This window comes from Crinia signifera, chromosome 4 (genome assembly GCF_055691185.1).
Source record: "Crinia signifera chromosome 4, ASM5569118v1, whole genome shotgun sequence".
NCBI classification, from domain to species: domain Eukaryota; kingdom Metazoa; phylum Chordata; class Amphibia; order Anura; family Myobatrachidae; genus Crinia; species Crinia signifera.
In genome coordinates, this window is record NC_139220.1 from 47,979,477 (window position 1) to 48,051,565 (window position 72,089).

Below are 72,089 nucleotides of genomic sequence, written 5' to 3' on the forward strand. Positions count from 1 at the left end.
ATAATGTGTAATGTGCATTGCGGTGAGTCATGTGTAATGGGCACCAGTGTCTTATATAGTGCAGCAGATTCCGTTACAGTGTCTTATATAGCGCAGCAGATTCCTTTACAGTGTCTTATATGGCGCAGCAGATTCCAATACAGTGTCTTATATAGCGCAGCAGATTCCGTGACAGTGTCTTATATAGCGCAGCAGATTCCGTTACAGTGTCTTATATAGTGCAGCAGATTCCGTTACAGTGTCTTATATAGCGCAGCAGATTCCGTTACAGGGTCTTATATAGCGCAGCAGATTCCGTTACAGTGTCTTATATAGCGCAGCATATTCCGTTACAGTGTCTTATATAACGCAGCAGATTTCGTTACAGTGTCTTATATAGCGCAGCAGATTCCGTTAGTGTCTAATATATCGCAGAAGATTTCGTTACAGTGTCTTATATAGCGCAGCAGATTCCGTTACAGTGTCTTATATGGCGCAGCAGATTCCAATACAGTGTCTTATATAGCGCAGCAGATTCCGTGACCGTGTCTTATATAGCGCAGCAGATTCCGTTACAGTGTCTTATATAGCGCAGCAGATTCCGTTACAGTGTCTTATATAGTGCAGCAGATTCCGTTACAGTGTCTTATATAGGGCAGCAGATTCCGTTACAGTGTCTTATAAAGCGCAGCAGATTGCATTACAGTGTCTTATATAGTGCCGCAGATTCCGTTACAGTGTCTTATATAGCGCAGCAGATTCCGTTAGTGTCTTACATAGCGCAGCAGATTCCGTTAAAGTGTCTTATATATTTCAAATGTAACATGCCAACACATGTTAGCCATGCCCCCAATTTATTACCGGGAGGAGCGGGGGGGGCGCGAAATATACCCTTGCTCCGGGCACCATGGCACCTAGCTACACCACTGTAAGTGATATCACAGAAGTTACTGTAGACAGAACCATATCATTTATGTTTACTTTGTGGCAAAATCTATTTTATTCTGCAGAGATTAGTCTGTGACACAATTTCTGCAAAACAATATTATTTTCTTGGTGTACAATAAGTATCATACTTTCCATAACCTGCCCCTACCATTCAACTCTCATCCCAAATGGCGGCAGAAGGTCAGCCATGTTGCGTCTAAGGGTCACTGAAAACGATCTTGCAGAAGACCTGCAAATGCAGACTACAGATCTATCACCATCGCTTGGTTTGTTTGCAATTGTGAATCAGGCCAACAGAGCAAATGTGCTACTGATCTCTTCATAGAAGCCTGTCTGGTACAGGATGTTATCCAGCTAGCCGTAGTAGATTTGAAGAGTCTTCCTACTCTTTCAGTCCCCCCTCCAAAAAAAAGAATTAACATGGAATAATGTCTGAATAATGTCATTCTATGTACAGTATGTAGACTAGATTTGCATAGATACACAGCTACAGTAAGTTTTACCAGCTGTCATCCTGCAGAACAGCCCTGCAGAATCGTATGTTAAGGGAATACAAAAGTAAAAAAGAAAAAAAATGCAAAGAAGGAAAATATAATACTCTTGCGGGGCGCTGTTATAGAACATGGTGGTGTAAAAGATCTAAAACTTAACTTTTGATATTAAAAAAGAAAATAGTATCACAGATTAATAATAACAAAATATAAATATAGCAATACTAAAAACTAGCTCCTATAGCGTATATCTTTTACGCACGTTAATTCTTTTTTATACACATTGACAAAAAGAGTTGTACATTTGTTTTATTACTGAATATTTAAAAAATTTAAAAATGGAGAGGAAAGAAGAGTCTTATGGTGCCCATACACTATGCGATTTTGGACCGATTTCACCCGATTTTGCCACTTTTGGGCCGACAAATCGGGTGAAATCGACCCAAAATCGCATGTGTATGTGATATTTGATCCAATCCGATGCGCGGTACTGTGCGCATTGGACCGGATCAGGAGGTAGGACGTGCAGCATGTATGATTACGTCCAACCGACGGCAGCGGCGGCTATTAGAATTTTAAAATAATGTGTCAAATGACTGGCCGGCATTGCGGCACGGCACACAGTAGAGGTGTGAGCGGCGATCTCCCCCCACCAGTTCAGGGCAGGTGGAATGTTGACCACAGGAAAAGAAGCAGCAGCGGATCTTTCCTCCTCTCAAATCCGCACCTAGGAGCTGCTGGCAGTCGTGAGTTCTGGGGCCTTAAGGGGGTTAGAGTAAGTGTCTATGTAGCTGTTTGTGCTGTACTATATTTTTATAAATATAATGTAATACAAAATAATATGGATTAAATGCTTTATTATGTTATTTTTTCACAGATAGCATTTTAGTGCAAGCTGTATATATTGTTTTTTACTTTAAACAGTCCTGATCGTCACCACTCTAGATATAATACGACGCTCAGTCAAGCTTAATAAACAACTAGTTTCTACCTCCTTTGCAGAAATACAATACAACATTTTACACAAGGCGCACTACACCCCAAAACTGAGATACATCACAGGAGTTGCTCACAATTCTAACGGTTTTAAATGCTCTACGCCTAATGCCGACATTGCGCATTTTCTATGGTCATGTAATATTGTACAATTGCTTTGGGATGAGATTCAAACTTATATCACCAATTACTTCATATCCCATTCTCGATCTCCATGTCATGGGCCTTGTGGAATCACTATCCTGCACCCACCACCCCTAAACCAGTGATAGGTACTCGCTTACTCTTGGCAAGAATAGCTGCGGTGGCAAAAAAGACCATATTGTCACAATGGATACACTCTGACCGTATTTTATTTACACTCATGCAATCTAGATTGACGCATTTGTTTCAGATGGACTGGGTGGAATGTACTTTGGATGTAGAAACACGTGCATCTAAGTTTTTTGATATTTAGTTACTCTATATACTTCATACTTGCCTAATACAAAACTAGTTTCAGGGAGATTATAGTTGGTAGTAGAATTTTGCACAGCGCCCCATTGAGGGGATGTGTCATGCTTCACTTAAAGGGTGTGTCTAGTTCCATATATGGAGAGATTGTGAAAAGAGATTGTGAACGTGGCACCTAGAAGCGTGGGTGTGTACTGCTACATCTGAGAGGAATCTTTTTAAATAATTTCTATCCAACTGTAGATGAGCCCCAAAGCAGTTAGAAAGATATACTATGCTTGGTAAAGTGCTGGGAAATGGTGCTGATGATTCAATGTAAATGTATCTATCTCTCATTCCTTTTTTCCCCCAAAATGTAATAGTGTAATGTGGGCTAGGTGAAATGAGGGAGATTGCTAGACTAATGAGAGAGAGAGGGAGATTGCTGCTATTTCAGGGAGTCTCCTGCAGAATGCAGGAGGGTAGGCAAGTATGATATACTTAGTTTGTCCCCTACATAACTTGACAATATAAGAAAAATAGGTACTTATGTAGTATCTGGGCGTCCGATTTTGTGATTGTATGCCTTACCTTAAGGCATACAATCAGATGCAATGCGATACGATTCGATGCGATTTTGCATAGGATTCAATGTTAAGAAGGTCCTGTTCATTTCCCCACTATCCAAGTGGGCATAGAGTTGATTTTATATAGCGTGGCGAGCGCAGCGATCCACCGAGCCAGAAGCGTGGCGAGGGGACGCATATTTCTTAAAAAGTATTCTGTGTCCCCTCGCGGGGCTCGCTACGCTCGCCACGCTTCGGGCTCGGTGGCTCGCTACGCTCGCCACAGGTTTATATCCAACTCCATGCCCACTTGGATAGTGGGGAAAGGAAAAGGACCCCTTTTTCCCATTGAATTCTATGTTAAAATGGACTCAGACCATTTTAACATTGAATCCTACGGAAAAATCTTGACCATCGCATCACATATGATTTGGTTGCATGCGATGCGATGCGATCCGATCCGATACTACATAAGTACCGAAAAATAGTACGCTTGTCAATTTTGATGCTCTATATGTTCTGTGCTTATTTTGTTTGAATTGGATTGTATCTCATGTGAATAGTATCTGTCTGCCATTTCACTATATTGATTGTACCTGTCATGTTTATTTTCTTTTGATATTCTGTAAAATGCTCACTCTCTTTATTTTAATAATTAATTATCAAAAAATGAAAAAAAAAACAGCCCTGATCCAAAACAAAGATTTACCACAATCACCCTCTAGGGGGATTTTACGTCCTAGGATTGCAGATGTATAAAGAAGCTTTATTCAGTTTGAAGTTATTATCAGTGAGGGTTCCATTGTAGCACCAGTACTAGTTCTGTATGTTAATGCAGCATGAGGTGCCTTTTAAAAGCAGACACCTCCACATCAGATCTCTCTCCCACCGTCAACCACCAGCCCTGAACAGGCAACGCCAAGCCGGAATTCCCAGGGGAATAGCTAGTTTTCTTATGAGTCCGTCCCCCCACCCGCTCCCTCTGGAGAAAACGGCCTGGCGAGTGTGAAACTCCCCAAATCTGTTCGCTTCCACAGTGTGCACATGTGCAAACCCCAAACACTGTGGAAGGGGCTTAATTCAACCCTCTACAAGCGTGTCTGAAACAGCCCCAAAAGGCCTACCTTTTACATTAGTAGCGATATCATCTATGATATATGTGTGTGAAGTTTGGCATTGCCTCCTATGTATGTATGGTGTCCATGACCCCTTGTGTACCATGGCAGGTCAGAGCTCTGGGGGGTAATAGGCAAGCCAATAGGTGGCGCTAGACTCAACCTTTAGGCGGACTATGACATGCCCCCGCAGCAGTGTACATTGATATGTCTGAAACCTTGTCCTCTTTCATACCAGGCTTGTAATGGTATTGGGGACAGTGTTAGTGTTGGTATAGGGTTTATCAGTTTGGGTTAGTAATTATGATATTATTGATAGGGACAAGCTTGGGTTTTGGGTTGAGTTAGGGTCAGGATTAGGGAAGGAATGCAATACTGATCTGTATGTCTTTGTGTAGGCTCAGGCCCAGAGTATGTGTAAGGTAGAATTGCAGTCTCCTTTACACTCTCACCTATGCACCTAGATCACGTCCAGTCCAAGAAATACACATTCATGACCCAATTGCCCTAAGAATGCAGCCTATTGACTTACTGGGGACTAGTAACAATGTTGTTCAGTGATGTTCTATGACAGGATGAGAAATGTTTGGAGACAGAATGACTTCATCCACTGTATGTGGGCGGTCAGTTCACTTTAACTGTGACACAAGTCTGAAGACCTAGGTCATGGTTTGTACCCAACGCTGATGTGCAGGCAAGAGAGCATTTGTTGATAGACTGCACACTTCCAGCCAGCAGCTGTAGTCAGCCCTATTGACATAGGAGTCTGCAGTCATACAGCGTTCCTGAGACTGTCTGCACTTATCCATCACTGTTACTTAATTTGCTCTGTGTTTCATTCACTGTCATACTAATAGAATTATATAGACAAACTTTCATTATATTACCTTGCCAATGATTTGTTGGCAAATCTGTACTGAAGCTAATCAACGTTTTAGAAGATCAGTCGTCAACCTGATAACTTTACTGTTGGTGTTCCTCTAAAAAAAAGAGGCACTTGGTCAACCTGGTCTCTCAAAGGGCCAGATGTATCAAGCTTCAAAAAGTCATAAAATGGAAAGTGATAAACAGCCAGCCAATCAGCCCCCAACTGCCATGTTACAGGCTGGGTTTGAAAAATGATAGGTAGGAGCTGATTGGCTGGTTGTTTTTCAACCTCCGCTTTATCACTTTTTGAAGCTTGATACATCTAGCCCTTAAAGTGCCCAAGAATTGGACCTTCGGAACAGGGACCAGGGGCTTTTTTTTACTTTATCATTCAGTGATTCTGCAGTTTATTTGTTACCGGCTAGATATATAAAAGGAACATGAAGTTATGTATAATTCTATAATCAGTATATTTGTCCAGATGGGTGCCGGACGGGGTCCCGACTGTTAAAACACCGACAGACGGGTTTCCGATGGTCACCGGCTATTCTCCCTCGTGGGGGTCTCCCACCGGCTATTCTCCACCGTGCCCGCAGCGTGGCGAGTGCAGCGAGCCCGCAAGGGGTTTTATTGCACTCGCCATGCTGTCTGAGTCAGGCCAGTCGGGATCCCGACGTCAGGCTAATGACGTCGGGATCCCGACTGTCGGAACCCTATACCACACCCGTCCAGATAAGCTTATTTCTTGCAGTGCAGTGCTGCAATTATCTAGGGGGGCAATGGTCAGAGGGGGGAACTCAATCTACTGAATGAATGTCATAAATTAATGCACCTTATGCTTTTTATGGTCCCATGGTCAAAGACATGGAAGCGCAACAGACAGCACTGTCTGCTCTGTAAGGTGAAGAGGCATCAAAGCTAGGAGAGAGATAAAGTGAAGAGAAAAAAGTACCAACCAATCAGTTTTTCTCTGTAATTTAAAGGGCTGTGTTTGAAAAATAACAGGAGCTAATTGGATGGTTCTTTATCTCTCATCCAGAAAGTTGTTGGCAGATGCTCCTGCATGTCCTCATTGTACTGATACTAAACTATAAAGTCAAGGCACCACTCTCTCAGTGTGAGAAGCTGAGGGTATCCCCAGGACTTCATTAGCCAATAGGGTGATGAAGCTGCAGCCTGGAGTGCTAAGTCCTGGGGAGACACAGCTCTGGAACAATAGATTGCACTGGGGTGGGAGTGCTTCCTAGAGCCATTGGAGTTGGGGCCAAGCAAGGTCTAATGAGATCTCCCCCGGGAACTGTGGGAGCAGTAATGCCTGCTAGACAGGGACACCAGGAAGAGGAGATCCTGTGAGGGTGGTGGCTGGCTCCACCCCGGAGGCTGCGATTGATGCCACTTCCACCGTTGCCAGCATTGGTGGTAAGTGGTCCATCTCCACCATCTCTGAACTGGTGCAAAACTTATTTGATATATTGGAAAACAGCTGAATGCCCTGTTGTAATGTAAGTATTGCACATTTATCTACATACTTTTATGTTTAAAATCTCAGTGTGACAAGCAAAAATAAAAGTTTCTGTTAAGTATCAATTCACTCCATACTTAACCAGCAATGTCCTCACCCCACCCAACACCACCTATTGAGGCTAATTCTGGTGCGATCAGAGTTACAGGTAAGCGGTAGTGATAGTAGTGAATTTCTTTTGGTACTCTTTACCTAGAACGGCGCCCGCGATTGGACATAGGAATCAATGTTAAATGGGCTACAGAGCCCAAATAGGCACAATTAACCCTTAAATGTCCCCCCAATTTTTTAACGCCACCCCACGATCCACGTCAACCCGAAGCGTGGCGAGCGCAGCGAGCCCGCGAGGGGCGGCGGTACGCGTCCTCCGACCTTTTCATGCCCTACTATCCACGTCGGCGTGGAGTTGAGAATAGAATAGTGTGGCAAGCGCAGCGAGCGATCGAGGCCCGAAGCGTGGCGAGCGCAGCGCGCCCCGCGAGGGGACGCGGATACCTTCACAGGTAAACGCGTCCCTTCGCGGACTTCACAGGTGTCCGCGTCGCCACGGACAACTGTGAAGCCCGCGAGGGGACGCGTATAACTGTGAAGGTATCCGCGTCCCCTCGCGGGGCTCGCTGCGCTCGCCACGCTTCGGGCCTCGGTGGCTTGCTGCGCTCGCCACACTATTCTATTCTCAACTCCACGCCGACGTGGATAGTAGGGCATGAAAAGGTCGGAGGACGCGTACCGCCGCCCCTCGAGGGCTCGCTGCGCTCGCCACGCTTCGGGTTGGCGTGGATCGTGGGGTGGCGTTAAAAATTTGGGGGGACATTTAAGGGTTATTTGTGCCTATTTGGGCTCTGTAGCCCATTTAACATTGATTACTATGTCCAAATCGCGGCCATTGAAGCATTGAATGTAAAATCGCGGTCACCACTAAATTTAACATTGACCCCTATGGGAAATCGCGGTGATCGCGGGCATCGCGTCGCGGCCGTTAATGTACTGCCCGCGATGCCCGCGATGGGCGCCCTTCTAGGTAAAGAGTACCTTTCTTTTCTATGTCGCTATTGTTTTTTTATATATATTTCACAGTTTTAAACAATTAAAATAAAAGTTATTTTTTATCAAAACTAGGCGCACCACATATAGGACAGCTTTCCCTCTTCTCGGTTCTTTATAAATAATTTTTGTCCAGTGGTAGCACACCTCCAAACTATAATGACCTAACAGGTATACATGATCATTGGGGGTCCTCACAGTGGCAACTTCTGGAGAGGGTTCTGGTGTACCCTCTTTCCGGCGGTGCAGAGGGTAGCCAATAGTTACTGAGATGGCGGAAGTTGCGGAGACCAATATTGGTAACTCTGGCAGCATTGCATCCCCCATAGAAGCCTCTGGAGGATGCACCTGCATGTGGGGCTGGAAGGTCCTGTCTACTTACATTCAAGAGATTCTTAATATTTGTGGCTAACAACCCAAAAAGTTGATTGCTTGATAGTTTACCTCTTACAATTTTTTTTCTATCCAATACGCCCTTAGTTTCAGAACAAATATACACTAATGGTTGGGACTAATCTATTTTATATTTTTACTTAGCAAGGACTTTTTATGTCCCTGCTTGACAACGTACAGTAGTATTTAGTACTATGTTCTATTTTTGAAAACCTGTCCAAACATTACAACATATCTACCGTCCTGCTGCAGAAATGCAAAATCAACCACAGACTTTTTATTTTTGCATACATCTATCTTAAAATATTCCTAATGAAAATAAGGATAATGCTTGTTAACGTAAGCGAGGATTCATGTACGAGTCTTCCAGCACTGTATATACTCTACATTATCTCTATGTATGGGGGAATTCCATATAAGGTGATATGATGTGAGATAAATTCTCAAAAATATTTTCCTTTTTTTGACTGCTTAAACAATGTGTGAGATTTACGAGCCATTGAGTCAGAATTCCAGTGGCAAAATCTCACGTGTGGATTTATAGAATACATTCTATCTTTACTGCTGAGAGAATGTCGTTTTAAATGTAGTAACTAATAAGAAATTATAATTAGGATATAGCAAGGGTCTGTTCTGTATGGGTGTGTAGTGTGAATATCACTCATTTTCTTTAATTATATTTCTTGCATTGTTTGTGATTAGCAATATAACGAGCTATATTGATCGCTATAAGAGGCTACATAACTGTCACATATCTTGTCCAACTGAACAGTACATTAGTATCCTCATAAACAATAATGTCACATTTACCCCATAGTAAACACAGCATACAGTAATATGCCAGGGTGGATCACAATTTATTTGCCCCTACCCAGGGTTAAATGGAGTGGGTGCCAGTAGTGAGAACAGTCCTTGGAGGGTGTAGAACCAGTGCAGTGGTGGGATCAGGTGCAAAAATACAATTTGGGCCACCCTCCTCCACCCAAAGCCAAGTTCACAATATGCAACACAGCAGTGGGAGAGGCAGAAGGTGAAATGGAGAGGCAGTGTGTGACAGGGGAAAACAGTGGGTGACATAAAGAGGGTGACAGGGGCAGCTGTGAGCCCCTTAGTCCTCAGGGGCCAGGTTTACTGCACCTTCTGCACCAATGGTAGTTCCGCCTCTGAACGGCCCCCGCTCCCTCGCCGCTTTCCCTGCCACCGCTCTCCCCTCTGGAGCCTCCCCTGCATACAATAGTGTAAACCTAATCTCTCCACCTGCAGCCTAACCCTAAACATCCTGCCTGCAGCATAACCCTAATATCAACATTCTGACAATCAATGTTGTTGTTATTATTATTATTATTATTATTATATGATTTTCTAACATTTTACATTTTTTTGTTTAACCTATTTAATTTCCGAAAACATCACAAAAAAATTAATTAATTTTTTTAAATAAATGGGCTTTTAAAACAATAGTTGGAATTGTGTATGGTGGATATATGGCACTGCTTGGCGCAACTTTATAATAAAAATGTGTGAGTTGTTAAAGTTTAAAACAACATTTATTGACATCAATATTTTTTAAAATGACAAAATTTCATTAAAAACATTTGATTATACATACAGGGTACACATGGACATCTCAATGGGTTCTTTATAAATAAAAAGAATACCTCACCCTATAGCTGGATTGCGGTGGGCTAACTTTGAGGTTATCAAATCTGCGGCACCACCGCAGAAGACGTGAGGGTGAAGGTCCCAGGGTAAAGTGCAAATGCGTCCCCTTCCAATAGATGTCAAAATGTCCAATGACAGGTGTATGCACAGGTAGAAATGGGAAAAAATAGACAGTAAAGAACAAAGTGCGCCCCTAGAAAAACTTCCACCACCAACTTCCAATATAAAAAACCGAATTAGCAATCTTTTTCAGAATCACTGATCAACAGTTTTATTACAATGCTTCATAAAAACAGATTCGGTTCTATATATGCAAGGAAACGGACCCAACGCGTTTCGTCGTTAAAACGACTTCCTCAGGGGTAATATTCTAATGGGTGGAGAGAAGCCATATTACTTACTATACATATACAATAAACTTAGTTAAAGTGTTTAAAGACATTTTTTCCCAAACACTGCTCTGAAAGCTCTTTAATACATTCTGGATATATTAAAATAATGGGAAAACAATGTGAAAATAGCCTTTTCACATTATTTTAATAAAATTATTATCAAAAAATAAGCACATTAAATTTGTATGCTCAATTGTTTATTAAAAATCTGCAGTGCAGCATAGTTTTGAAAAGGTGCAAATCTGCTTGTGTTCTTAACTTTGCTTCCTCTTCTGCATGAGACACATAATGCATAACATATCACAGGTCACTCAGGTGTGCTACATGAATGCTAATATTGCATTCATTTAATAGTCTAGTATTGGAATTATATGATATGCGTGTCATTACAGAGGCAGCGTCGGCAAGCGGCAGCGGGTAAGGCAGGGGGGGCTAACTTTTCTTGGGGGGGGGACAGCAGCGGAACAGGCAGGCAGCAGAGGAACGATAGCCCTACGGACCCCCGGTGCCCACACTTTACTCAGCGACTCCCTTCCTCTGTGGGGTCTGCGGGGCCACTGATTTGGATGATGTTTCTCTTTTCAAGGACAGGGAATTCTGATGCCTACCATCAAGTGGGAAATACAATAATGGGGTCATGGCTGCGGGAACAAGGGAGGGGCAAGGGGGTGGGTCGCATACCGTCCCCCCCAAAAAATTTGAGAGGTGTCAGTTAAAGTACTGGGTCGCCGAATGAAGTGTGGCCACCATCTACAGTTAATATCACCAGGGTCCACGGCTATGTTACAGTCAGGGTTTGAAAAATGACAATTAGGAGCTGTTGGCTGATACATTATCTGGATCCCCTTTCCTCTCCAAGCTTTTGTAAATAGACTCCTTCAGGGGGTCCTATTTAAGAACACTGCTGAATAAGCAAACCAAATTACTTAGAGTGTTCATTTTTTTCACGCTTCTCTTTTTTCCTTATTCACATTAATAAACTTGTCGGGTCAGTCGATACATTATTGGACTGTTCCGGCAAAGACATACCTAAGGTCTTTCCCAAATGTAAAATACTCCTTTACCCATCCTCCACATCTAGTGGTAATCACTGCATATTCCAATGAAGGTGTTAGCTGTCGCTCGATCCGACAGGGGAATGAGACCACTCTGTACCACTCTCATAGATCAAGGAATGTGAAGCACATCTAAAACATTTCATTTGGCCAATCAGATTATTCTACCTTGTTTTTATGAATATAATGTTTCTACCAGTGTATTGGAGGGAATAGGCGATGGAGCACAGAATTATGGGAGAATTGTAGGGTCAGGGGATGGGCTGGCAGTGCTAAGTAGTTTAGATTGTAAGCTTGCGAGCAGGGCCCTCCTACCTTTATGTCGGTCTGTACCTACCCAGTTTGTTTTATCACTGTTGTTTCCGATTGTAAAGCGCAATTGTAATACAATTGTAAAGAAGAATATGCTGCGCTATATAAGAAACTGTAAAAAAAAAAAATATTAGCAGGAATGGAAAAGTAAAAGTGGAACCTGAAAATTGTGATGCCAGAACTATGTCTTTCTGTAGAATTCTGCTGCACAAATCTATTTACAGGAAATTGTACTCATCTCTAGTCATTTACTGTTCATGGTGGATCTCCAGTGCATTGGAACTGGAAATGCACTTGTGATCTTGTATCAAAGAGACAGGATAGTCACATGGAGGAGGGGGTCTGCACGCCGAGAGCAAGGGAAAAAAGGTAATTGGTACCTGCACATTTCTGGATTAGTGTGATAGTCACTGTCACAACACATATAAAGTAAATTACCATTTTGATTATTTTAGGGTGGCATAATGTAGGTGGGTACCATTGTAATTTAGTTTAAAACTAAAATTTAAATCCATCACTTTTTGCACTGTTGTAACCTGGATTGTTGTCATCTGTATTCAGACGTATTGTTTAGGGATTAATATTTTCAATATTATTTTTTAATGCGAAATATTTAATAAAATAAATAAATATATATATACATATATATATATATATATAGTATTCAGAAATGACAGCGGCACTCGTTAGACTTATTTGCAGATAAAACAGCAGACTTTAATCCATTAAAGTCTGCTGTTTTATCTGCAAATAAGTCTCACGAGTGCCGCTGTTATTTCTGAATACTACATTGGGCTACACCCACGGAAGGCACCGAAGCAGTTCGCCAACTGAGGTAGCTTGAGTGAGTGCCGGGACCTGAACAGGTATTTTATTCAGACACTGGTGGCATAGGATCCATTCTGGAGTGATCCAGGTCACTGATTGTTGCCTGTTGAACATTTCATTGGAAAATTTGTCATTTGAATATTCCATTGGAAAATTTGTCTTTTTCCTGCTGGAATATTGGGTAAATTTTGATGCTAAAGTTATCCTTAAACAGGATCCACCACTTTAACCCATATACAAAGAGTTTGGAAAACATGTCCCCTGATGAAGGCATTCATATGACGAAACGCGTCGGGTATATGTCTTTTGGAAGATGTGGATCATAAAACTTGTGTCTGGAAAATAAATTATGTTTTTTAACAAATTTTAATTGTTGTGTCTACCTGAATACATGTAAAAGGTGGTGGACATTTTAGAGCGCACTCTATTCTCTTTCTTCTACATATATATAGAGAGAGAGAGATAGTACGCACAACGCTGACAGAGTCCAATGAATGTCCATGCCCGGTATTTGAAGGGATATAGGATTGCCTTCCCAGAGCAGAGAACTGTGTTCCTATTCAAGGAAGAACCAGCACAGGACAAGAGGCTTTTTCTCAAGCTTTTATGAGCATCAAAAATTCAAAAGGACAAGTCCAGCAATCACGGTGGGGTAACAGTTTAAGAAAGCATATAGGATGATTGGCGTCCAACACCCTCAGGCAACCAGGTCTTACTGTGAGTCGCAGCCCGTTCCGTGGCTGATGTCAGTACAGGTCCCTGACGGACCGTTTCGGTGCTCTGTGCACCTTTCTCAAAGGGAAGAAGTCTGACATATACACATATATATACACATACATACACATTAGAGATACATTTCTTTTATTGAAGAAAACTGACAAAAAAGCAACTAGTGTATATCAATTTTTTTGGGAAAAACACAAAACAAAAAATAAATAAAACAAAAACAAAAAACAAACACAGCATATATAAATTTTTTGTTTTGTTTTTGTGTTCTTCCAGCACTCAGCAAAAATAATTGATTCGACCTAAAAGAGATGGTATAAAGTTCCTGTGTGGACAGAACAATAACAATTGCTTTCCAAAGTTCTAAGCATAACCTAAGACTGTGGAATCTGTGTTGGCGCAGAGCGGTGTAGAATGCTCTCATTAATTAGTGACTAAATAAAGTTTCCTATACACATTGTTACCGACACATCTGGCTGCAAGTCTTTCCCTTTTATACGCTTCCCCATCGCCCTGTACCGCACTGCAGAGCATGCTTGCGATTTACAGGACAGTATAATTTTCATGTGGGATAGATCATGAGGTCATCTGGCTTCGGAGGGAAATTTGCATAGTATTCGCAGATCCTTGCGCTTTTGCTTTGCAGATGTTAGTGCACGCTTCCCTCTGATATGTAGGCCCTTCACAAGTTAGCTTTCATTGATGTACAGTGATCAGATTGGGACCATATTTGGGACAGTCCTATATATTCCTGTATCTGAGGGAGCAAGAAAGACTATGGTGGAAGGAGGGGGTGAGCCCTGAGGGGAGAGGGGTCTGTTTTCTCTCAGCACTGTAGCCTGTGATGGAAAGAGACAAGTGAAAGGCCTTTGGAGAGGGGGGAGCAGTGAGCCACAGGCTCTTAGCCGGCACCAGACCCCTCAGAAGACAAGAGGCGGGGATGAAGGGGGGGTCATACACTAACTGTATGATTAGGAGAATGCGGAGGAAGGAGCAGAACGGCTCTGTGATATTATTATCACTCAGCTAATCCTACTTTCTTCAGTCCCTTTAGACATTAGTGCTGAAATTGCCATGTCTGGAATCCGTGGCATTTAACGCTTGCTGCGCCAGGTCTACTCCATTTACTTAGGACGACATGAGGAAAAGGACATATCCTAAGGGGAAACTATAAGTACATGACACATTTGTGCAGCCCTTGGTGCAAAATGTACTCACGTTCTGTAACCAATAACAACCAATCAAATATAAGTGTTCAATAGGCTTGGTGAGAGCTGATATCTGATTTGTTGTGGTTGACTACAGGGTATGATTGCCCTTTGTGCCACTGTTTGAAACAAGCAAACTGTATAGTTATGGTATGAAACAGTCATTTATACATAGGGAAGGTACAAACTTAAAGGATTTGCTAATCGGAATGTAGACTGTTAAGGTCAGTGCCACCAAGACATCTTGTGGTGCCTGGTGATAGATAGGGGCATGGCCAGGCATGGTGGCATGACTTTACCCTGCACAGAATACCACATTCTCAGAGGGCCAGATGTATGAAGCTTCAAAAAGTGATAAAGTGGAGAGCAATAAACAACCAGCCAATCAGCTCCTGTCTGCCATGTTGCAGGCTGGGTTTGAAAAATGACAGCTAGGAGCTGATTGGCTGGTTGTTTATCACTTTCCACTTTATCGCTTTTTGAAACTTGATAAATGTGCCCCAATGTTTCTTTCGACCCAGTTGATCCACCAGGTAACCCCAGGCCTGATTAATACAGTATGTAATGTATAAGACACTAATCTATACTCATAACTCCCCTGTAATGTCTGGAAGACTCTTGAATTTCGAATAGATCTCTCAAATCCTGAATGATGCCACATTCCCTGGTGAATCCCATCACTGCGGACTTGTTGCACAAAAGCAGTATTGTATATAAATATATATATATATATATATATATATATATATATATATATTTATATATAGGGCATAGGGCTGTAATGCCTCATTCCACTCGCCAAGCTCCTCCCATCTAGGACTCCCTCAATGGCATCTTCAGGTGACACTAGGATCTTCAGGTGACATTAGCATCTTCAGGTGACTTTTGTATTTTCAGGTGAAACTTAGCATCTTCATTTGACACTTGGATCTTCAGCTGTAATTTAGCGCATCTTAAAGTGACATTAGCATATTCAGGTGACAACAGGATCTACAGGTAACATTTAGCATCTTTAGGTGACACTGGCATATGTAAATGACAGTGAGAAATACAGTGTGATTATACAATGTGTGTATTGGACTAGATTAAAATATATCACTACACTGATGGTATTCAAATCAATGTCCTATTAGAATATCTATATTAGATTGTCATCATAATAATTTGAAAAATTTTGATTAAACCAGAAACTGTCTATTTTTTTAACAAAACTATATGAAAAGGCAAGCAACAATACCTAACACAATATATTCATAATACATGCAGTATATACAAATTAAATGACCTATTTATGTCATAGAAAACAATTACATAAAATAAATGATGGCATTATTTCTTTATAGCATCGTATAAAATATAGTATAGACCAAAATAAATCTGCCCCTTCTCTCTGGGAATCAGATACTTGGACTCTCTGAAAATGTCTTGCAATACTGTTATTATAAAGAGGGGGATGGTTCGTCACAGGCATATAATTGAACGTTGAAAATAAAGAAATATTGTTAATATACCAACATGTGACCAATAGTGACAGATTTGTCCGGGGTGCTGGGTTGGTGGTGCTCCCAAAAGTAGTTCAGCGGCAATGCTGTTATTATCCAGTCTCTTCTTTGTGTTATCTACATATTCCCAGATGCAAACATTAAAGGGCCTTTAAGAGTGGCACAGTGGCTAGTATTGTTGCATCACAGACTGGCACTGTACTGAAGTACTGCAGCAGGCATTTAGCAGGGCATGGCTTTGCCAATGAGAAGTTTGTATGTTCTACCGTGCTTCGGAGCTTGCATGGATTTCCTCCAGGAACTCTGCCCCCCACCATTCACCCCACAAAATCCCCAAAAAACTACTGGCATATACTTGTAATTATATGAAGGCATAACATACCTCCCAACTGTCACGATTTTGGAGGGACAGTCCCGATTTTCGGGTCCTGTCCCGCTGTCCCACCCGCGGCAGGCATTGTCCCGCTGCGGGGGGGGTGACAGTTGGGAGACCCCCAATATAGTAGAATAGACGCTGTGCGCATGCGCACAGCGTCTATTCTCGTATGAAAATGAGGTCGTGGCTAATTAGCATAAGCCGCGCCCTCATTTGCATACGCCCCGCCCCCTTTTCGGGCGCTAGAGTGTCCCTATTTCATACAAACAGAAGTTGGGAGGTATGCATAATAGATGCCTGTGTGCAGCACCCCCATGTGCCATGCTATATGCCTGCTGCCGCACTTCAGTACAATGCCAGTCTTTGCTATCTCCTGCTGTGTAACCATATTATTATTATTATTATTATTATTATTATTATTTCCATATTTACAATCTAATTTAAGCCACTCCTATATTGGAGTAAAACTATTCCAATTATTACAATCACCGTATAATATCCTTCTATGTCCTTGTTTTTGTTTTATCAGACTATGAATATGGCCGGGGTCCTTTTTGGAATATTATCGCATTTTGGAATGAATGCCATCATGACTACATTGGTTATACAAATAGCTACAGCATGTGATAGGTCAGGGTTGGCCAATAAGCCATCTCCAGCTGCTGTTGAACCACGTATCTCACTATGCCCTGCCATAATGTTTTCATCTTTTAAAAAAGGCGTTTGAGCTATAAGGGGAACAATAAAATGTAGTGCACCCACTTTGAGTATGAGCCAATAGTTACATTATATATATATATATATATATATATATATATATATATATATATAATTTTTTTTAATGTAGCATATGATTGTTAATATGTGAAAACTTTAACAACATACAGGTTGAGTATCTCTTATCCAAAATACTCGGGACCAGAAGCATTTTGGATAACGGATTATTTTCTGTGTCGGAATATACCCATGTGTGAACACAAAATGTATTTATGTCGTATAAACACATGAAACACATACAATACACACAAATATACTTTATTTGTGCATGAAACAAGGTTTCAAAGCAGGAAACAAAGTTTGTGTACTATCATAGGCACTAAATATGAATGTTAAACAATCATTTTCTTGCACATATTTAGTGTCAGTTACATATCATGTCCACGTTAGTGCCAGTTATATATCATGTCCCCAGTAGTACCAGTTACAGTTACAGATGTCTACAGTAGTGCTAGTCACATATCATGTCCCCAGTAGTGCCAGTTACAGATGTCCCCAGTAGTGTCAGTTACATATCATGTCCCCATTAGTGCCAATTACAGATGTCCCCAGTAGTGCCAGTTACAGATGTACCCAGTAGTGCTAGTCACATATCATGTCCCCAGTAGTGCCAGTTACTTATCATGTCCCCAGTAGTGCTAGTCACATATAATGCCCCCCAGAAGTGCCAGTTACAGATGTCCCCAGTAGTGCCAGTTACATACAGTATCATGTCCCCATTAGTGCCACTTACAGATGTCCCCAGTAGTGCCAGTTACAGATGTCCCCAGTAGTGCCAGTTACATATCATGTCCCCATTAGTGCCAATTACAGATGTCCCCAGTAGTGCCAGTTACAGATGTACCCAGTAGTGCTAGTCACATATCATGTCCCCAGTAGTGCCAGTTACTTATCATGTCCCCAATAGTGCCAGTTACATATCATGTCCCCAGTAGTGCCAATTACAGATGTCCCCAGTACAGCTAGTCACATATCATTTCCCCACTAGTGCCAGTTACATATCATGTCCCCAGTAGTTCCAGTTACATATCATGTACCCAGTAGTGCCAGTTACATATCATGTCCCCAGTAGTGCCAGTTACACATCATGTCCCCAGTAGTGCTAGTCACATATCATGTCCCCAGAAGTGCCAGTTACAGATGTCCCCAGTAGTGCCAGTTACATACAGTATCATGTCCCCATTAGTGCCAGTTACAGATGTCCCCAGTAGTGCCAGTTACAGATGTCCCCAGTAGTGCCAGTTACATATCATGTCCCCAGTAGTGCTAGTTACAGATGTCCCAAGTAGTGCCAGTTACAGATGTCCCCAGTAGTGCCAGTTACATACAGTATCATGTCCCCATTAGTGTCAATTACAGATGTCCCCAGTAGTGACAGTTACATATCATGTCCCCAGTAGTGCTAGTTACAGATGTCCCAAGTAATGCCAGTTACAGTTGTCCCAAGTAGTGCCAGTTACAGATGTCCCCAGTAGTGTCAGGCACAGATGTCCCTAGTAGTTCCAGTTACATATCATGTCCCCAGTAGTGACAGTTGCATATTATGTCCCCAGTAGTGCTAGTTACAGATGTCCCAAGTAGTGCCAGTTACAGATGTCCCCAGTAGTGTCAGGCACAGATGTCCCTAGTAGTTCCAGTTACATATCATGTCCCCAGTAGTGACAGTTGCATTATATTATGTCCCCAGTAGTGCTTGTTACAGATGTCCCAAGTAGTCGTTTTAGCATAAAAAAGTACATTCCGGAAACTATGGTTTTCGGAATAATTTTGATAACAGATATCCAGATAAGGGATACTCAACCTGAATTTGCAAGTCTCCTAATATACAGCTTTAATCAATGTATATCAAGGTTTTAAATTAGCCCAAAGTACTTACCATAGTTTTATTCTATGGAGGCTAAAATCAATTTTACGAGAACAGACCCTCACTCCGTATCATTGTATCTTATCTGATTTATGGCAGTAGAGATGGAAGATTATAACTTTGTTTGGTTGTCCACATTCTCACTGTATAATTAATCATTTTACTGTATAATCACCTTAAAAATAAATGAAGCATACACTATTACTAATCTATGTATTATACACATACACATTATTATAACATTTATTTTAAAAGTGGTACTTTTTATATATTAAATTAGTTCTCCTGTTATCATCATCACTGCAGGGTTCAAGAGTAAAATAGATAAAGACAATTTATGGTTCTCTAACTGTTCTGTAGTTATATCCCTGTGTGCCTTGGTGTGATGGAACTTGTAGTTCCACAGTAGCAATATGGTCGCATGCTATGTAATCCTGATTAGTGAGTGCAGACACATTTTGCATTGTGTTTGCAAATCCATATTACTGTCTGTAAAGAAAAAAAACACAACCAGCCGTTCAGTACATCCACCAGAGGGGATAATGTATGCACACAGCTACATACTGTACCAATCATTGTATCAGACATTTTTACTTGTATAAGTATATGGAGGTTAGCTATGATATTTCTTTATTTATTATAGTGGTAAATGCATCCTTTATAGAGGGAGTTTTCCAAATACTTGATTTCAGTACAAACAAAATAGCAGACATAGGGCGGTATTCAATGAGGCTGATTCTCCAGGTTTTTATGGCGATTTTGTGCTGTAAGGCGAATTTCTGACTAGAACAGTGAATCACCCTATTCAATGACCAGATGGCGAATACATTTCAAGGTTTTTTTCGCCATGATTCACCGAGTAGCAATCGCTATCTTTTTATGGTGAAGTGGAAGGTGAACTTTTAAAATAAAGTGTTTTGTTTTTTACAATTGGTGTCAAAAAATCTGGAATTTTATTCTGAGGAGGGGCATGCTATTTTTATTCATGTGCTGTAAGCACATGAATATATATTTAATTAAAAAAAATATATATATATATATATTTTTAACACAGACCAGCCAGCAGGGGGCCGGAGCCGAGCCGCTCATTAGATATTCATATATTCACTTCACCCGATCATTACATATTCATGATCGGGTGTAGTGAATATACCCAGTCCCCTGCTGGCACCCCCGGGGGGCAGCCTGTGCTGCCTGCCACCCGGGGAGCCCACCTCCCCCCACAAACGTTCTGGGGCAGGCAGGGAGACTTCCATCTCCCTGACTGCCACCGTCCTCAGGTTCCCTGCGGCGTCTGCCGCAGGAGCTAAAATTCGCCGGTCAGGTGCAGCGAGCCCCTGACTCGTTGAATACCGGAGCCGGCGAGGCACATCGCCAAAATCCACATTGAATACCGCCCATAGAATCCTGCAACACAGCTAATATTTCTTAGTTGTACTGCAAATAGTTCTATCAATACTTACCTACTTGATCAAACCGACACTCGAAATTAGAAGTAGGAGGACCAGGGGAGGTGCTAATTACTTGTGACGCATTAAATAATCTGAGACTGGACCCCTCGCCTGTGTCCCCTGTTCTCACTAGAAATAAATATTTCCAAATGTACATTCGACAATGCCACGATGTGCAGTGATAAAGAAAGTTACCTTTCGTGACCTATCTAGACCAAGACTAGAAGAGGCATATATCCATAAATGCAGCATCACAAAGCAATTCATAAGTGCATATCCCGGCGGTCAAAATCCCGATGCCGGAATCCCGACCGCCGAAATCCCGACAAGGGGGGGACGTGGATCGCCCCCTCTTGCAGGCTCGCTACGCTGGGCACACTAATTTTTTCTCCCTCTATGGGTGTCGTGGATACCCACAAAGGGACAAAGGGGTTATTCTGGTTCACTCCTTCTTGCTAATTCCTTCTTAGATGGACAAAACCATGTGCACTGCAGGGGGGCAGATGTAACATGTGCAGAGAGTTAGATTTGAGTGAGTTATTTTGTTTCTGTGCAGGGAAAATACTGACTGCTTTATTTTTACACTGCAATATAGATCTCACTTTGAAGTAAAACCCCACCCAAATATAATTCTCTCTACACAAGTAACATCTGCCCCACCTGCAGTGCACATGGTTTTGTCCATCTAAGAAGAAATTTGACAGTAGGAGTGAACCAAAATAACCCCCCAAATAACCTCCAAAGTGCAGGGATTTCGGCGGTCGGGATTTCAACTGCATCCCAAAAAATGGTCTATGGAAAATGCTTCACAAGTTCCCAGGCTTACTGACTGGGATGTTCTTAGAAGTCAGAAGATCATATGACTGGAATCTGGAGCAAATAAGGATACTAGATTACTGGAAAAATGTTTGTTTGGCAAGTTCCACACCTATTTTGACACCTGGCACTCAAAGGGTTAAAACAACCCTGATCAACAGATTACTTATAAAGCTCAGCAAACCAGAAGTGGCAGAATATGTATATCTGCAGTATATTGATATACTGCACATAGAAAATGCTTCTACAGACAGAACCGCACATGGAAGAAAAGAGTCAAATGATCGCTCAAATGACCTGCACATTAGGAAAAAAATATAATATTATATTTAGCAATAATAATAATAATAATAATAATACTTATTATTATTATATCATTATTACATTAGCCATGTACCCTATTCAGATTTATACGCTGTTCAGCATCTGCGCATGCGCAGGTGAATCTCTACGGAAGCTGGGTGCAAGCGGGCATGGGCAACTGCCCAGTGGCGTGGGTGCTGGGGGTGGGCAGTAGAAGTCAGCTGCTCGCCTGCTTCCCGCACAGGGCGCTTGCAAATGTAAGACACCATAGAGGTGTCTTATATCTGCGAGCGCTGGATAAAACATTCGATGGTTCGATTCGACCGTCAAATGATTTTGCCCCCGCACTCAAGGCTGCGAATGGATGTTTATGCAAAACAGCCATTTGCATGCCTGCGGGGGATCACGATGTGCGAGGGGGGCAAGCGGCAGGCATTGTTACATCCACGCGAAATTTGTAGTGTTGCTTGTGGACCAGAATAAGGTCATTTGTGGGTGGGGCAGAGTTTGGTAATAAATGGGTATAATAAATGACGGTACTTACTGTATGTATTAGCAGGGCGCCCATTACGTAGTTTGCGTAGTGGTGTATTGAGAATACCGATGCACTTAACGTAACTTAACGTAACTTATTCAACTGGAGCTGTGCTAATACATAAAGGATCATATACCCACTACCCACATCATACCCCCATTATCCACGTGGGCGTGGAGTTAATCTTATAAAGTGTGGCGAGCGCAGCGAGCCCGAAGCGTGGCAAGCAGACGCGGATATGCGTCCCCTCACGGGACTCACTACGATCACCGCGCTTCAGGCTCGGTGGATCGCTGCGCTCGCCACACTTTATAAAATTAACTCCGCACCCACGTGGATAATGGGGGTGTGACGTGGATAGTGGGTATATGACTGTGTTAGTGGGTGTTGTGTGTGTGTCTGTAGTGTGTGTGTGTGTGTGTAGTGTGTGCGTGTGTGTAGTGCATCATCCATACCCCTCAACGATGTCCCCGGCGCCTCCGGCACTCGGCTCCCCGCACTCCCGGCCACCATGACAGTCTTCCCCGGGGGGCGCAATGTACACAATTTGCGTAGTGCCACTGGGGGAGCCGGGAAAACATGTGATGCTCCCTTAGCATTGTCAGCGTAGCGTAGCCGGGCGCCCGGCTAATACATAAGTACTTAAATGACTCTTTAAATAGCACAGGAAAAAGAGAATGCTCAGCAATGCGCAAATCTAATACAGTGCGCTGTGCACAAACTGACTGTACCACAAAACGGTATTTGCATGGTTGACCTGCGTCTTCCAGCTTCTTGCAATTCTAACAAATTAAATATTTTCTTCTTCTACATTCATGGAAAAGGGCAGCTTCGTTAAACAAATGACACATTAAAGCTAACTAGCTACAAGAACTCGCATAGCTTTGGAGACCACCTTGACACTAAATATTCTAGAGATTGTAGGTGGTCAAAGATACAAGCAGAGCTGACTAATGAGGTCCATGGTGCTTTATTGGAGCAGGTTTTACAACCGCAGAGCTATACAGATAATAGGGCCTTATGCTTCATGTTGAAACCACTGTTTCAGCTCAGGGATCACTTTGATGTGTGACCTCTTACATGTATCCCAACCTTTCCAAGCCAGAGGGGTCAACAGAAATGGTATTCCTGGAACCATCATAAGGCAGCCAGGTCCGGTGCTGCAGCCAATGGAATACCCAGCATAACAGAAGGACAGAACAGTTTGACAGTGAGGATATGAATTCTAAACACAAGCGATGAGCAAGCATTGCACACATACTTCCCTCTTTCTCTGAGATTCATCATCGGGCTGAGACAAGAGCGTAAATCAGGAGAAACAATCTGTCACCCAGCCGCACTACCTGTTACACCTCCTGTGCAAAGTCTGCTTCCTTTTTATACACAACCAAAATCTGTGTTTTATATCTAAGGACATTTATTTTATTCATTTATTAACAGTTTCTTATATAGCGCAGCATATTCCGTTGCGCTTTACAAAGGAGACAGTGATACAACAAACAGAGTATTTACAGAGTGTCAAAAGGTAGGAGGGCCCTGCTCGCAAGCTTACAATCTATAGGGAAATAGGAATAGATACATAAGTATACATACTGTATTCTTTATTGCATTGATTCCACCAGAATGCAAGGTTCTGTGACTGGTTCTGGAATTTGATAAGCTTGCCTGAAGAGATGAGTTTTTAGGGAACGCTTAAAGGTTTGGAGACTGGGGTAGAGTCTTATTGTGCTTGGGAGGCCCGAAGAAAGTCCTGCAGTCGTGAATGGGAGCGAGTAATGACTGTGGATGAGAGACGCAGATCTTGGGAGGAGCGTAGAGGTCGTGTTGAAAGATATTTTGAGATAAGAGAAGATATGTATGTTGGTGTAGTATGGTTTATGGCTTTGTGTGTAAGTAAAATAATTTTGTATTGAGTACATCATGAAATGCGGTAAATGAAGCTAAGAAATATGAAATTAAAGACTAGTGGCCGTATTTATCAAGCAATATTTGCAGCTAAATCCCCGAAAACACCAGTTTTCGGTAGTTAGCTGCAAATATTAAGTATCCCCTAATGTATCAAATCTCTGATAACTGCTGCAATCTCCCTTTCACCGCCGCCGGCCGCATCCCCCTTAGGTTTCTATGGAGGATGCGAAGCTGGCCGATTTATGAACATTGGGCAGCCCGGCATCGCACCCCTGGGCTATCGCCATTCTGATATGGCGATAGCCCATTGTAGCCTATGGCTACGGGATCGCATTGCCGGTGGGGCAGTGCGGTCAGAGGGGTCAGTGGGGGACAGTGCATAACCGCGCGTGCGCAGCCCCCCCCTTGCTTCTGGCTCCGTGCATCGCAGGGACGTGCTCTTTTCGGCACCTGGCAGGTAATACATTCGGGTGATATGATCGCATTTTAAAATGCGTTCTTGGGCGGTAATATTCCACCCAGATCGCATTGTAAATGCGATCAATGATAAGGGCCTGATTCAGAACCGACCGCACGGCTGCAAATTCACAGCAAGGGCGAATATCGAATGACCACACATATGCACGGTACGCTGTGCACATGCGCGAGCCGACCATGCGATGGAAGCCCTCATTCAACAGGGTGGGCTCTCTGGCACACAGCTTACTGAGTCAACCAGAATCAGCTCCTTAGTTCCACGATAGACTTGTGTTCAAATCTAATCAGACCATGGATGAGATGTATAAAACCTCAATGACTAATACAATTAAGTAGGTGCCCAAAGCAACCAATCAACTTGTGTAATTTTAAAGACTGTGCTAGATAAATGTTAGAAGCTTTTTGGTTGGTTTGGGCAACTTCTCCACTTTCTCTCACTCCATGGTTTAATACATCCCCCGGGTCCTCATGATAAAATGTTGTGTTGGAGAGCACAGAAGGAAGCTAGTATGGGACAGTACTGGTGGAGTAATGGTTAGCATTGTTCACAGCACTGAGTTCAAGGGTTCGATTCCCACAATGGCCCTAACTGTGTGGAGTTTGTATATTCTCCACATGCTTGCATGGCTTTGCTCTGGTTTGTCAGGTTTCCTCACACAATCCAAAAATGTACCAGTAGGTTAATTGGCCCTCAAAATATTAACCCTAGAATGATTTTGTGTGTACATGTAATATGGAATATGGGCCCTTATTCTGATCTATGCGGCCGGAGCCGCATACGTTGCTCCGGCCGCACAAACCAATCCCCGCCTACAAGACGGATCGCCACGGCCGTCCGTACGCGGACGGCTGGCGATCCGCATGAAAATGGTGGGGCGTACGCCTCCACCATGGTGGGGCGTACGCCTCCACCATGGTGGGAGCTGCCCCCTGCATTCGATGGTCGACGACCATCGAAGGCAGGGCCGCACGCTCCCCCCGCTCACGCAAGCTTAGACCACACGGACAATCGTCCGTGTGAAAGCTTGTATGGGGGTGGAGAGCTGACATCCGGCGATGTCAGCTTTCCGCCCCCATCACTGGCGTCATAGCCTCATTACCATGCATACGCCCCGCGTTTGCATGGGAACGCCCATGAAACGCGGGGCGTATGCATAGGGAAATGAGGGTATTAAGCCCCTCACGCCCCTATATGCCCCCTTTGCGGCGTATAAAATTTGTGTGCTGCGATTTCGCCTGCACATGCGCAGAGTGACCTCTGCGCATGTGCAGAGTGAAAACATCGGCGGTACGGCCGCACACGGGCCGTACCGCCTAGTTCAGAATAAGGGCCATGGATTGTACGCTTCATTGGGGTAAGAACATAACACAAATACAGAACATAGTCAGTAACACAGAAGACACTTGCCTTTCATAAAAAAAAGTTCCAATCTAATGCTGGGTACACACTGCACGATCCAAGATTGTGGCCGATAGTTGGCAATACCTACTAAACAATATAGCACACTATATCATTCATAACCACATTCTGCGGCATGACATTTGCCGTTGGGGTGTACTATTGGCTGGGCATCCCAGCCAATGGGAAGACCCCAATGTCGACAAGCAGGAGCAGGATAGTGTGATGTGCATGATATGTTGGTCCGATCCCATGACATATTGCCAAGTGTGCACCCAGCTTAAGTCAATAGCTGATTTTAGTTTTACTTGATATTAAATTTGGCAATCCCACCACCTCACAGAGTAGCCTACTAAAGATCACTTTTAAAAATTATGCCATTATATTTACTTTATTGAGTACATTTTTTTGAACTATTCTATTACTGGTACCCGTATATTATATATATATATACTATAATGCATGTACAATAGACTTATGCACATAAAATATTAGTATATGCTAATAAGATAAAAAGTGAGAGAAAGTCTCATATGATGGAGCCCACAGACAAAATAAAAAAAACCTGGATCTCAGAAACGTGCTGAATATGACCTTTATAGATTATATTTGACCTTCCTGTGTTATTTTTCAGAACGGAAACATGCAGAATATCATTACAGAATGGCCGTCTCTGGCAGGCGGATGGATGAGCTCAGGATACAGATTAAAATGATGCATTAACCCTCTCATACTAGACGTTAAAGGTGTCATAATATTGTGACGTCATCAAAAACATTTGAAACAAACCATGTTTCCAAAATACTCATTGGTATGCAATCCAAAACTGTCGTATGTGTTCTAGACTCACACCAGATGTATGACTCAGTGCTCACTTGCTGATTCATATAGCTTTCAAGCAAGCACATTATAAGCCATGAGTAAGGTTTCCTCTTATTTACATGTATGTATGAAGAGATATATAGTACTAGTAAGCCCGCCCCAAAGCACCTTCTGTGTTTGTGCATGTGTGAGAAAGAGATTTATTTCACTCACTGCCAGCAGATGGCAGTGTTTCGGAAACTCACCACACTAGACATATATGTAGATGATTGGCTAGCTCATACATTTACATGTATACAGGTCAAATATCAAAGGAAAAGCCATAATGAATACACATGCATCCATAGTATCATAGCTGCCTACCCTCCTGCATTCTGCAGAAGACTCCCTGTAATAGCAGCAATCTCCCCTTCTCCCTCATTAGTCTAGCAATCTCCCTCATTTCACCTAGCCCACATTACACTGTTACATTTTTGGGGAAAAAAGGAATGAGAGATAGATACATTTACATTGAATGATCAGTGTAATTTCCCAGCACTTTACCAAGTATAGTAGCTCTTACTAACTGCTTTGGGGCTCATGTACATTTGAATATAAGTGATTTTACAAGATTCCTCTCAGATGTAGTAGTGCACACTAAGGCATCTAGTTGCCACGTTCACAATCTCTCTTCACAATCTCTCTATATATGGAACTAGACACGCCCTTTGGGTGGAGCATGACACGCCCCCTCAACGGGGCGCTGTGCAAAATTCTATCCCCAAATACAATCTCCCTGAAACTAGTTTTCAAATGTAGGCAATAATGATAGTATACTCATACTTGCCTAATTTTGAAAACTAGTTTCAAGGAGGTTATAGTCCGTAGTAGAATGTGTACTTGTGAAGAGTAGCATGCAACATACTATAATAACCTCCTTCAAACTAGTTTTCAAAAGTGAGGGGGCATGTCATACTCTACTCAAAGGCGTGTCTACCTACACATATGGGCGTGTCTAATCTTAAATGTTTTTTATTGCAAAATAGTACTATATAAGATTAGCAACAACATATTATGGTCAATTTTGCAAACATTGCTACTAACATTGCTGCCTGCAATACTGGATTTCTTATTTGCACCTGTTTGCTGTGATATTTGTCTTCTTCTCACTCAGCATAATCTGTATAAGAGTGATGCCTGTGCAATAAATTCTAAATGCTATTTTTCTTTGTTTAGATTAATTTACTGATCATCTCTTGGTATAAAATGTTTTTTTTTCTGTATCGTCCTTTTTGTGTGTTTAATTAAAGATGACTAATTAAAGATTCCATGGCTCTAAACAACAAAAAAACTTTTAAAACGTCCCAAGGCGCAAACAGAATTCCTGCAGCCTCACCACAGAATGGACCACAGAAAATCCTTTAAAATATGGACAAATGTACTAAGTGGACTTTTCTTTTATTCATGCTCCACGCCTCCATCACTGAGGGGGTATAGTAAATGATTTTTAAGAAGATCTTACCCTCAAAGATACCTTTATGAAAGGACCACAGTATTTAGCTGTGTGAGTATGGTATGCACCTGTTGAGGGCTAGCTAACCCTGGTATTCTGCACCTGCATACAAAACGTGGTGTTTCTTAGGGAATTAAAAGAAACCTTTATAGACACGGTAATACCCTTGTCCCTGTGAGTAGGGTATGCTTTCTTCATCCACCAGCAAAATCCTGTCTCTGTTATCCACATCTAATAGTGACCTCATATCCATTCCTTTTATTTTTTTCACACTACCACGATTTGGGCTGGAGGACCATCATTGGACCATCATTGGTGGGACCGACCATTAAAGGAAGGATTCCATGGATACCATCATAAGAGGACCACAGCTACTTGCTGTGTGACTATGGTATGTATATCATCATTTAAAACTAGGATTTGGTAAATTACCACTAGATATATCAACAAGGTGACCCTTAAAGAAACCTTTATGCACATGTTCTCTCCTTTCTCTGTGTGAGTTAGGGTACACCTTCCTATTTTGGGGATTATATCTTTAAATTATCTTTGAGCATCTCTCTCATACATTGTGTTTTCCATTTAATTTTCATGTGATTGGACTCAACAATACCACCATCCATTAAGCTCGAAAACTGAGTTCAGCTCCACCCGACACTGTTCGTGGTATAGATTCCACGGCTCACACACAGACAGAAGCTAAGATAAGAAAACAGAAATCACAGGGATCAGGCAAGCTGTATTCTCTATTCTCCCACAAGGTTTTGCTGAGACTCAACAGCAGGCTCTGATGAGCCTGCACAGTAATCACAGTAGTGACTGCAGCCAATCACTGCCCTTGCCCACAGATTCCTTTATGGAATATTAGCTGCAGTGAAGAATCTAGATAATTGGAAGATTTAATTAATAATAGGGCATGCAAAGTGTGGCATGCTGTTGAGGGGACTTGTCATGCTCTACCCCAGTGGTGGACAAACCTGTCCTCAAGATCTACCAACAGTTCATGTTTGTCAGGCAACCTGTGGTCCTATAGTAGGAATGAATGCAGCATATTTGAAAATTTGACAGTTAGTAATGACTACAGCAGTGCACCAGCTAGGTGATTTAGAAGACCTGGACATTTGGTAGATCTCAATGACCGGTTTGCCCACCCCTGCTCCCTTCTAAAGGGGAGTTTAATGAATGAAGGTCCTAAAGCTACAGTATGGGAACAGTGTTCAGGATCGGAGATAAAGTATAAGCAGAAGATATTAGTGAGCCTCCTGTGTTACCCATGTAATGAATACCTCTGATACCAGGAGTTTACAAATACTTACAAAGGCAAGATAAATGTACTATTCTCACTTACACTTAATGATGATAAATGGGACTTTATAAAAAAAAAACTCGGGAAAGTTGAAGGTGTATTCTGGTGTAAATATGTAATTGCCCTGGGGAAGTTGTCATACATGAGTAGCTTCAATCTCTTCAATCCCAACCACTGTCCTTGGCAAGCGAGTGGCGTATTTTGCTGTACATTGGGTCATTGTTGCTATGCACCCAGTAGCACAATGCCACGTTCCTTTTGAGGGGAGAGCAGAGGTGTAACTCTAGGAGGCAATGGAGTCATCTTCCACCAGGCTCCTGCTCCAGAGGGGACATCTGTCCTCTATGGGCTGCAGGGCTGCAGCCCCCCCAGGTAAAATCCGCCACTGTAGTGAAGCCAGATGTAGTCTGTGAGACTGCACTGGCTTCACTGTGAGTAGCAGTGACTTCCAATTGGAAGTTCGACATGCCAGTTACCAAGGCTGTCCCATTGGGAGGTGTTCACTCCCTCCAGGATGACTTTATGGGCTGCTGCATGGCAGAGAGGGGATCATGCGGGCGACGGGGGAGAGGCGCTCCATCTGTCTGAGATGCACAAGCGTCTTAGATGCTTGTGCGTCTCAGTAATTGTTGCAGCAGGGTACGGCAACCCTGCCCGTGTCCGCCTCACGGAGATGGGGTTAAGGGGTTCGGTAGCATGTGCGTCTTGTGCACAAAGGGGGCGTGTGGGCGAAAGTGCTTCTCATGCACAATAAAGGATGCATTTGCCAGTGCTCCATGTTACATGCTGGAAAATGCCTCTTTTTCAAACACCCACTATCCACGCCAGCCTGAAGCGTGGCAAGAGCAGCGATCCCGGCATGGGACACGTTACGCGTCCTCCAGACCTGTTCATACCCCCACTATCCACGCCGGCATGGAGTAGATTTTATAAAGTGTGGCTAGCGTAGCGATCCACCGAGCCCGAAGCGTGGCGAGCGGACGCGGATATTTCACATAGATTCCGTGTCCTCTCGCAGGGCTCTCTGCGCTTACCAGGCTTCGGGCTCGGTGACTCGCTGCGCTCGCCACACTTTATAAGATCAACTACTTGCCGACGTGGATAGTGGGGGTATGAACAGGTCGGGAGCTCGCTGTGCTCGCCACACTTTGGGCTGGCGTGGATAGTGGGGGTGTTTAAAGAAAACATTCACACCTGGCCTATCATAAATCTGAAACACTACACTGATTCTGACAGGGATGCTGACTATGTTAAATACGCTGGCCGCGGGAACACTACGCTGATTCTGACAGGGACGCTACACTGACTACGTAACTGCCGCTGTGAAACTACACAAGTACCCAAAAATCTTACAATACATAAAATGAGTTGAGCAGCAAATTCAGTCATTTTAGACAAAATTGATATCTTTATTGCTACTCAAAATAATGGAGATACTAATTCCTCTAGAAGTTCCATTTAGATGATGCCTGTCACTAACCAGTGTGTGCAGGCCGCCATCATCTATACTAATAGCCCCCAATGTTGCAACACCAAGCTTAGAATAATATTTAATAACATCAGTGTATACTAGGGGTGTTTTTTTTTTAAATGAGTTGACCCCCTGTAAGCCTAATAGACCCACCTTGAATGTTTAGCATTTGATCAAGCCCAATTCAAACAAATCTAAATATTCCCTCCCTACCGTTCTCAAGGAATAAAACTAGGCTGGCTGCCAAACGCAAAGCTGAAATTGCCAAATACAGTCTTTATCAGTAGCGTTTCACATCTTCCCCCTCACTGGATTTTCCCTGGAGAAACCTTTACCTACCAATGGAATTTGAAGAGGTTCCTCCTGTACCTGGTTCAGAGGGACACATTACAATATTTGGGTAAATTGTCAGCTTAAGGTGTCCTTTAAATCCTATTTTTGCAATGAAGGTCTATGCAGAGCTGTGAACATGCTGTTTAAGTTATATTTCCCATCTGCTCCACAGGGTAATTACAAATGCTAAAAGAATGCAGTTCCTAATTGCATCATAACACAGAGGACAGAAGAAGGGCTGCTGGGGGCCGCATGGAGCTCAATCAAGACACGAAACAAAAGCACTAAATTATTAGCTTTGTCCACGATAACGCCAGCTACCTGTTCCTCATCTATCTGCTAACTTTCCTTTCATTATATGCCCTTCTAATTATCAGCAATTATACCAACTGTTAAGAAAATAAATGGGCACATTATTATTACTTAGTTAAGGTAACCTTCAGGCACTGGGCCTAATTCAGCATGTCGCGAATCAGAGAATTCGCAGTGGGCCAGGGGCGTAACTAGATATTCGTAGGCCCCATAGTAAAAGTTTGTAAGGGCCCCCTATTTAGCAAGTGATGGTGATAACTGTATGTAAAACATATTACTTAGACAGTAAAGGTGGGCCCCCATCAGCTCTGGGCCCCATAGCAGTTGCCCCCCCCTCCCCTTGAACCTATGGTAGTTACACCCTTGCAGTGGGCTATGAGCACACAGTCTCCGCCCAGAAAGAAAGAATAGGAGTCACTTGCCAAATTGCAAATGCATTTGCAAAAAATGAACCATCGTATACTTTTTTCCATCCGCGCCAGTCTGGAACTTCCACTAGAACCAGACTGAAGGTGGCATTAGAGACCCACCCGAAAAATGCCTGGTCACACCTGCATTTTCACAAACTCATGCAGAAAAAATAGTTCCACCCCTAAACGTTGGCTTTCTGTCAACCAAACTGCGGCTACGCTTCGACATCTATGCATACGGACAGGGCCGGCGCTACCCACTCAGCAGCTCCTGCAAAAAAGGGAGGCGCCATACTGAAAAGGCGCGGTCTCCCTCCCTGCTCTGCTAAAGCTGCCTCAGCCCTCACTGTCACTGCCTCCTGCATGCCGCCCGCAGCGCCTGTCTGACAGCGGGCGGCAGTATGGAGAGGCTGAGCAGCTCCCTGCACCATGCACACGCTGTCCTCCACCTGCGACCTGCCCACTCTTCCCCACGGACACTTGCGTTGAGGCATGTAGCGCTGTCTGTGAATGCCTGGATGACATGTTATGTCCGGATCTGCCCCCTACCCATTGCTCCCTGCGCCTGTCAGCTGTCAATCAAATGACGAACAGGCAGCAGCGCCGCCTCCCCTTTCTTCCCTCTTCTCAGTGTGCTGTGCCAGTGCCACTGCCAGTCCTCAACACTCCGCCCCCTCTATCTCCTCCCCTCTTCTTCCATCTCTTCCTTCTCTCCCTTCCTTTTCCCCCTCAGTCACGAGAGGGGTGTAATGGCGTCCTCAGCATCCTGCCTAGGCAGATAGACGAGGAGGGACTGCACAAGACTTAAAAAGCAAAATAACAGTGAGTTTTTTATTATACATGTTTATAACAATTTTTTAAATATTTTTTTATATTAATTTAGACACTTTTTAAATAATGGGCTGGGTATGTGCCTAAAGGTGGCCATACACGCTGCAATCGGGCATCGCATCACACAGTACAAAAAGTATGTGCTGCACATACTTTTTGTACTGCTTTCGGATCGCATCGCACACACATTGCATGCATGCCGTGCGATGCGATGCGATCTAGCCCATAACGTATGCGATTCTCACAGCGTGTATGGGCAGCTTTAGTGCCTGCAACATTTTGCGGACACAGCACTGAGATGGTGTATGCATATATGTACATGTACCCGAGATCCTCCATAGGATTACATGTTGCATACACTCCCACAATCGGGCTGCAGCTTGTTGCAATGGCAATGTGAAAGGGCGCAAAATGTATGGTTTGCAGGAGGGCGCCGGACACCCTAGCACCGGCCCTGCATACGGATATTATTCCGCTGTTTGCCTATGCATGCACGATGCTAACATTCCATAATCGTTCAGTTTACGAATTCTCGGAACTCAATTGTGTGAAACTCAGTGCTCTTGGGGTCCTATTGCATAGAATGTGACAGAAGTTAAGGGCCTATAGTCTGCCCTTGAGCACCAGGACTGCGGTATAGTATTAACATGATTTTAATTTACCGTGCCAATTATATTTCAATACAGATACATTAAAGTACTAATTAAGTTAATTAAATGCAAACATCCGTTGCCTTCCCTTTAAAAAATAACAAATGGGGACTAATTCCAAATATCTAATAAATAACATTTGGAATGACTCAAGAAGCAATGAGCTAATCAGAAGCAGCTGCTTATTGTCTCCATCATCATGATGATCGTCATTGTCATCATCATCATCATCCTCATCAGTGTGCGTTTTGTACCAAGGATTGTGAAAGCACAATAAATATGCTTCCTGAAAGGTGCATACTGTAGGTCATTATCTTGTGGACATATTGTACGCAGACAATGCTTGTACTCCATCGTGCATTGCTGGTGGGGGAGGTGTAATGGGGTGGCGCAGTAAAATCAGGATGGACATATGTTTGTTTAGGCTGATATTCATTATAGTTTTGGACCTCAGTCCTTTAGGACGTTAGGAGTCTAGTGTCTAAAGGGTCAGTTTTAAATTAATAGCAGCGTTATACCGGCAAAGGAAACCAAAAGGCAAACAACAAACCAACATTACTGCTGAAGGACTGCATTATAACCAAAAAAACTCAGGAACATCATGTGGCCTCAACTCACCTTTGCCATGAGAATTCCTGGACCAGGCCCACCACCCCTATGGCTGAGAACACCAGGATTGCCCCCAGGCCTACCCCTCATGGTGAGCATGGAGCTGTGAGGGGAAGCACCAGACCCAGCCTATGCAGCAACTCTTCCCCCGTACTTTTATGTGCTCCCCACATTCTCATAACCACCTGTACTGCTCTCATGAGACCAGGACACTGATGACTCTATGAAAATGATTTGTAATATTTCCCTGTCGTCAGGTGTGTTCATGACTTTTCTCTCTCTCCCCCCTCCCCCCACCCCTGCAGCACACATCTACCCCACCATGTGCTTTCCTGTAATGTGTACCTCTGCAGATTGCACACCCTGCTAGCTCTGACCTATGCAGCTGGTTGCCTCAGATGGTATCTCTGCGGGCAGGATGTGGGTCACGTGGATGTTTCTGTGCAGGGTTTATCATATCACTACACAAGTATTTGCTTTCCAATATATGCATTGGGTCCTTGTATGGCTCGCCTCCTACAGTGTAACCTTCGTAGTGCGCCCACCATGGCTGCCCCATCTAGTGCACTTGTGGATGGGATGAAAAATAAATGGACCTGAGTATACACTGAAATCACCTATTTTTGGTAATTTCTTTTAGAGGTAATCTATTTCACCCTGGGTAATCCTACGCAGAGCGCATAAAATGGCTGCCGCACCTGGTACCTTGTCAGGGTGGAGTACACAACCCATGGAAGTTATTATCCAAAATGCTGCACCACTCCTGCATTATGCTTACTGTGTGCTTAAGGGTTTCTTTTGTCTGTGACTGTACTAACTACATCCTCTGTATTATGTGCATTGTTTATTAATGTCTGTAAAGCGCCTTGAGTCCTGTTGGAGAAAGTGCGCTATATAAATTAAACTTACTTACATTCTCTAAGTACAAGGAGGCATAAATGTAATTTTCCCTAAATCAATAATCAATGTAGGGAAAGACTTGAATAACTGGAATAACAACAGCGCACCAAGGGTTAGTTGCACACACTATTGTCCGGTCATAAAAACATCCCTGAGTGGATGAGTGGAATAGCATCCTGACAGAGAAGAGCAATTTAAACATGCTTGGGATAGGCATATGAATGTCCTTACAAAGAACTAAGGATCAAATAGGGTTAAGGTTACCTAAAGGTTAAAAAAAGGGGCAGACTAGTTGGGCCAAGTGGCTCTTATCTGCCATTTAAGTCTATGTTTTTAATAAATAAACTGATGTTTCTATGTCACCAACATATTATATTGACAATTTTTTTAAAGTCTTTGCAAACCTTAAAAAGGGCTTGCAAAGACTTGTAGCAAGTATATTTGCTCCTGAACAGTTACAACACAAAACGACAGTGGCGACACTGTGGGGTCGGTGACACCAGGCGTGGCGAAGTATGTGCCAGAGAAGCAGTCTTCAAAAGAGGTGTGGCTTCACAGACAGGGGGAGTAACCTTGCGGGGGACCCGCCATTCCATTCCTTTGTTGCAGTTTCACATCGGCCATCTTGAAAAAAAAGAGTTTTTTTTCCATGGGAGACAGAAATAGGGGGGAGGAAAAACTTACGCAGGGGTTACGGATTAAGAGGTGTGAGAGCACAGGCCTATGATTTTATACAAAGCAAACATGGTTGCAATTGTATAACAAAAGTGAACAAGTTAGAAGCATATTTTGGTGCACATGCTGGAAGTGGGTAGGGAGCGGAACATGCGTATTTACATTTTTGAAAAAAAAAATACCCTGCGAGGTGCTGGGAAAAGATTCTCTGGGACAAAACTTTCTCACAGACTCTATTCCTTGTATCCAATATAGCATTGCAGATTTGGGCAAATTATAACATCTCAACTGCAATTGAGATGCGGATGGGTCATAAATTTGCCCCTTTGGACTCTGAATGGATTCTATAATTGTTTTACTGCAGTTTGCACATTGAGGAAAGCTGAAGAAGATGGCATTTATGGGCTTGTGTCTGCGGATATCCCAGTTACAAAATGTAAGAAAGCTCTTTAACCATAATTGCAGCCTTACGCCCCCTCTGAAGAGACACTAGCACAGCTGTGCGTAGTACAGGTTAACAAATCTCCGTGGCAGGCGTTAAGCCAGCCATAAATTTTAAAGTCTGCTTTTACCTTGGAGAAAGTGAGTTTGGATTTTTTCAAATAAATACATTTAGCAAGAGCTCCTGTAGTGTTTGGGTTTTTAGTTTCATAGGAGACACATTCATCTTTATAAAGTATACAAGAGGAAGTTAAACTGTGACAGGGCTTGGGACGTGTAAGTCCTATTTTAAATACAATGTCATCTTGCAGTGCTCCGTGAACATTAGCTACTCTTGACAAGTTTGTCCCTCAAGAAAAGTTGTCCCTCTATGTGGTGATGATTTACTTCTGAGCTGAGCAGGACTTTAACATGGGATCACTTCCACCAGGATTAAAATTGTTTGCCATTGACAGTGTGAACCCAGTATAAATATGGACTTACAGGGACATTGGGCCTAATTCACAACTGTTCGCACTGCTGTGAATTTGCAGACCGGGCGATAATCAATAAAATCCTGCTACTTTTTTTTAACCACTGGCCGTTTGCAAGGTGACGGACAGGAAGTCGGAGGTTGTGGGTGGGAACCACCTGTTTTCTGGGAGTGTCAGGGAAAACACAGGCATGCCCAGGCGTTTTAGGGGAAGTCATGTGACATCAGCTCTGGTCCCGATCAGTCTGTGTATATTGCAGCTGTCGAGTAAGACCTGAGCTCAGGGCCGGATTAAGGGGGGGTTCTGTGGTCAGCATGTATTTTATTTTTTTTAGCTAAAGGTTTTGTGCATGGGAGTGGGGTAGTGATTTATGGTGCTGAGCATCGGGAGCCAAGGCACACTGACTGCACAGGTGTGCAGTGTATTACTTGGAGTTGACCCATGAGACTTTGCACAAGAGATCAGAGGCTGAGAAGCTTGTTCTGGGTTCTGGTTGATGGAGGTCATCACATGCTTCTCAGGCCCATGGAAGACAGTAGCAGCAGCCTCGCCATGGGAGGGTTTTTAATCAGAAGCAGCGCTGAGCCTGTGAGGTCTACTACAAATTATTGTACAAAGGGACAAACACTGGCTATTTATGTGGTATATATACATATATATTAATCCCCCCCCCCCCCTGCAGTTACCCATTGACCAAGTTTATATTGCCTTTACTCTGGGCTTTGACAGTGTAATATTCTCCCATGCAGTTTGCGGCCAGTAATGACAAGTGGGAGGGGGCCCAGTATCTAAAGTGACCCGGGCCCCCTGCTGAAGGCTTAAAACGGCCCTGCTTGGGCTACACACAGACTGCACACACTGGTAAAATTATACGAAGATGAGCGGCTTGCCAATGAATTTGCAGATATTCACAGGTCTGCAATATTTTCACAAGCTGTTATAAGTAATTTTGCAGGCTTGCATGGGGCGGGATCTCCCTCTGGCGGGGCAGTGTATACCTGATCTCAGGACTCCAAAAATTAGCAGCCCAATGAACAGGTCTAAATCAGGCCAATTAGCAGGAATCTAATTACGAACATTAGGATTGGAATTTGCTAATGAACTAGTTGATGAACTGCGTTGTTTGTTCTTTACATGTGCACAAGAGGTATTACTGTCATGTCATTCATCCATTAACTTATTATCATTTAGTATAAACAGTAGCTGTGACCTGTTCTTGTGTTTAGGAGAACGCTGGGAAAACAGACCAAAAGCAATGAGCTGCGTTCCTCTTCCAGCTCAATTTAGAAACTTGTCCGACATTAATGTGATTTATTTGGTCTCCCGATTGTAGGTCCACAATGTCTAAGTCAATGTTCAACATGCATGTGGTCGACATGGGCGAAAGGTCTACATAAGGCAGCATCAATATGGCTGTGGTCCACACATGAAAAGATTTGGGGGGGGGATTTTTTTTTAAATTGTCATACTTGATCATCAATGTGGACTACAATTGGGAACGATAAAGGGGCAGCAGTAGACTAATTGAGGGTCCACATGCTCAGGTGTCGACACAAAAAAGTGAAAAACTCATGTAGACCTTTTCATTTGTTGACCTTTTCCATGTAGACATTTTGCTTGTGTTGACCTTTTGTCACTGTTGACCTTGTGCATGTTGCCCTTTTGGTGTTGACCTAGACATCGTCGACCTAATACACCACGCCCGATATATTGTGATCCTATTATTAACAGGCATCTTGGTTGTGTCCAGAACAATGGGTCTAATTCAGACCTGATCGTTGCTGAGCGATTTTGCACAACGGCTGATTATCAATAGACCGCACATGTGTACGCTACTTTTTCTATTTGCTAGCCATTCGCAAGGTGATTGACAGGAAGTAGGCTTCTTAAGGTGCCCACACACTAGAAAGATCTGCGATCGTAAGATGTGCGCATAAATTAGCCTTAAAATCTTTTTTCCTTCCTGGACAAAAGATTTCAGGCAAGCGCACATCTTTACCAAAGATTTTTCTTAAGGTCCCTTGTGTGTTCCTATGGATCTTTTGTTAAATCTTCTGATCTTTTGTGCAGCACGTAAGATCAGAAGATTCAGCTAAAGATCCACGGGAGCGCGCATCGGACAAAAAATGGCCGATTTTCGACCGATTATCGGTAAACCATAACCCACCGTTAGTGACTAACCCTAACCTCATTTGGACCCGCCGGATGCACAATAGTCATACTGTGTATCCACCTTGTTTTGTGTTGTAACAATAATTTGTTAAGATCGCCACACCTTATGTTAGCAGGAACCTATTATTTTGTACCGTAGGGTTGCTAAGCTGTGGGAAAGCTCTCTGAAATACCATGGAATGGGTTGTTCATTGCCACCGGGACTTTCCATGAATTGACTGATCTTCGACCGATGTACGGCCATTCCATCTTTGAATTGACAAGTAATTTTTCCCACATATAGGAGACCGCAAGGACATCTAATGATGTAAATTATGTGTGTGCTAGAGCATGTCAATACCTGTCGGATGGGGATTTTTATGCCTGAATGCAGGTGCTAGAAAGGGGCTCCGCTCACCCTACCCCCCTCCAGAAAGCAACAACTACATGTTACTGGAAATATTTGGGGTAAGAACATATAAACCCTAAGGCATTAATATTGGGCTGGTTGAGCATACCGCTAGGAATTGGACACATATATATATATATATGTTATCAGAAAAGTCTTACATATATGTATTTGTATAATTGTCTTTTAAAATTTATATTTTTATGGTTATATGAATTTTAATATACATTTATTTATATTAAAATAGGGTTGTTTTTTTCACTTCCGTGCGCTCTCTTAATTGATTGTTTCTTGTGAAGGTTAGGATTTGCCTGTACCGTTGGCCATAATCCCCTGGCTGCTTGGACAATTTGGTTGCTACAGGCATTAAAACTCTGTACAAATGGGATTTTATCTGTGTTTTGTGTTGTTTGGGAATAATGTTCTGGGACCGAGGGATGGCCCGAGCTTTATTCTTTGCCCTCAATAATTCTGACTTATCGTACCCTCTGGAGATGAATTTGTTAATCATCAAATTGATCTCTTTTTTTATCTCTTTTTCGGCAAATTTGACGGACCTGCAGAAATAAAAAAAAAGGGTAAGCCTTTTTTGGTAGCAATGGGATGTTGACTAGTAAAGTGCCAAGACATATTTCAGTCGATTTCTTATACAGACCCGTTTTAATCTTCCCCTGGTCAATTGTAATCAGGACATCAAGGTAATGTACCGAGGTCATGCTGGCCTCATACTGTCCAATGAATTAATGTATACCATAAGTTCCTCAAACGAAGATTTGGAGCCTATCCAAATCATCAGATCGTCTACATACCTCGTTAAAAAGAGAATATTGGATGATGCAGTCGCATTTGAATAAAGGAATCCTTTTCTACGTTGAACATATAACAATTGTCAAACGCCGGAGCTACGCAAGAACCCATTCCGCAGCCCAGGCGGTGCAGATACCACTTGTTATCAAATAATCAATGTGTTAATGTAAGTGACAATAATTCCAATAACAATGTTAAATCAGGACTAGTGTAAAGTGGGCATGAGGAGAGTAATATTCATGCAGTCTCTACACCCGCTCCATGTGGGATATTGGTGTAGAGTCTGATGATGTCCAAAGTACACATCAAGCTATTCTCCGGCAATTGGGGTAAAGCTTTTCATTTCAAAATGAAAGGTGCAATGTCCTTACGTTTTTTGAGTCTGGATGACCAGTTGAATGTACATAAATGTAATAGATTGGGTCTTCTGCGCATATTTGTTGACCTGGGGGATTCATAGCGTTCTTATGCAGCTTGGGTATCCAGTAAAGGACTGGTGCATTTGGGTGGGCTTCATATAGATGTTTTGCTGTAGATGACAAGATAAGACTAGCTGTTACTGCTGCCAGCAAACCGTGCAGTTCTTGATTGAAATTAGCAGTAGGATTGCAGGATAAGATACTATAAAAATCAGGGTCATTCAATTGATGGTAAATCTCCATTTTATATTGTTCTATAACCTGTACCATGATCCGCCCCCTTTGTCCTCTGGACGGTTGATTAGGCTGTCATCATTAGTCAAGTTTCAAAGTGCAATAAATTTGTTATTAGAAAGGTTAGGGTATGCCTCCTTCACCTTATTGCCTATTTGTAAGGCTTGATAGTCCAGTACTTTGTTAAAGCTTTTCAGCATTACATTATTAGTCGGGGGGTCAAATGATGAAGGGGTTTTAATTGGGACTTTAGGTTCCGTCCTCTGCGACACTTCTGGGACAAGTTTATCAAAGTGTTCCAACTGTAATTTACGGTTTGTAATAAGTTATACTTGAATCTGATTGATTCAGCATCCACATCTGAAAAGCTCCAGGTTACTCCAATGGGCAATGTTATGTTTTTGTAGCCAGTAGTACCCTGCAGTCTTTGGAAAGGAGGCCTCTTGCATATGGTCACGACAATAAACTGGAGTGAGAAAATGACCCAACGGAGGTGCCTTAACAGACTGTACCCAGTGTAGGCAAGCCTGTTTAACACCTATATCTGTACAGTCAAATTATGTAATTCCAAGATCAGCACTCAATTGTTGTGTAGGTTGTCAACAGGCTGTGGTGCTCGGTCAGTGTGGAGGCTCATCCACTAGCAATAGCAACAAGAGAAATGGGCACTCGTTCGACAAAGCGGTCTCAATTGGTAGCAACGTTTTGAGCGTATTTTGCTCGTCTTCAGAATCAAAAGAACAAAAAAATACATCTTACCTAAATATTACCCAAATCACTGTACTGAGGCAGCTATGCTTTCAGTCCCAGTGGTATGATGTCACTCTCTCTCTCTCTCTCTCTCTCTCTATATATATATATATATATATATATACCATATATATATATATATATATATATATATATATATATATATATATATATATAAAACTGGGTCAAAGAGTCAACCACTGAAGTTCTACATGGGTTTAGGTCGACATCTGTTAATGTAGACATTGTCATTAGCTCGACGCAGGCATTAGGTCGACATGGGCAAGTTCGACAGTCCAAAGTTCAACATGGGTTTTAAACTTTTCTTTCCTGAATGTTGACACAGTCAACATGGACACCGTATTGGTGCACCGCGCCCCCTCGCATGGCTCGTTGTGCTTGCCACGCTTCGGGCATGGTGCCTCTCTACGCTCGGCACACTATTCTATTCTCCCTGCACACCTTAGTGGATGGTAGGGTATGAAATACCGCCTGTCGGCACATGTCACCTCAAAAAAAAAAAGTGAAAACCCCATGTCGACCTTTAGACTGTCAACCTTGCCCATGTCAACCTAATGACCCTGCTGACCTAAGCCCATGTCGACCTTTTCAGGTGTCAACCTAAGCCCATGTCGCACTTCAGTGGTTGACACAGTGCATGTCAACCCTAGATGTGTCTGTATACCAACATTTTTCGGTGTGAACTTAGTCACTGTTTACCATTAGTGGTCGACCAAGTGAGGACTGTCTTCCTAGACATTGTCAACCCCCTATACCATAACCATAAAACTTAACTACAGTTAGTAAAATCCATGACTACGCCACATTAATGGTAAAAGGTGGCCTGACATACAGGGCCGGCCTTAGGCATAGGCACACTAGGCAATTGCCTAGGGCATTTGGAATTCCTAGGGGCATCAGCAGCTTCTGCTGATTAAAATGATATGCAGCATGCCTATATTCTGTGTGAGTGAGGCTGTATCTGCATATGAAATAGTGTATTCATGGAAATCACTGTAACATAGCATTCCGTATGCAGGTACAGCCACAGTCGCACACAAAATATAGGCATGCCGCATATCATTTTAATCATCAGAAGCTCCTTGTGTGTGCTGGTCATAACAATGCAAATAAGACGAATTTTCAGCAAAAAAGGCACCCAACGTTAGCAGAAGGGCCAGGAGCTGCATGGCCTATTGAGACAAGATGTATGAGGAAACATCTGAATCCAAGCAGAGGCAGAGGTCACAGTATTAGCGGCTGTGCGAGTGCGGTCTGCGGGTGGGTTGGTTGTGCAATAGTGTTCGGCATATGTGTAAGGGGCATTATGTGTGTCATGTATAAATGCATTAATAATGTGCGACATATGTGTAACAAGCATTATGTGTGTCATGTGTATAAGGGCATTAATAATGTGCGACATGTGTAATGGGCATTTTGTGTGTCATGTGTATAAGGGCATTAATAATGTGAAACATATGTGTAAGGGGCATTATGTGTGTCATGTGTATGAAGGGCATTAATAAAGGTTGGCATAATGTGTAAGGGGCATTACGGTTATAAGGACATAAATAATGTGTCATGTGTAAGGGGCATTACTGTGTGGTATTATCAGGGGTGCCGAGAGAAAGGGGTAGGGGGTACAAATTACCCAGGCCAAAGCCTGATGGGAGGGCCCAGTGGGGGCCCTGGGCCCCCTCCCCTTAAGTGACAGCAGCAGCTGCAGCTCTTCTCCTCTGCCCAGCACACACTGCTTTGTGCTGGGTTGCACAATATTTTCTCAGGATTTTTTTCTAAGGGTATAATTTGATGAGTAATGTATATAAGGTAAAGTGGTACTACAATGTGATGTAACATGAATAAGGGACACTCTCACATGATATAATGTGAATAAAGTTGCACTACTGTGTGGCATAATTTGAATTTGGGGTAAAATTGTGTGGCCATGCCCCTTCCCAGCAAGAACGCACCCCTATTTGGGCTGCGCACCAAATGTGTGCACTGTTTCTATTTAAAATATTGCAGGTAGGAGCACCAAAATGATGACTGCTATGATGAGGGTTGATGGTGCTGGGAAAGGGGAGCAGTGTCAGAGGCGGAACTAGTGGCGGTGCTAGGGGGCACCAGCCAAAATCTTGCCTAGGGCATCATTTAGGCTAGGGCCGGCTCTGCTGACATAGTACTAGCCTGGGGGGGGGGGGGGGGGGGGGGCTGTCATACGTCATACGAGCCACCTGGTGCTTCTTAAAAATGCCACACAATCATCTCTGTGATCCGAACCGCAGATGATGTTCAACAAGGGCAAAATTGTGGCTCATCATGCATGTGCCACTGAAGCCAAATGACATGAGTATGGATCAGCTAGATTTATTTCCAATATGGCCACATACAGTACGCGGGACCAAATTGGACAGATCTGGTCATTATTTCTCATGGTGGGAATAATGTGTCCTGTGACTCAGTAAGCACCATTACCACAAAGCCACAATGCTATTGGAATATATAGAAAATCACTTATAATGCCTGAGCTATGATGTCAGCCATAGAGAATGCTCCAGCATTCATATCAAGTGCACAAAGTGATCTCATAGGCTGACTCTAGAGTCTTGTCCTGTGTTATACGCTGGACATATTGCGAATATAGTAGCTTTGCTGTATTATGCATTCACTTTAGAGATTATTTACAACACTCCACCAGGAAAGATACATTAAGATGGATATCTCCTTCTCCGTCGTGCCCTGGTTTGTATAACACAGACAGTACACAGACAGACGTGTGCTGTAAACACAATCACCAATAACTAAAGTCGGGCAGACCAGCAAATCCAGAAACATCTAAGATCAGGGGCTTTAAGGAATATAGGGGGGTGGGTCTATTTCTAATGTCTTCACTATATAATATTATTAACCATTTAGATGTATTGCATGACAGAAGCCATTTGCCAGAATACACATTTCATTCAGTGAGGCAGCATGGACAGTGTAATGGTTAGCATTACTGCCTCACAGCACTAAGGTCATAGGTTCCATTCCCACCATGGCCCTAACTGTGCGGAGTTTGTATGTTCTCCACGTTGTTCCTCCGGGTACTCCGGTTTCCTCCCACAATCCAAAAATATAATGGGTCCCGCTTCTCCTGCATAACGAGTAGAAGCGGCACCGTTATTGCCGAATGTATTAACACCCTTCCCCCTGCCGATAAGGAGAGCCGTTATGCCCAGCGTTAATCGCTCTTCTTATCACCGATTCCTCAGGCCTGCGCACATTTGAAAAAAAATTCCCTCTCTCCTCTGGCCGGCTCTCTGGGCATGCACGAGATCTCGCTTTTATCGCGAGATCTCAAACACAGCCCGGAGCCAGCAGCAGGCCTAGCTCGTCCCTGCAGTGGGTATAGGTCAACGCTAGCCGCTAATTATAGGGGATGATTGCAGGGGACAGCCCGGCCAAGCGCTACTCTAGCGCACGTTAAGTGTGGTTTTAGTACTAATTAAAATATCACCCTCCTAGTTAACTAGCGTTAATTGCAGAAATGCGATAAACGTTATAAACGCAAGATCTCGCGCATGCCCAGAGAGCAGAAATGCACTTAACGCTAGTTCATACATCTGCCCCAATGACTCTATGCACGTATAAGTATTGTTTCTAAGCAGCATAGAGATAAAGGCAACATGGAGAGTAATACAGGTACACCACTGATTTTCCACCACCTGATGATCCAGTGCCTCTTCTAATCCAGACAATCCGGACTGGGGATACCATCAATAATCCGGCAAAACTGATAATCTGGCACAGAGATGGAACCAAAGGTAGCATATTATCGGTGATGTACCTGTACCACTTACACACAGAAATGTCCCTAAATCCTAGCTTTTAACCAGCATTAAAGTCCCGGTTCATTTTGCCGGTCCTAGCCAGTGGCGTAGCTAGAAATTTTTCTTCCCCCCAAGAAGAGGTGAGGCGATGGACTACAGGCACCGTAGTTACATATGCACTGCACTTGGTCCCCGCTCATTAGATATGTACAGGGCGGGACCAGCTCAGGGCTCACTGCTGCCTGGGTCACCTGCCAGTTCAGCCAGCGGCGCCCACCACAGACCCTGCTGGCGCTGCCCCCAAGCCACCGCAGGGTCTGCCACATATGTAGCTATGCCACTGGTCCTAGCCCACAGTACAATACCCCTCTTTCACACAGAAAAGGATATTACCGGGTCAAGCATAAATACATAGTAATTTGAGGATCAACACAGATATTTCTTCTGTGTGAAAGGGTCAACCCAGGTTGAATGTTCCGTGGTCAAAGTCCCAGTGAAAGGAGCCGCGTTGATCTGCCAATTACCGGATAAAAGAGCTTGACCCGTCCAAACCGCCTTTCTGTGTGAAAGGGGTATTAGAGTTTTCCTGTATGAAAATACTTGTTGAAACAGAGCTCAGTTGTAAAGTGATTTATTTCATTCCTGGTTAATAGTAGTAGAACGCTTCCACTATGTATCTGTCAGGGGGCAGCTGGCAGAGGCCAATATTCTGCAGCTCTCTGGAAAGGTTAATAAATTATTAACCCAAAAAATGAAATACATGGGAGGAGTTCCAGGAAAATAAAACAACTATAAGGAGTTGAATTGTGGGGCAAAAAAAAAAATTCATGGCCGGTACAGAAAAATTAGCCGTTAATTTGATTAAAGTTAATGGGGAAAAGTAGATAATTGATGTAAGTAAGGTCTAGAGTATATAGAGGTGATAATCTTGGCATCATTCATCTGCCTGGAGGAAGGGCTAGCAGCCGTTTGTGCCATTTTTCAAGTGTTCCCTAGATGTGCAAGTGGTGATTTATACGGCCTTTATAATGAAAGTATGAATACAAGAGACAGGTCAGGGGCAGGCTTGCCGAGTAATGTAAACAGTAGAGCAGAGATGCTTTTTATGGCCTCATGTAATTCCATGGCTTTGACAGGCAGGCCAGTTTATGGCTATATTTAGATAAGGAGCTGCAGGCTGTATGTTCTGAACAACATCAGCATGAATGGCAAGTCTGACGCTAGTGAATTTGCATGTCTTCTGTGGGTCCCTGCAGATGGCGGAGGGGGGGGGGGGGTCTATTTATCGCTGATGGCTAGTGGGCAGCGTTAATTATAGTGCTGCCATTATTAAAAATAGGTTCACCTCCACCGAAATGTGCACATTCATTTTACCTAGACAGCAGTGGTTTGGGCTCATTGTAAGTGGTAAGTTTACAGCATCTGAATGCTATATTTGCACATTTAAAATATATGTGAAGCACCTGATATAATTTTTTTTTTTGCCATTATCTTCATTATTTGTCTTGTGTGCAAAGATAGAGGACATTTGCAAGACAATAGAAACAATAATATTACCTCTAGCCCTAACCATTTTGATGCCCTAGGCAAGTCCCTTGATTCATATTATGCCCCACACAGTAATTCCCCCTGCACCATATTATGCCCTACACAGTAATGTCCCTTGATCCATATTATGCCCCAAACAGTAATTCCACCTGCACCATATTATGCCCACACAGTAATACCCCTGTACAATATTATTCCACACACAGTAATGCCCCTTACACAATATTATGTCACACACATGTCTCATTCAGGAAAGTCAAGGCAACACCAATCTGTAAACGTTATTACTTTGTCAATGGTGGTTGCGTTCCTGCTTGTTGTCAGAGGTCTTATGTGCAATATGCCACCACTATCTACCATTTGGAGCCCATGGTCAGTGGTCCCAGAACTATTCATTTGAATGTTTTCTATTACTAGAGCACTATCGGTCATCTAGTGTCCAACACAATTGTCTCCTCTGAAGTGGTGGCCATTTAAGGAGAGACAGTTTCAATACCATTTTTGTTACCACCCGGTTTCTCCAGTCACTGCTCCCTCATTCAACGAGAAAAGAAATCTAGGGCTCAATGGATGCCTGGGACTACCAACACCACTGCCAGAATCACTCCACAGAATGCTATTTCAATGGTCTCTTTTATGACTAAGTTAATGATAATGGCAATACTATGGCAACTTGGGGGGTATATCACCAGTGGGGGTTGGAAGGTAATTTTACAATTGGGGCCTATAGACAAGTGGGGTTGCCAGGCACCCCTAAGGCATAGGTTGTTTCTCTGACAAGATTAATTTAGATACCCTTGGGCAGATGTATTAATCCTTGGAGAGTGGTAAAATTGAGAGAGATAAACTACCAATCAACCAGCTCCAAAATATCATTATTCAAACACAGCCTGTAACATGACAGTTAGGAGCTGATTGGCTGGTACTTTATCTCCCTGCACTTTATCACAGTCCGCAGCTTAAAACAGCTCCTGCTTTATCCCGTGATATTTAAATCATGAATAAATTGACATGTTTACCATACTTGCCTACCTGACCTTCTCCTTCAGGGAGAAAATGCTCTATTCCTGGCCTTCCCTGGTAATGTATGATTGCCATCACATGTGGTCAACACCTTTCTTATCAATTACCTAGCTCACCACAGGTGATGGTAATCATACATTACCAGGGAAGTCCAGGAACAGAGCATTTTCACCCTCATTGAGAGGGTTACTTAGGCAAGTATGACATATACATGATTTAACCCCTTCCCGACATTTGACGTACATTTACGTCATGGCCGGGATGTACTTCCCGACACATGGCATAAATGTACGTCATGACTTTAAACTGTCACTGCGTCTCGAGACGCAGTGACAGAGGGACGATGTCTGCTGTCCCTGACAGCAGACATGTCCCTGCATGCCCAGGGGGGGCTGCGATGTCGCCCCCCCGTCGGCGATCGCTGTGATTGGCTGTTCAGTGTGAACAGCCATTCACAGCGTTTTCCTGTGTTACCAGCGAATCAGACGCTCGGTAACACAGGTGTCAATCACCGCCGGGCGTCAGGGGGCATGAGGGGGTCATCGGTGACGATGACACCTCACCCCACCCTCACCCCACCTGCCCCCAAGGCTGTGATTGGTCCGTGGGACCCACGGACCAATCACAGCCAAGGCGCGACATTTAAACTAACGGTGACTGCGCTGCAGACGCCATTCCGGTCTGGAATAGCGTGCAGAGCGGTCACCGTGCCTATCTGCCGTGATACTGACCTGATCCTTGCTAATACTTACCTGATCCTTGCAAATACCTTACCTGATTACCTGATCACTGCTTGTAGCGTGCTGGACGCTTCCTGGATCTGACTTCTTGGGACTTCCTGCTGCTGCTGCAGTGTGATAGAGAGATAGAGAGAGAGAGATAGAGAGAGATAGAGAGATAGTGACAGAGAGAGCTATATTTTGTGTCTGCTACCCCCCCTTTTTGGGGGTGCAGGGTTTTTTTTATATATAAATAACTGTCAGTGCTGCTGCTGCAGTGTCATAGAGTGATAGATAGTGATAGATAGTGATAGATAGTGATAGATAGTGAGAGATAGAGAGATTTGTGTCTGCTACCCCCCCTTTTTGGGGGTGCAGGTTTTTTTTTATATATATAACTGTCAGTGCTGCTGCTGCAGTGTCATAGAGTGATAGATAGTGATAGATAGTGATAGATAGTGAGAGATAGAGAGATAGAGAGATAGTGACAGAGAGTGATAGAGAGTGTATATTTTGTGTCTGCTACCCCCCCTTTTTGGGGGTGCAGGTTTTTTTTTATACATATAACTGTCAGTGCTGCTGCTGCAGTGTCCTAGAGTGATAGATAGTGATAGATAGTGATAGATAGTGAGAGATAGAGAGAGATAGAGAGAGATAGAGAGAGATAGTGACAGAGAGTGATAGAGAGTGTATATTTTGTGCCTGCTACCCCCCATTTTGTGCTGATCAGTATATCTGTGCTGATCAGCAACTTTTTGGGGGCGCAGGGTTTTTTTTTTTATATATATACCTGTCAGTTGCTGCCAGTTGCACTGTCAGTTGCACCAAAGGTTGTGCACCTGCTGCCCCTCACTGGTAATCAGTGTTGCATCACTGATCACCTTTTTTTTTTTTGAGGCTGCTGTGGGTCTTTTTTAAATTTTTTTTTTTACACACACTGTGATTTTGTGGGTGTCCTGTGGCCACTGTGCGCTGATCAGTGACGTACATCACTGATCAGCTTTTTCGGCACAGGGTTGATCTATTTTTTTATTTTTTTGATCAAATTCCTGTTGCCTTTGAGCGCTGTTCAGTGACGGACGTTACTGACCAACATCTGTGCTCAATTTTTGGCGCAGGAGCTTTTTTTTTTTTTTTTAACCCCTTCAATTTTTTTTTTTTAATTGGGTTCAAATTCCTGTATAAAGTATTTTTTTTTTTCTGCACTACATACACACTACACACTACATACCCCCCGGGTTGAAATAAAGTTTGTACCCCCCCCTACACTATACACGTGTTGAAACATTTCACTACCAGTAACACAAAAATAAAAATGGCATCCCAAATGTCATCCCAAATGTCATCCCAGTCATCCAGAAGAATGTATTCAGCGGAGGAGGCATATGCCATGCTTGCCTCTGATTCTGACACAGCCAGTGAGGCAAGCGGGGAATTTGAAGGATTCATCTTAAGCTCCTCTTCCTCCTCTAGTGATGAGGGACCCCCTCAAAGACGCCCCCGTAGAGCAGCTGAGACCCCCCCCCCAATAATTGATCTCGTATGGACCCCACCACCAGACAATTTTGAGCCCCAGGTTCCTGAGTTTTTGGCCATGCCAGGAATCCAATTTGATTCCACAGGTCTCAGAGAAATTGACTTTTTCAAATTATTTTTCTCTGATGATTTTATAAATTTAATTGTGGACCAAACTAATTTATATGCCCAGCAGTTTATTGCTCAAAACCCCACATCATCATTTGCTAGGTGGACCCCTGTAGATGCAGTAGAGATGATGACGTTTTGGGGTCTGGTGTTTCATATGGGCATAGTAAAAAAGCCAGAAATTAGGCAATATTGGAGTACAGATGTTCTGTACAGCACCCCATTTTACCGTATGGCCATGCCCCGGGCTCGATTTGAGACGATCCTTAAATTTTTGCATTACAACGATAATGCACAGTGCCCACCCAGAGATGATCCCACCTTTGACCGGCTATTCAAAGTCAGGCCGGTCATTGATCATTTCAGTGCCAAATTTGAAGAGATGTACATCCCAGATAAATTCATTTGCATAGACGAGTCCCTTATACATTTTAAAGGAAGGGTTAAATTCCGCCAGTACCTTCCCAGTAAGAGGGCAAGGTATGGCATAAAAATGTATAAGCTGTGTGAAAGCACCTCAGGGTACACCCACAGGTTTAGGGTATATGAAGGGAAGGATTCAAGAATTGAACCGCCAGAATGCCCCCCCTCCCTCGTAGGTGTTAGTGGAAAAATTGTCTGGGATTTAGTGCACCCCTTCCTGGATAAAGGTTATCACCTCTATGTGGATAACTTTTACACCAGCATCCCCCTGTTTAAGGCCCTTGGTTCAAGAGGTACAGCAGCTTGCGGTACTGTGCGCAAGAACCAAAGAGGCCTCCCAAAAACGCACATTGCCCAAGTAATGAGAAGGGGTGAAAGCAGGGGAATATGCACCGAAAATATGTTGTTGGTCAAATATAAGGACAAGAGGGATGTCCTTATACTGACAACAATTCACGGAGACAGAACCACCTCCGTCCCTGTACGAGGTACCAGTACCCACACCTCAAAACCTAATTGTATCCTGGATTACAATAGGTACATGGGCGGAGTGGATCTTTCAGATCAGGTACTGAAGCCGTACAGTGCCCTGCGGAAAACAAAAATCTGGTACAAGAAGCTGGCCGTGTATATCATCCAGATGGCACTGTATAACGCTTACGTGCTATTCCGTTCTACCGGCCAGAGGGGGACATTTATGCACTTTCAAGAGGAAGTCATAAAGGGCCTAGTATTTGGGAACCAGCAGGCAGAGGGCCCCAGTACTTCTAGTACTGGCCCCCGTATTGTACCAGGGCAGCATTTTCCTGATGAAATCCCCTCCACTGGAAAAAAGGGCAGGACACAAAAAAGGTGCAAAGTTTGCTATAAAAAGGGAATAAGAAAGCAAACTATTTTCCAGTGTGACACTTGCCCCGACAAACCCGGCCTATGTATAAAGGAGTGTTTTAAAATATACCACACATCTATGGATTATTAGGTTCATAATTTCACCGTGCTTCGGGGGTCTTGCTAATGCCACATACCACCCACCATTCATTCCACCATAATCTGAGCCGCAAAATCCAAAAATCACTCCTTCCCTTCTGAGTCCTGCCATGCACCCAACTGGTATTTTTTGGTCACATGTGAGGCATTGCCGTACTCGGGAGAAATTGGGGCACAGATTTTGGGGTGCTTTTTCTCCTTCATTCCTTGTGAAAATGAAAAATTTTGAGCCAGAACTGCATTTTTGTGTAAAAAAATGTAATTTTTCATTTTCACTGCCCAGTTGTATCAAAATTGGTGAAACCCCTGGGGGTTTGAAATGTACACTATACCCCTAGATGAATTCCCTGAGGGGTGTAGTTTGCAAAATGGGGTCACTTGTGGGGGGTTCCACTGTATTGGTGCTTTGGGGGTCTAGCTAATGCGACATAGCACCCACCAACATTCCACCAGAATTTGTGCTGCAAAATCCAAATATCACTCCTTCCCTTCTGAGTCCTGCCACTTTTTGGTCACACATGAGGCATTGCCGTACTCGGGAGAAATTGGGGCACAGATTTTGGGGTGCTTTTTCTCCTTCATACCTTCTGAAAATGAAAAATTTTGAGCCAGAACTGCATTTTTGTGTAAAAAAATGTAATTTTTCATTTTCACTCACCAGTTGTATCAAAATTGGTGAAACCCCTGGGGGTTTGAAATGTACACTATACCCCTAGATGAATTCCCTGAGGGGTGTAGTTTGCAAAATGGGGTCACTTGTGGGGGGGTTCCACTGTATTGGTGCTTTGGGGGTCTTGCTAATGCGACATAGCACCCACCAACATTCCACCAGAATTTGTGCTGCAAAATCCAAATATCACTCCTTCCCTTCTGAGTCCTGCCACTTTTTGGTCACACATGAGGCATTGCCGTACTCGGGAGAAATTGGGGCACAGATTTTGGGGTGCTTTTTCTCCTTCATACCTTCTGAAAATGAAAAATTTTGAGCCAGAACTGCATTTTTGTGTAAAAAAATGTAATTTTTCATTTTCACTCACCAGTTGTATCAAAATTGGTGAAACCCCTGGGGGTTTGAAATGTACACTATACCCCTAGATGAATTCCCTGAGGGGTGTAGTTTGCAAAATGGGGTCACTTGTGGGGGGGTTCCACTGTATTGGTGCTTTGGGGGTCTTGCTAATGCGACATAGCACCCACCAACATTCCACCACCAAAAATCACTCCTTCCCTTCTGAGTCCTGCCATGCACCCAACTGGTATTTTTTGGTCACATATGAGGCATTGCCATACTCGGGAGAAATTGGGGCACAGATTTTGGGGTGCTTTTTCTCCTTCATACCTTCTGAAAATGAAAAATTTTGAGCCAGGACTGCATTTTTGTGTAAAAAAATGTAATTTTTCATTTTCACTGCCCAGTTGTATCAAAATTGGTGAAACCCCTGGGGGTTTGAAATGTACACTATACCCCTAGATGAATTCCCTGAGGGGTGTAGTTTGCAAAATGGGGTCACTTGTGGGGGGGTTCCACTGTATTGGTGCTTGGGGGGTCTTGCTAATGCAACATAGCACCCACCAACATTCCACCAGAATCTGAGCTGCAAAATCCAAAAATCACTCCTTCCTTTCTGAGTCCTGCCATGCACCCAAATGGTATTTTTTGGTCACATGTGAGGCATTGCCGTACTCGGGAGAAATTGGGGCACAGATTTTGGGGTGCTTTGTCTCCTTCATTCCTTGTGAAAATGAAAAATTTTGAGCCAGAACTGCATTTTTGTGTAAAAAATGTAATTTTGCATTTGCACAGCCCAGTTGTATCAAAATTGGTGAAACCCCTGGGGGTTTGAAATGTACACTATACCCCTAGATGAATTCCCTGAGGGGTGTAGTTTGCAAAATGGGGTCACTTGTGGGGGGTTCCACTGTATTGGTGCTTTGGGGGTCTAGCTAATGCGACATAGCACCCACCAACATTCCACCAGAATTTGTGCTGCAAAATCCAAATATCACTCCTTCCCTTCTGAGTCCTGCCACTTTTTGGTCACACATGAGGCATTGCCGTACTCGGGAGAAATTGGGGCACAGATTTTGGGGTGCTTTTTCTCCTTCATACCTTCTGAAAATGAAAAATTTTGAGCCAGAACTGCATTTTTGTGTAAAAAAATGTAATTTTTCATTTTCACTGCCCAGTTGTATCAAAATTGGTGAAACCCCTGGGGGTTTGAAATGTACACTATACCCCTAGATGAATTCCCTGAGGGGTGTAGTTTGCAAAATGGGGTCACTTGTGGGGGGGTTCCACTGTATTGGTGCTTTGGGGGTCTTGCTAATGCGACATAGCACCCACCAACATTCCACCACCAAAAATCACTCCTTCCCTTCTGAGTCCTGCCATGCACCCAACTGGTATTTTTTGGTCACATATGAGGCATTGCCATACTCGGGAGAAATTGGGGCACAGATTTTGGGGTGTTTTGTCTCCTTCATTCCTTGTGAAAATGAAAAATCTTGAGCCAGAACTGCATTTTTGTGTAAAAAAATGTAATTTTTCATTTTCACTGCCCAGTTGTATCAAAATTGGTGAAACCCCTGGGGGTTTGAAATGTACACTATACCCCTAGATGAATTCCCTGAGGGGTGTAGTTTGCAAAATGGGGTCACTTGTGGGGGGGTTCCACTGTATTGGTGCTTGGGGGGTCTTGCTAATGCAACATAGCACCCACCAACATTCCACCAGAATCTGAGCTGCAAAATCCAAAAATCACTCCTTCCTTTCTGAGTCCTGCCATGCACCCAAATGGTATTTTTTGGTCACATGTGAGGCATTGCCGTACTCGGGAGAAATTGGGGCACAGATTTTGGGGTGCTTTTTCTCCTTCATACCTTCTGAAAATGAAAAAGTTTGAGCCAGAACTGCATTTTTGTGTAAAAAATTTAATTTTTCATTTTCACTGCCCAGTTGTACCACAATTGGTGAAACCCCTGGGGGTTTGAAATGTACACTATACCCCTAGATGAATTCCCTGAGGGGTGTAGTTTGCAAAATGGGGTCACTTGTGGGGGGGTTCCTAAATTTTAGCATCTTATGGTGCCTAGAAACCTACATGGTGCCTAAAAAATAATCTCATAAAAAGGAGGCTCCAAAATCAAGTAGGTGCTCCTTCTATTATGAAGCCTGTGGTTTGGTCAACGTGCACACTAGGGCCACATATAGGATATTTATGAAAACAAAAGAATTGGGGGAATCAATTTTTCGTCACATTTCTCTAGTAAAATGTACTGTGTTCCTTAGAAAAATGTATTAAAATTGCAAATCTGCAAAAAAAATGAAATTTTGAAATTTCACCTACACTTTGTTTTAATTCCTGTGAAACACCTAAAGGGTTAATAAACTTCCAAAATGCTGTTTTGAATACTGTGAGGGGTGCAGTTTTTGAAATGGTATCATTTATGGGGGTGTCTCACATACAAGTCCCTCAAAGTCACATCAGAACTGAACTGGTCCCTAAAAAAATCAGTGTTTGAAATTTTCTTGAAAATTTGAGAATTTGCTATTCATATTGTAAGCCTCCTAGTGTCCAAAAAAATTAAAAGGAAGTTGAAATAATGATGGAAACATAAAGTAGACATATGGTCTATGTTAGTTATTAACTATTTTGGGTACTTGTTTCCTAGCACGGCCACACCGATTAAGATCGGGGTGATCGTGCTGAAAAAAATCGGGTCGATCGCATCGCATGCGATTTGGTCGCATGCGATGCGATCGACGCGACCGACCGATTTTTCACCCGATTTTTTCATTAAATCCAATGTAAATTGGGTCCCTGGGACCCAATTTTACATTGGATTGAATGAAAAAAATTCCCAACCCCCCCAAATTCAAGCGCGTAAACCCCACCCCACGATAGACGGCAACCCGAAGCGTGGCGAGCGCAGCGAGCCCGCGAGGGGCGGCGGTACGCGTCCTCCGACCTTTTCATGCCCTACTATCCACTAGGGCGTGGAGTGAGAATAGAATAGTGTGGCGAGCGCAGCGAGCCACCGAGCCCGAAGCGTGGCGAGCGCAGCGAGCCCCGCGAGGGGACGCGGATACCTTCACAGGTAAACGCGTCCCTTCGCGGGCTTCACAGCTGTCCGCGTCGCCACGGACACCTGTGAAGCCCGCGAAGGGACGCGTATAACTGTGAAGATATCCGCGTCCCCTCGCGGGGCTCGCTGCGCTCGCCACGCTTCGGGCTCGGTGGCTCGCTGCGCTCGCCACACTATTCTATTCTCACTCCACGCCCTAGTGGATAGTAGGGCATGAAAAGGTCGGAGGACGCGTACCGCCGCCCCTCGCGGGCTCGCTGCGCTCGCCACGCTTCGGGTTGCCGTCTATCGTGGGGCGACGACGGGGACATTTATAATGTGAAATGGGTCATATTGACCCATTTCACATTTTTTGACATTTTTACACCATTTCAATGTTAAAAAATTTTTTAACATTGAATCCTATGCAAAAATCGGGTGCATCGCGTCGCATCGCGTCGGGACCAATGTTAATGGTCCCGACCGACGCGATGCCCCCGATATTTTAACTTCCCGACAAGATTTCAATGTTAAAAAATTTTTTAACATTGAAGTCAATGGAAATATCGGGTGCATCGCGTCGGTCGCGTCGGGACCAATGTTAATGGTCCCGACCGACGCGATGCACCCGATTTTTGTTTCCTAGCCGGCAAAATGGACCTGATTTCAAAAGAAATCGGGTCCATCGGGGTAATCGTGTCCCTTAATTAAGGGACACGATTACTTACGATTGTGGCCGTGCTAGGAAACAAGTACCCTATTTTGAGTGGTATGATTATTTGTCTCACAAGCAGAAAATTTAACATTTTGCAAATTGCAAAATTTTCCATTTTTTCACGACATTTTGGTATTTTTCACAAAAAAACACAGACCGTATCGACCCAAATTTACCACTAATTTGAAGTACAATGTGTCACGAAAAAACAATCTCAAAATCACTGGGATAAGTAAAAGCAAAAAAAAGTTATCCCCACTTAAGTGATACATGTCAGAGTTGAAAAAAAGGGCTCTGTCAGGAACGCAAAAACTGGCTCTGTCAGGAAGGGGTTAAAGCGAAAAAAAAGTATAGTAAATACCCCTTTAAAATGCTGGCAGAATATACTCAGAAAACATAATGCAAGCAGCAGGGCCGAAACTAGGGTTTCCGGCGCCCGGGGCAAGGCAGACTTTTGGTGCCCCCCCCCCCCCTAGTGATGCTGCTGCGCGCCGAAGGCGTGCCGAAATTTTCGGGGGGCGTGGCCTATAATCGCTGCTCTCCCGCGAGGCCACGCCCCCATTTTGCCGCTATGGGGGCATGACCCAGAGGCTCTGTGAGCCTCTAGCCATGCCCCCAGCCCCCTGGGGGGGACACCACACACAGGCTGCTCCCCCTAGTCTGTCTGCAACCTGGTGACAATGTCACTACGACAGGGCGGGAGAGTTGACTAAGTGCATATGGACTGTAGCATCTGCGGGTGTCCGCTCGGTGGTAAGGGAGGAAATACCCTCCACAACTGGCAGGGCTAAATTAGGAGGGCCTCCTATGGCCAACCCAGCACTTTCAGGCCCTTCCTGATCCCACTTGCTGGGGTATGTTAATTGGGTGCCCAATGGTGGCCACCAGGGCCCAACTCACGGTTCTGCTGCGGCTTCTGATACAGGAGGCTTCCTGTCTGGGTAGTTCCTGCTGGGGCTTTCCAGGCACCTCTATTTCTCTGCCGACATGTCAGCCTGCCCCTTCTGTGACGGGCGGCTGATACCGCTGCTGGCAGGTGCTTCAGCTTGCCGGGGCGGGAGGCTGGGAACGGGGGCTCTTTGGTGTGCAGCGCAGTGAGGGGACGTGTCAGCGGTGCTGGGAGGGAGCTGTCAATCCCCGCACCATCTTCTAGGGCTGCGCACTGCTCCCGCCGCGCCGTCCTCCAGGGCTGCCCGTCGTTCCTCCTCCACTCCCTCCGTGCTCTCCACGCTCCAGCCGGCGACCTCTGACCCCCTGCAGCTTCCGGACTCTCCCCTCTGTCTTCGCGCTGCAGCCCCCTCCAATCCCCGTCGGGCTCCTGTCTTCCACCATTCCGGGTAGGTCCTGCTCCCTGTCCTTCAGCTCTGGCACTAGTGGGGGGGGGGTAGTTAACCCCTTCTCTGTGGCGGGGTCTGTGACTGTAGCTGCGGCCATGTTTTGAAAGCTGCGGCTACAGGAGAAGGAGGTAATAACCAAGCAGGCGGGGGAGAGGGAGCGCGATATGGACCTCACAGCGCCCCTCACTTCCAGCGCCCGGTGCGCGTGACCCCCCAGCCCCCCCCTAGTTACGGCCCTGCAAGCAGATGGCCCATGCTCACTACAAGTAATGGTCACAAAAGATTTATGGCTCATTTTAAAGAAGCCTGTTTAGAATTCAGATCTAGAGGGGGAGCCCAGAGAATTGTATGCTTGAAGCGCCTATTTGCCTACAAGCTATCATGCCAAACTGCTATGGAGTGTAACATAAAACATATATATATATATATAGAGGCCAGTATTCAATGCCTCTGATTCGCCATATTTTCTGGGGAATCAGGCAATTTGCCTGGTTTACAGCGAATTTTCTCTCAGAAAAAAACAATTCACCCGATTTAATGGTCACAATTCGCTGCAAATGAAGAGCGAGTGTCTGGCGATTCTCTGTTTGTGATTCTCCGGGATTCGCCAGTGGTTTTCAATAGGGTTTTTAGTGGAATTCGCCGAGAGTGTATTCAATGCTGAAGTGGAGAACTGCTTTCTCCAGTGATTTTCCCCCGGATTCTCCATTTTACATTCGTCATCTTTTTTTGGTGAACTGTGTTCTTTGAAAATAAAGCGTTTTTTACTTTTATTTTGGTGTAAAAAAAATCTGGGGTTTTTTTCTGTGAAGGGGCATGCTATTTTTATTCATGTGCTTGCAGCACATGAATATATATATATATTTTTTTTAAACAATATATATATATTTTTTTTACACATTCACCAGCAGGGGGCCGAGCCAGGAGCCGCTCATTAATATTCATATATTCACTGCACACTGATCCCGATCATTACATATGCACAATCGGGACCAGTGTGTAGCGGCTCCCTAGCACAGCCCCCTGCCAGCTCTGGGGGGCTCTCCCTGTGTCCCCCACAGCCCTCCTTCACCCCCACAGAGTCCAGCGCAGGCAGGGAGGCTTCCATCTCCCTGCCTGCAGCCGTCCCCCAGCTCCCCGGCGGCATACGCCGGGGGGGGGGGTTAAAATTTGCCGCCAGGGGCAGAGAGCCCCTGGGGAGTTGAATAGGGCAGACAGGAGGCTGCCCAGCGAATCTCCCTACAGGGAGAATTGGGCCGAAAGTGCTGCGAATCCTACACAGGATTCGCTGCCTCCCCCAGTACAACCATTGAATACCTGCCATAGAGACAGAGAGAGAGAGACAGATACAAGGGGGTAACTACCATAGGTGCAAGGGGTGCAACTGCTATGGGGCCCAGAGCTGAAGGGGGCCCATCTTTGCTGTCTAAGGAAATAGGGGGCCCTTACAAACTTTTGCTATGGGGCCCACGAATATGTAGGTACGCCTCTGGATAGATAGATAGATAGATAGATAGATAGATAGATAGATAGATAGATAGATAGTAATAAAAAGTGATTTTGCACTCCAGTAAAGTATGCCATGTTTGTATTCTGACAGGTTTCTATTTACGTCAGATAGAAAGCAAAATGACGTGGTTAATTCTGAACTAATTACACAAACCCAAATATTCTGCTAAGTCAGTGATCCTTAAAACCAGCCATACAGGAGTCATTATCTACCATCTGCTCTGACCCATGGTCTATTACTGTGCTATTCAATTCCACTTTGTCGTTTTGTAATATAACATATGTAGTGTTCATTGACCGAATCCAATTATTTCTTTACAGTATACATTCATTTCTTGTATTAACTGTAAATAGCCATATTAACTATAGTTAATATGACATTTTTATGTTTGCATGTAATTACATGCCTTGCCTATTGTGCAGAAAGAAATGGTGCAGTGTTTTTGTTCATATAATTAACAGTAAGTTAAAGCAGCAGTCAATTTCTAAATCAAAAACAGTATTACTTATCACTCAAATATATTCGTATTCAATATGTCTCATTATTTTGGCATTTGTAATATTTATATCTTTATATTTTAATACGTTTTCTTTTTTATATCTTATTTTTTTATTTTATTCTTTTTGTATGCATTTATTTTTTGTTATTGTATTCTTTTTTATGTATTTCTTTTTAAATTTGTATTGATTTATTGATTTATTTTATTTATGTATCTTTCCTCAATTTCAGACATTTCGAGAAACAATTCTTAACAAAATGGCGCAGATCTCATCTCCATCCATCCAACCAGTTCTTCTGATTGTTCCTCGTCACAAAAAAGTCCCTGTTTTTGGTTATTTGAAGAAGGGTAATCTCAACAAAGGTCGTCCCTTCTTGTTTGAAGATGAGAAACTGTGACCACAGACACCAATTTGGTGTGGAGCAGTGATATCTTAACGCCACTTTTAAGGACATTAGTCAAGACTGGAGTCACTTACTGCTCATGACTGACTAGAAGGAGCATACAGAGGAAGCTAATAGAATATTTATTGTTATTATTTATTTGTTAACAGTTACTTATATAGCGCACACATATTCCGCAGCGCTTTCCAGAGAATATTTGAACATTCACATCAGTCCCTGCTCCAGTGGAGCTTACAATCTATATTCCCTATCACATGTACCTGCACACACAAGGACATGCTAGGGTTAAATTTTGTTGGAAGCCAATTAACCTACCATAATATTTTTGGATTGTGGCAGAAGAATATACAAACTCTGCACAGATAGGGCCATGATGGGAATGGAACTCATGACCTCAGTGCTGTGAGGCAATAATGCTAACCATTCCGTACTGCCCCAAATAGATGCATTTGTTTAATTACTTGTGCATATATTATGATGTTATCAGCATATTATTTAACAGGTTGTTTTAATCTTCGGATACTGGAAGGTACCAATTGTTTCTTTTTGTTTTTTATTTAAAAATGGGCCCAAGTATATCTTGATGCATGATCTTGGATGGAAGTGCATTCAATCTCAGCATCAGCCTATATAAGCTCAGGGCACCATTAATGAGGTGGCGGTGATGTGTTCTGCCACTTGTGGTTTTTCTGGTGCATAGATCCTGTTTATTCTCTGCCATCCCTGATCTTAGCTTTGAGTCATTATAATGGCTGTTTTATTACTTTTTATTACTTTATTACTTCTGGCTACCTATTATTGACATTAGCCTAAGGATCTAATGTTTGTAATGATTGGGTCCTTCACCTGGCTGTGCCTCCTTTGGTTTGACTTTGACATTGCCTGCTGTGTTTCTGAAAATTGGAATGTGCTTTGAACCTGTGGTTTCCTTGACCTGGAACCTCATGTCACTTGTCAATAAGCACCTAAAGCCCTCATGCATAACTCCATGAATTAACTTGTGTGCAAGCAAGGACCTACCACTGGGAGCAAGGGACCAATCAAGATAATGCCTAAGAGAATAGCATGTTGCAGAACACTCCCTATGTTCAATAAGAGACATGGATAGGACTTCAAGAAAGGGTCCATTAACATTCAAGGAGGATGATGTATCAAGAAATGAAAAAAGTGGAAAAGTTGACCAGCAGAGCAGTTGCACACAGTAAAGTTGTAAGGTACATTCTATACACTCTATAAAATGATAGGCGGAAGCCAATATGGTTGCCATGGGCAGCTTTTACACATGTCCAATTCTCTACTGTTTCACTGCTTGATACATCACCCCAAACGCTTGATCCTTGATCCCTTTGATAGCTTCTTCTAAATCACCTTTTACATTTTCTTTAAAAATATGTTCAAATTCCTGCTTCAACAACAGCCAAATTTTTTTATCCTAATAATCCCATCAGTACATAAGCAGGTGGATGGGCCTGTTGAATATAGGGGCATGTGGAGGGAACTGATGTACATTAGGGGCATGGGGGAAGACTAAATGTCCATAGAGGGCATGTGGTGGCACCTTATGTACATAAGGGGCATATGGAGGGATCTGATGTGGATAAAGGGCATGTGGAGCGATCAGTTATACATAAGGGGCATGTGAAGGGACCTGATATACATAAGGGGCATGTGGAGGGACCTGATGTACATAAGGGGCATGTGGAGGGACCTAGTGTACATAAGGGGCATGTGAAGGGACGTGATGGACATAAGGGGCATGTGGAGGGTATTGATATGCATAAGGGGCATGCGGAGGGACCTAGTGTACATAAGGGGCATGTGAAGGGACCTGATGTACATAAGGGGCATGTGAAGGGACGTGATGGACATAAGGGGCATGTGGAGGGTATTGATATGCATAAGGGGCATGCGGAGGGACCTAGTGTACATAAGGGGGATGCAGAGGGACCTAGTGTACATAAGGGGCATGTGGAGGGACCTAGTGTATATAAGGGGCATGTGAAGGGACCTGATGTACATAAAGGGCATGTGGAGGGAATTGATGTGCATAAGGGGCATGTGGAGGGACCTGGTGTACATAAGCGGCATGCAGAGGGACCTAGTGTACATAAGGGGCATGTGGAGGGAATTGATGTACATAAGGGGCATGTGGAGGGACCTAGTGTACATAAAGGGCATGCGGAGGGACCTTGTGTACATAAGGGGCATACGGAGGGACCTAGTGTACATAAGGGGCATGTGGAGGGATCTGATATAGATAAGGGGCAAGTGGAGGGACCTGATGTACATAAGGGGCATATGGAGGGACCTAGTGTACATAAGGGGCATGTGGAGGGACCTGATATACATAAGGGGCATGTGGGGAGAATTGATGTACATAAGAGGCATGCGGAGGGATTTGATGTACATAAGGGGCATGTGGAGGGACCTGGTGGTTTCACTTGCTGCCAACAGATGGCAGTGTTTCAGAGACACACAGACACTAGACATATATAGATGATTACAACTTAGTTAATAATGTTACTTTAGTTAGGATAAGATCTCTGCTGCAAATGGTTTTTTTTTATCATCATTTTTGCGCAAATTTGATTAACATAAATTGATTGTACAATTGTAAAGTGCAATGTAATGTGCTGGTGCTTTATAAATAAATTTTAATGATAATTGATTTAAGATGATTGATTATACGACATGTGGGAACACTAGTACATACTTTTTGGTCCTATCATCTAGCAACTATGGACAGAGGTCTTTGACTTCATTAAACATATTTTGAAGGTCTCTATCCCATTACTGCCTGAAACCATATTCCTGCATCGATTTCCCCTAGAGGTTCCGAGGCACTATATCTACGTTATGAGGCATATTCTCATAGCAACTCGGACAGCTATTGCTCAATACTGGAAGTGACCACACCCTCCTCGCCTGCCCAAGATTATAGCAGCCGTGCAACGCAGCTACGAAATGGAAACCATTGGATTTAAATATTCCATGGTGCCAAACTCCCCCTTGACTAAATGGTTTCCCTGGTCTGACTACTATGACCTACTATGACCTACTATGACCTACCTTACTACCCTCTCCACCATCATAACTCATTGGGGATATTATAGGTATCTCCATCCCATCCCCCTTTACTATACATCATTTTTTTGTACAAGGATTTATGGCATCACCCCACCCTACCTGCCTTTTAATTTTCTTATTTTTTTCCCCTCTGGCTTTCCCCCCCTTTTTTTTAATTGTCTATTCTCTTTCAACGTGATTGCAAGCTTATTAATATTATATGTTTTATGTTGAATGCGGAGACGGTGAATGTGCATTACTGTCCCTGTGCTAATTCCACTCTGCATAATTTGTAATGAAAAATATTCGGTACTCTTTACCTAGAACGGCGCCCGCGATTAGAATCGCGGGCGTCGGGGGTAAAAAATCGCGGTAATCGCGGGCATCGCGGGTAAATCGCGGGTACATAAAAATCGTGTACCCGCGATCACCGCGATTTTCCCATAGGGAACAATGTTAAAAAGCCTGATTGACCGCGATTTTACTTTAAAATGCCTCAATGCCCGCGATTTTCACATAGGAATCAATGTTAAATGGGCTACAGAGCCCAAATAGTCACAATTAACCCTTAAATGTCACCCCAATTTTTGTACGCCACCCCACGATCAACGCCAACCCGAAGCGTGGCGAGCGCAGCGAGCCCGCGAGGGGCGGCGGTACGCGTCCTCCGACCTTTTCATGCCCTACTATCCACGTCGGCGTGGAGTTGAGAATAGAATAGTGTGGCGAGCGCAGCGAGCCACCGAGCCCGAAGCGTGGCGAGCGCAGCGAGCCCCGCGAGGGGACGCGGATACCTTCACAGTTATACGCGTCCCCTCGCGGGCTTCACAGGTATCCGTGGCGAAAAGCGGACACCTGTGAAGCCCGCGAGGGGACGCGTTTACCTGTGAAGGTATCCGCGTCCCCTCGCGGGGCTCGCTGCGCTCGCCACGCTTCGGGCTCGGTGGCTCGCTGCGCTCGCCACACTATTCTATTCTCAACTCCACGCCGACGTGGATAGTAGGGCATGAAAAGGTCGGAGGACGCGTACCGCCGCCCCTCGCGGGCTCGCTGCGCTCGCCACGCTTCGGGTTCGCGTGGATCGTGGGGTGGCGTACAAAAATTGGGGGGACATTTAAGGGTTAATTCTGCCTATTTGGGCTCTGTAGCCCATTTAACATTGATTCCTATGTGAAAATCGCGGGCATTGAGGCATTGAATGCAAAATCGCGGTCAATCTGGCTTTTTAACATTGTTCCCTATGGGAAAATCGCGGTGATCGCGGGCATCGCGTCGCGGCCGTTTATGTACTGCCCGCGATGTCGCGATCACCGCGATGGGCGCCGTTCTAGGTAAAGAGTACCAAATATTCTTAATAAAAATATTCAGTTAAAAAAAAAAGATTATTGATTATACCTGTATTACTTTTTTAACATCTATTATGTTATTTATACAGTATATAAAGCCTTTTTTGGTGAGAGGTTTATATTACAATATTCTGGTAGTTACTAATAAATAAATTTCTTCTTTGTAAACTTTGTATGGGATTTACAAATCCATATAACCAGCAGCCCCCTGTTGTACTAAATGATTTATATACTTTTTTATCGGAGTCACATACTATTTTTCAAAATTATGAGTTATTATAACCCACCTATTTCTTTTTTTATTAATCACATTGAGAATTTTGGGTGTGGATCGTATTGTCGACCCAACTTAGGTCGACAGTCATTAGGTCGACACCGTTGGGTCGACAGGTGGCAAGGTCGACAGGTGTCTAGGTCGACATGGGTGAAGGTTGACAGGTGCCAAGGTCGACATGGGACAAGGTCGACATGGGTTTAGGTTGACACAGCGTTAGGTCGACATGGGTTAGGTCGACAGGTCAGAAGGTTGACATGGTTTTTTTTACTGTTTTTGAGCCGACATGTGCCGACAGGCGGTATTTCATGCCCTACCATCCACTACGGCATGGTGGGAGAATAAAATAGTGTGCCGAGAGCAGCGAGGCACCGTGCCCAAAACATGGCAAGCAAAGCCAGCGATGTGAGGCGCTGCGGTTGTCTTCCAACTGTGTCCATGTCGACTGTATATATATATATGTATACATATACACACACATATATATAGTTTGTTTCATTCACTATACCTGTACACAGTCGTCATAATTGCTTCATTGTCCTAACCCCTGATGTAACTATCCTTATTTACCATGTACTTGTCCTAAATTGTCTTGTACTGTCATTCGTTTTTTGTTTTTTGGTCATTTATGTATTGTTAGGCGCTGCAGAAACCTTGTGGCGCCATATAAATAAACAATAATAATAATAATTTTCATTTCTATCATTCACGATCCAGTTTTGGTTTCGTGTCATAAGCACTTAGGATTTTGTATCAAGCTATAACCATTCACTTAATGATTTATTGACACAAGATGTCACTTTTTACACTGTGTTTATGTTTTCTTACCAGCTGTTGTTGATCACGTGTCAGGGAATTCCTCTGGACTCCCAACGCGCATCTCCGGTGAGGTCATCATTAGACGCCTGTGGATGCGGTGGCGGTAGACCGGAACGATCCCACTCAGGTATTTATATCACACACCGTTCACTGTTTGTTTGAATCATTTGCACCTTGATAAAGGGTATATATACACAAAAAGGGAAGGGGACAGGGGAATGGGGATCGCACCAGTCTGTTATGTACTTTATTGGATTAATTCTATAATTTGTGGTTATTAATCTGTATCCTTTAGGACTACTGACTGATGGAGTTTGTAATCTCCAATTAGTCACCACAGCCCTTGGAGCATGTCCCTTGGGTTTTTTTGGTGACAGTCAGTGGTGCACCCCGAGTTTAGGACAGGTCATGTATGACTAATAGGTTCAAGAGAGAACCAAGAGAAAAGAAAACTCTATTTGGGGGCACCCTTATGTCCTAAAGGAATGTATGTTATATAACTTATTCTTAATACATAACTTTTATTTATAATTTATTAAAATCAAGACCACCTTTTATTTAATAATTATCTCACTTATTGCGAAATATTTCGGCACATCTCAGCAATCCATAATTTGCTGTCCTTATAAAAAATGACCATCATATATCAGCCACTTATCACCAGAAATCGGGTGTTTGTGTGGTTAAATCATCGGTCATCAATTTCTCTTTACCGTCTCTATGTGTACGTTTGTTTATCAATTGGCACTTGGATCTTAAAAGATGAGGGAAAAATAGTGTCAGCCCTATGTGGGGATAATTCACTTCTGCTTTTCACCTTTCATGTTAGTCAACAGAGGAAAGGGAATGAGAGAGTGGGTTTCCCCAGGGTTATGACTGAGAGATAGGTTAAGTAGTTAGCTGTAGTGCCGACAGTTCATTCTGATGCCCCTGTTGCCATATAGGCATTGCAGGGTGCTTCCCTGATGAACTATAGTCAGCCTTTCAGCTTGCTACGAAATGATTAAAGGAATAGTGACCAAATCATTTGTATAGGAGGTATGTATAAGTGGTCAGCCCTACCGGAAAAACTCCACTTCTGCTTTTCTCCCTCTTATTAGAAAATAGCGGAGAAAGAATGAGAGAGTGGTGTCCTCCTGGGTTCTGACCTAATTCAGATTATATGGTTGATTGCAGTGCTGTCAATTACATCACAGGTAACCCTGATACTGTATGAGCATTGCAGGATACATTCCTGAAATCATTGGCAGCTCTCATATCAACCATGAAGCAAGGTATAGTTCAAAGTTCGCGCGGGACAGGAAGGATTTCGCAGTGGGAAGGATTTTCAAATGGCAAAAGGCAGTACCAGTGAGAGTATCCCGAAAATACTCTGAACATTATACATCCTCGGAAGCGGAAACATCGGGTGTGGATGAAGATGAAGAGCACAGGGGTAGTCATCAAATCAATCATAACTCTAGAGGTGAACGGCCAGTGGATACCAACCCTACATCCGCCTCTTTTTTAGGGGATGTCCGGGAGAGCAGAGGTTGGAACAAGGCAGGAGGAAGAAGACGAGGAGGGGGGGCAAGAAATACAAGAAGCCCACCACGATGGGACTTACCACACACTCCTCGATACCCACAAAGGTCAACACGCAGGAAATAACACCTCAGGGGGATAACACCCTAGGAGGAGCAATAAGAACTGCACCCCTCCAGATAATAAATCTAACTGAGCGAACACTGAGTAATGAACAAATATCGGTACTACAAAAGGGTCTCACGTATTCACCCACCCAACATTTTAACAGATTTGATTGGGAACGGGACTTAAAACTTTTCTGCAGAAAAATCTTGTTGACTAAGATATATGGAGAACGAAGTGAACCCTCCACCAGTGATCAACAGGAACTAGCCCCTGGGGATGAAATTAGGATCATGGAACAAGAAGCCTTAGAGGCCTTATGTGAGCTGGCCGGAGAACCACAAGAAGGAAAAATAGGGACATCAAGACCACAGGTGAAAAAGAAGTCAACATATTTTCCCTCGGAACAAACATCACCAGAGGTGCAGATTTTTTCCAAGCTGGTATCTCAGGAATTTGACGAGATTTATACACGAGGATTCAGAAGCTCAAAATATTCCAACTTGACTCCAAAAGAACGTAAAGCCCTCAAAGAAATGCAGGATTGGAGGGGGGTAATTATCAAACCCTCCGACAAAGGAGGTAACGTTGTCCTTTGGTCGGAGGACAAATACCTCAAGGAGGTCAATCGTCAATTAAGCGATCCTAATTGTTATCAACGCATTTTGTTGAACCCATTAGAAAACTACAAAAGGATGTATGATCGAATTATACATACAGCCCTTAGAAATGATACAATTACAAACAGCGAACACAAGTATTTACAAAATGAAAATCCAAAGATAGCCACATTTTATGCACTACCAAAAGTGCATAAGGACATGACCAATCCCCCGGGACGTCCCATAGTCTCGGGAATAGGGAGCCTAACAGAGAAGGCAAGTAATTTTCTGGATTTACACCTGAGGAAATACGTCCTGGAATTGCCCTCGTTTACCCAGGACACAGCAGATATCCTTAGGAAATTACATGACATTCCCCTGGAGGAAAATCAATATATGGTGTCCTTAGATGTCGAAGCACTGTACACTTCCATTAGTCATGAGAAAGGCTTACAAGCAGTACAGTATTTTCTTCGAACTAGTGGCTATGAAGAATTCCATGACTTTCTTCTAGAATTACTTCAATTCGTTTTGTACCATAACTTTTTCACGTTCAACGACCGGTTCTATCTGCAGGTGAGGGGCACGGCGATGGGGGCGGCCTGTGCCCCCACATATGCAAATATCTACTTGGGCTGGTGGGAACGTGAATTGGTTTTTAATGAACAAAATGCATATATGACAAAAAATGTCATAATGTGGAATCGTTATATTGACGATATCTTCATGATCTGGGAGGGTGAGAAGGAAGAACTTGTCTCCTTTATACATACTCTTAACTCAAATGACCTCAACTTACGTCTAACGTATACTATAAGTCAGAAGGAAATTCCATTTCTGGACCTCATGATACACCAAAACGAAGAAGGGATGATAGCCACAAGACTATACCGAAAAGAAACGGCAACAAATACACTCCTACACCAGACCAGCTCACATTTCCCCCCGACGGTGGAGAATATTCCTAAGGGAGAGTTTCTCCGCCTAAGGAGGAACTGCTCTGACGAACTGGAATTTAGAACAATGAGCAAAGACCTCATATGCAGACTAAAAGAACGAGGATACAGCAACACAGCGATTAAGAAAGCAGCCAGGATTGCAGAGTCCGAGGACAGGGAAAAACTGATCTTCGGCACCAAGAGGGGCAAACAAGACACAAAAATTAGATTTGTTGGCAATTATTGCCATGAATGGAAAGATATCCAACAAGCTGTACAGAAGCATTGGTCAGTTCTACACTTGGACCCGGTATTAGCAAACAAGTTGGGAGAAAAAGTATCGATGAGCTGGAGACGGGCAAGGAACCTTAAAGACCAATTGGTCTCCAGCCACTATGTGAGAACACCGAAGAAGGAAGCAGCAATAGTGGGAACATACCCCTGTGGGAGCTGCAAAGCCTGCGATCACATGACAGCAACCAAAACAATTGTGGATCGCTTTGGCAAGACACGGAAAATCAAAGGGTACTTTAATTGCAATACCATGGGGGTCGTCTACTGTATTACCTGCAAGTGCCAAAAACGATATGTAGGAATGACGACGAGACAGTTAAAACAGAGAGTCCTGGAACATATAGGCACAATACGGAATGCTACATCTGACATGGGCAAAATGAAAAAGCTCACGTCAGTGGCACGTCATTTCTTCAAACATCACAATAGCAGATGGCAGGATTTAAAAGTATGCGGACTAGAAAAGATCACGCTAGGAATTCGAGGAGGCGATTTGACTAATGCTCTGTTGAAAAAAGAGAGTGAATGGACTTTCAGTCTGGATGCCCTGAATCCAAATGGATTAAATGAGTATATCAATTTTGGAGCTTTCCTTAACTAAATATCATACATGTCAATCATAATAAATTTTATTCTGGACACCTCAACTTATCACGATATCAATTAACAACACAATTCTCACACAGTTTGACAGGTTTAAGTTATCACCATAAGAATATTTCCATGCCAGAAATATTCTTTCTTCTCACCGTTTTTGTTTAAATAATAATTTTTGCACTAAGAGAATAGGATACTTTTAATTAATCACAACAATAATCACAGGAATAAATAATAGACTATTTTGAATTGAATATAGTAGAATCACTGGTCAGTATAATCTGCCCTTGCACAAATTAATAGATATATTGGGGTCACTTACACTATATATAAGGTAATCTGAAAAGGATAAAATTTATTGTGTTGATAGGTTTTATGCATAATAATAATAAAAATAGGTATGAACATAACTAATCAATCCGTGTACTGCAAGGAGGTTCAGGTATAGGTGGAGCAGAAAAATAGTTTCTAAAAATAAAAAGTTTAAAATAAAATACAACGGAAATAAAATATTAAAAAATATATAGGTCAAAAATAACTGACCATAAATAAAGAATGCCGGAGGGCAGTCCCCACTCTAGAAACAAGTATAAAAAACTATCTAATAAAATAAAATAAGAATTGGTGATAAATGAGAGCTCAAAAGGAATGGCAATTGAAACGATATGAGACAACACCGAAGTAGTTAAAAATAGTCAGCCTGCAATTGGACAAAAACACCTATAAATAGGTGGACGCTAGGACTAGGCAGGACACATGCACAACTTTGAGAAAGCTATTTGCGAAACATACGTCAGTAGCAGCGGGTCACGTGGTGCACACACGTGACCGCAGGTATCGGAACCAGGTGCAATCCAGAGAAGCCGCAGGCGGACAGCTGGGGAGACGCATATCGGTGTGGTTAAGGTAACAAGGGGGGACGCCGGAGTGTCCAGCTAAAAGCACCCGCAGGGTGGTGCGGACACCCGGGCGGACCAACCTCTGTCACATCTTGTAACTGGGGGTGATATCGGCATACACCTGCGGTGTCTATGCTCAGTGGGAGTGTGCATTGGGCACGGCAGGTGGATTAATGCCGAACACCTAATATTATAATACAATGTTTGGAGGCATAGGGGACGGATGAAATTTGATTTGGACACTGTCATATTGAGCAGAGTGGGGAATAACCAGGTGGATTATACTGGTGCCCCCCTTTCTGTACTGTAACACACACAGGTTGGGAAAATTTGCTCACGTATCTTGTTAGGAGTATGTGACTCCAATAGAGCGCCTAGCAGTCCAAACGATTCCTACCTCCCATGCATAGAAAGGCTGCGTAAGCAAAGTGGGGAGCAAGTCGACACAGTGTGGATTTATGTGATTGTTCCATATGAAGTGAAAATCAGGTGACTATCAGCAGCCCCTGGTGTCGACATGGTGTCAACAGTTTTGACTGCTTGACAAGCAGTACAGTTACTGGCAAACACAAAATACCTTGAACTGACAGTTGTCTCTTGATAAGGTAAAAACTTTGTTTTTTTCATTTGCTGTCGCCTGTGTGGAATCTATAAGCAAATTTATTGTAAAATTGCTCCATGTGTAGCGAAAATCAGGTGATTGTCAGTAGCCTCTGATGTCGACACAGTGTCAACGGTTCTGACTGCTCGATAAGCAGTACAGTTACTGGTAAAAACCAAATACCTTGAACTGATATTTGTCTCCTAATAAGGTAAAAATTGTATTTCATATGCTGTCGCCTGTGTGAAATCTATAAGCAAATTCATTGTAAAGAATATGCATGATATATGGTCTGTTATGATATGTTAATCATCAAGAAAAACTATCCATGTCTCTAGTGTAAAAAACGATAAAACACAAAATATATCAGTAGTGGAATATAGATAGGCTAGACAGCTGAATAGAATTATTTAGGGTCAGTATTGGGAAAACAGGTTACATTGTTATTAACTGTTAATAGGAAGTGGTCAGAAGTTATTTGTAAGTAGCAATTGTTGGTTTTGGTGTTGCAGTTAGCATAACTAGGACTGAGGATGTAATTGTATCTTATTCTCCCTCCAACTCTTCTACTATGAACTATACCTTGCTTCATGGTTGATATGAGAGCTGCCAATGATTTCAGGAATGTATCCTGCAATGCTCATACAGTATCAGGGTTACCTGTGATGTAATTGACAGCACTGCAATCAACCATATAATCTGAATTAGGTCAGAACCCAGGAGGACACCACTCTCTCATTCTTTCTCCGCTATTTTCTAATAAGAGGGAGAAAAGCAGAAGTGGAGTTTTTCCGGTAGGGCTGACCACTTATACATACCTCCTATACAAATGATTTGGTCACTATTCCTTTAATCATTTCGTAGCAAGCTGAAAGGCTGACTATAGTTCATCAGGGAAG